The sequence below is a fragment of the Camelina sativa genome, chromosome 13 (assembly GCF_000633955.1).
Source record: "Camelina sativa cultivar DH55 chromosome 13, Cs, whole genome shotgun sequence".
Classification (NCBI taxonomy): domain Eukaryota; kingdom Viridiplantae; phylum Streptophyta; class Magnoliopsida; order Brassicales; family Brassicaceae; genus Camelina; species Camelina sativa.
Window position 1 is genome coordinate 17,281,231 of NC_025697.1, and position 64,722 is coordinate 17,345,952.

At 43.0% G+C, this 64,722-nt stretch overlaps 5 protein-coding genes and 1 pseudogene across 6 annotated transcripts; 3 read left to right on the forward strand and 3 right to left on the reverse strand.

Annotated features, from left to right (window-relative positions):
* Positions 34,037–35,484, forward strand: LOC104736962. The gene is made up of 2 exons (XM_010457052.2): positions 34,037–34,250; positions 34,693–35,484. The coding sequence occupies exon 2, from the start codon at positions 34,800–34,802 to the stop codon at positions 35,274–35,276; it is 477 nt and encodes a 158-aa protein (XP_010455354.1). The 5' UTR covers positions 34,037–34,250; positions 34,693–34,799; the 3' UTR covers positions 35,277–35,484.
* LOC104738312 (putative F-box protein At3g23950) lies at positions 35,836–37,188 on the reverse strand. The gene has a single exon (XM_010458508.1). The coding sequence runs from the start codon at positions 37,186–37,188 to the stop codon at positions 35,836–35,838; it is 1,353 nt and encodes a 450-aa protein (XP_010456810.1).
* On the reverse strand, positions 37,703–40,317 carry LOC104736963 (sucrose transport protein SUC8-like). Of its 2 annotated transcripts, XM_019234357.1 has the most exons (5): positions 38,923–40,317; positions 38,718–38,781; positions 38,499–38,542; positions 38,239–38,418; positions 37,703–37,933 (listed from the first exon to the last, which is right to left on the reverse strand). In XM_019234357.1, the coding sequence occupies exons 1-4, from the start codon at positions 40,201–40,203 to the stop codon at positions 38,242–38,244; spliced, it is 1,566 nt and encodes a 521-aa protein (XP_019089902.1). In that variant the 5' UTR covers positions 40,204–40,317; the 3' UTR covers positions 37,703–37,933; positions 38,239–38,241. The 2 variants fall into 2 exon arrangements, with proteins under 2 accessions (XP_019089902.1, XP_010455355.1); XM_010457053.2 differs by lacking the exon at positions 37,703–37,933 and having other exon boundaries at positions 38,064–38,418.
* LOC109128291 lies at positions 45,147–45,273 on the reverse strand (annotated as a pseudogene).
* Positions 45,316–46,201, forward strand: LOC104736964 (ATP synthase subunit delta, chloroplastic-like). Its single transcript, XM_010457054.2, has one exon. The coding sequence runs from the start codon at positions 45,409–45,411 to the stop codon at positions 46,108–46,110; it is 702 nt and encodes a 233-aa protein (XP_010455356.1). The 5' UTR covers positions 45,316–45,408; the 3' UTR covers positions 46,111–46,201.
* Positions 47,621–48,919, forward strand: LOC104738314. Its single transcript, XM_019234577.1, has 5 exons — positions 47,621–47,781; positions 47,859–48,031; positions 48,117–48,399; positions 48,493–48,656; positions 48,762–48,919. The coding sequence occupies exons 1-5, from the start codon at positions 47,621–47,623 to the stop codon at positions 48,917–48,919; spliced, it is 939 nt and encodes a 312-aa protein (XP_019090122.1).

Here is a 64,722-nt window from a genome sequence, read left to right on the forward strand (position 1 = left end):
GTTTTTCCCATGAGGTTTACCGGAGAAGGTTTTAACAAGGCAACGAGTCCTACCGCACAATGCCGCGTTTAACCCAAGGACGCATGCAACACCACGTCTAACATCGGTGATGTGGCAATCCGCACTCGGCCTAAGGACGCGGCCTTTCTTTTGTCGTTTTCCTATAAACTTTGCGTTTTGATTTTATCTAGAATCTTCCCTTGTGAACGTTGGAATAGTGTGACGTGTGTGGCCTTGTTTAAACCACATAGAGGGCGATGTGTCACCGTCTGTGGAGACGCGTCAAGGGCAACGTGTGTGGACCATAGCGAGTCCGCGTGTCCCTAGACTTGAATGAAACCATAATTTTCCAAAGAGAGAATTTTTGCTTCTTGTCTCAACCCTCTTTCTCGCAACAAAGTCTGGGACTTGGCTTGAAAGAAACCCTAGAAGGACCGATCCGAGATCGCTTGTCTTCTAGTCGGCGTACAACGCTCACCACCGCTCGTGTACACCGCCGGTTCAATCCGTACCATCGTCAGCACACGACGTCCAAATTCAGATCGTTAGTTGTGTCTCACTTCGACCCCATCATCCTCTAGAGAACCGAGGTTGAGTTTCTTACTCGGTTCACTAGCCACCGTCTGTACTCTCCTGTCCGTCTGTCCGCTACCGCGTTCAGCCGTCCGTACCCTCGAATTCATACCTCTTTCCGTTCTATTCCGTATTCTATTCATCCATTTCCCCTCAAATATCGTCTCCATAACTCATCCTCTCTCTACTTTCATTCCACCTTCCTTTGTCCGAGAAAAGTACCTGCCTTTATGTCCGTCCAACGACGTAGAACTCCGTCCGAGGCTCTAGGCCGTCCGGCGTTCACATCAGTTCCGCTATCAGCACTTCTCGGCATAGATTGTCGTACCGCTCTTGGCACTTCTCGGCACAGATTGTCGTACCACTCTCGGCACTTCTCGGCACTGGTTGTCGTACCACTTTTGGCACTTCTCGGCACTGGTTGTCGTACTGTGTATGTACCATCTCACGTACCGCGTACGTACCATCTCACATACCGCGTACGTACCATCTCAGATACCGCGTACATACTATCTCACGTACCGCGTACATACCATCTCACGTACTGCCGGTACCGAGGAAGCTGGTCATTACACCCTCCCCCAGTGGGAGGAAACCTCCGAGAGAACTTTACTCCGGGTTTTTCTTCCAATCCCGAGTTTCATAGAATGTAGAGCGAGATCCGAGATATGCGATCTATGATGCACAATACAACCACTTCTGCACCGAAAATCTCCCGAGTAATCGAAGAGTCAAAGCAAACTCCTTTTTCTGAACAGGTAGCCCAGGTTTGTGTCAGGGATACTGGAAAAATAAAATTCTGGAGCTACGAAGGGAGAGGAGACCCGACAAATAACCTCAAAACTTTCTTGCTGACGGCTAGCCGCGTCGACCTCGAGCCGCACGAAGCGGACGTTGGATACTGTATATTGTTCGCAGAAACGTTTTCACGGAGCGATCAACTTCCTTTCTCAAGCAGTACTCTAGCTTGATCGAAACAGCGGTAACAGACGCCCAACTATGGAACCTGAACCAAGCCGCTGGAGAATAACTCCATTCATACATCACTAAATTCAAAGAAATTCAAGTCCAGATTCCATGGCTTTCGGATTGAACCGCCCTGGCCGCACTGAAAAATGGTCTCTGGCATGAGTCTCGTTTCCCCGAAGAGGTGATTGTTAACCAATTCGCTACCATCCAAGACGCATTACATCGGGCTTCGAACTGGATAGTTGTAGAGGAAGAGAGGGCAACCGCAGCTCAAAAGCATAAAGTTGCTACCAAACCTCGATTCGAAGTGCCCGTCAAAAAGACCCCTCCATGTACTCCGAAGCCCGTACCAGGAACTTTTTCCGTGGACAAGTCTCCACAAAAAGGTTCCCCAAGAAATTCACCATCAGAACCACCATTCTCACCGCGCTCCAAGAGCGGGGCGCACCTAAGTAATAAGTGGGTCTGAGACGAAAACGCGTACTGCGAGCTACATAAAGCAAACGGACACTCAACCCGGGATTGCAAAAAGTTGATGCATCTCCTTGCGGAAAAATTCGTGTCTGGCGAAATGCCACACGTTACTATCAGTGAGCTCGATCAGAAGGCACCTTTCGAATCTGATGAGGAAGCTCCACAGCAGAAGAAACCAAAGCAAACTGACGGTGATGCAGCTCCCAAGAAAAGAATAGATGTCATAATTGGAGGTTCACGCCTCTTCCAAAACTCCATCACGGCAATAAAATACCATCAGCAGAAGTTCACAAGTCCGCAACCTAAGCGAATCAAAGTCACTACGAGTGATTAACCCGAAATTACCTTCTCGGAGAAAGAAACCGAGGAACTAAGTACTCTGCATGATGACGCACTTGTCATATCGTTGGATGTTGCAAATCACGAAGTATGTCGGATCCTAATAGATACTGGGAGTTTGGTGGATTTAATATTTCTAGAAACACTTACTAGAATAGGCATTGGAAGAGAGCATATTTCTCCACTACTCTCGTTTACGAGTGAGACATCAATGTCATTAGGGACAATAACATTGCCAGACTCCACTCAAGGCGTAGTGAAAAAGGTGGAATTCACGGTCTTTGACCGACCTGCGGCCTACAATGCGATAATGGGAACACCTTGGCTTTTCCAGATGAAGGTCGTAGCCTCAACGTACCATCAGTGCGTCAAATTCCCAACCCCACAGGGAGTTCAGGAAATTTGAGGAAGCCATAGGACGGCGAGAAGTTGCTATCTGGCGAGTCACAAACTTTTGGTTCAATAGCAACCACAACTCGAGGTCACGAAGAATCCTGTTCGGAAGCAGGTTAAAGGTGACCTCACTAAGTCTATTTTTATTAATGATAAGTTTCCAGACCAGGAAATCAAGATCGGAGCCAAACTTGCGAGCGAGCTCCGAGCCAATTTGATCTCGTTATTGAAGGAGAACATGTCCACCTTCGCCTGGTCCGTTGATGAAATGCCCGGGATCAGTTCAGGCCGGTAAAGCAGAAGCGAAGGAAACTCGGTCCTGAGCGAGCTGATATCATTAACAAAAAAGTAGATCGTTTACTGAATGCATGTCAGATCCGTGAAGTAAAGTACCCAGAATGGCTTGCAAATATGGTGGTTGTAAAGAAGAAAAATGGGAAGTCACGAGTTTGCGTTGACTTTACCGATCTGAACAAGGCATGCCCTAAGGACAGTTTCCCACTTCCACACATCGACAGGCTGGTCGAGTCTACCTCGGGACACGAACTAATGTCCTTCATGGACGCTTTCTCTGTTTACAACCAAATCCTCATGAACCCGGAAGATCAGGAAAAGACCGCATTCATTACGGACCGCGGGACTTATTGCTACAAAGTGATGCCATTCGGATTGAAAAACGCCGGAGCAACCTACCAGCGTCTTGTGAATCAGATATTCGAGCAGTAGCTCGGAAAAACCATGGAGGTCTATATTGATGACATGCTGGTGAAATCCATGGAAACCATCTTGCACCTGGCGGACTTGAAAGTTTGTTGCGGCATCCTGAACCAGTTCGGGATGAAGCTTAACCCCACAAAGTGCACTTTCGCAGTCCCATTAGGGGAGTTTTTAGGTTACATCGTCACAGAGCGGGGAATCGAAGCAAACCCGAGACAAATCAACGCCTTCTTATTCATGGGTTCCCCAAGGACATTACGAGAAGTACAGTGTCTCACCGGACGGATCACAGCTCTCAATCGTTTCATCTCCCGATCAACGGACAAGTGCCTCCCATTCTTCCAGCTATTGAAAAAGGGGGGAAAAACTTCGTGTGGGATGCGAAGTGCGAGGAAGCGTTTACTGAGCTGAAAGCATACCTATCTCAACCTCCGGTCTTGGAAAAGCCTGAATTAGGTGATCCACTTTTCCTCTATGTAGGTTTCTCGGACAGCGCAGTGAGTGGAGTGTTAGTTCGCGAAGAAAGGGGGGGAGCAGAGGCCGATTTTCTATGTCAGTAAGTCATTTACAGGGGCAGAATCTAGGTATCCTATGATGGAGAAGTTGTCCCTAGCAGTGATTACTTCAGCAAGAAAGCTATGGCCTTACTTTCAGTCTCATTCGATCGTAATCCTAACGACACAACCACTTCGGACGGTACTACACAGTTCGAGCCACTCTGGGCGATTAGCTAAGTGGTCACTTGAGCTCAGTGAATATGACATCGAATTCCGAACTCGAACTTGTGCTAAGGCACAAGTGCTGGCAGATTTTCTTATAGAACTCCCTCTCGCCAGTTCAGTCAAAGATAACATCTAGGTCCCATGGGCGTTGCACGTGGACAGTGCGTCTTCTAGGAAAGGTGCAGGGGTTAGAATTCGCCTCACCACCCCTACAGGCGAAGTGTTCGAGCAGTCGTTTCGCTTGGCATTCGGTGAATCAAACAACGAAGCTGAATATGAGTTTGTTCTCACTGGCCTACGCCTCGCAGTAGGGATTGGTGTGCAAAAGCTCCAGACTTTTTGTGATTCACAGTTGGTCACTAACCAGTTTCTGGGCGAGTACGAGACAAAAGATGGGCGCATGGAAGCTTACCTAGCGGCAGCTCGGGAGTTAGCAACCAATTTTGACGATTTCAAAATCACTAATATCCCACAAAGTGAAAACTCCGCTGCAGACGCCTTAGCAGCGCTAGCCTTGACTTCAGATCCCGTAAATACAAGAATTATCCCAGTGGAAGTCATCGAATTTCCGAGCATACGTTTAGAGAGTTCGCATGCGGTAACCCGGACAATGAAGAAAAAATTAGCTGCCAAAGAAGTGGTTCGCAAGGCGATTTCTGACCCTCCACCACGGGTGGACTCGGCTCCCATCACGCCTACTCTGGACATTATTCACTCTCCTACGGTCCAACAAGCCCGCCAACCACCGACCGAGCCATTCTCCCGCACACACTTTTGAGCAATACGGACACCAACAATTGGGGGCAGGAGACTGGCGGAGCCTGATCTGGGCTTACTTGGAAAAAGGGGAACTCCCAGCTGACAAGTGGACAGCTAAGAAACTCAAAATTGTCAGTGCATGATATTGCATCTACAGCGAAATACTCCTACGCCGAAGTGTAGCTGGTCCTTATCTGACGTGTGTCTCTGGTGAGGAGCCCGCGGCATTAATGCGAGCTGTTCATGATGGTCCCAATGGGAATCACTCCGGAGGGCGGACCCCAAACACCACCTCATCTTCTTACTGAGTCGCACAACCAACCATCCCAAGCGACCAAGTAAACAAGAGAGATGGGCTGGAATACTCCATTCCCGCTCCAGCCATGGACTACGACTGGGACCAGGCTAGACAAGTTCAAGTCGCGACCTGCTTCTCGAACCACTTCTTGAACCTTGCCTTCATCCTCTCCTCTGGCTCCCAAGTCTGCTCCTCAACACCATCACAGTCCCACAGGACTCTCAACAAAGGAATCTTCTTCTTCCGAAGTTCCTTGATCCCCCTCTCGAGAACCCTCACTGGTCTCGCCTCCAAAGTCATGTTGGGCTGAAAATCCTCAGGGATCTTATCCAACAACTGGTCATCCTCACGGAGACACTTCCGCAACATAAACACATGGAAAACCTTATGAAATGCACGCATAACCTCAGGTAACTCCAACCTATATGCCACTGGTCCAACTCGCTCAATCACTCTGAATGGACCTATATACCTCGTACTCAACTTAGTATCAATCAACGAACTGTTCGGACCCCGAAACATGGGCATCTTGAGGTACACTCTATCTCCAACCTGAAACTCAAGATCTCTCCTCCTCCTATCGGCATAACTCCTCTGCCGATCTTGAGCTTCCTTCATGTTCAGCTTGAGAACCTGAATCTTCTGAACAAAATCTGTCCCGTACATGCTCTTCTCCCCCACATGAATCCAGCATAACGGTGTACGACACTGCCTCCCATACAAAACCTCATAAGGTGCCATCCCAATGCTCGTCTGGTAACTGTTGTTGTAAGCAAACTCTACCAAGCTCAAGTGATCTGCCCATGGCCACCCCAATCCAACACACACATCCTCAGCAAATCCTCCAACGTCAGGATTGTCGTCCTCTTTGATTGTCCATCAGTCTGGGGATGATAAGCTGTACTCATATGCACCTTAGTGTCCATCTCTGCCTGAAAGGCCCTTCAGAACACCGAAGTGAACTTGGAATCCCTATCAGACACAATGCTCTTTGGCACCCCATGCAACCTGACTATCTCCTTCACATATTTCTTAGCCAAGACCGCTGCTCCATCAGTCTTCTTAATGGCCAGAAAATGTGCCGACTTAGTCAACCGGTCCACAATGACCCAAATAGCATCAAACGTCCTGGACACTAGCAAACCAACCACGAAGTCCATAGTAATCATATCTCACTTCCACTCTGGAATGGGAAGACCCTTCAGCAAACAACCTGGTACCTAATGCTCAGCCTTCACTAGCTGACACACATTGCACCTCGCAACCCAACTANTCAGGGATCTTATCCAACAACTGGTCATCCTCACGGAGACACTTCCGCAACATAAACACATGGAAAACCTTATGAAATGCACGCATAACCTCAGGTAACTCCANCCCATCCTTTTTCATCCTGACCCAGTGATAATACCTCTTGAGGTCACGGTACATGATGTGATCATGAAACCATCCAAGACGACCCTTGAGTCTTGCTCACCACGAACGAAGTCAAAAGTAAACTCTTCCAGCCAAACTACTACTTGGGATACATTCTTACCTCATCTAGAGCATATCTCGAGGTTGAATCATTCCAATCAGAGTTCAGATGAAGAAGTTATTCATTTTACAATTCAGGTGAACTCATGGCTACACGATTTGGACCTACGAGTATTCAAAGGAGGATTCCGACCAATTCAAAAGGATTCAAGGTATTAACCAAAATGTTCTGGAATCTTGATCCATCCTAGAATCACNGCCAAAGACGGTTGGATCATGACTCTTACTCTTTTTCCTTACTTCGGGTTTTTCCCATGAGGTTTACCGGAGAAGGTTTTAACAAGGCAACGAGTCCTACCGCACAATGCCGCGTTNTCATCAATTTCAACACGAAATCAGTTGGAAGATGTTAATGGATCTCTTATGTTTCCAACAAGCCAAATAACACAAGATCTGGCCAACAAACCACAAAGTTACGCTTCATTTGCCNAAGGCAACGAGTCCTACCGCACAATGCCGCGTTTAACCCAAGGACGCATGCAACACCACGTCTAACATCGGTGATGTGGCAATCCGCACTCGGCCTAAGGACGCGGCCTTTCTTTTGTCGTTTTCCTATAAACTTTGCGTTTTGATTTTATCTAGAATCTTCCCTTGTGAACGTTGGAATAGTGTGACGTGTGTGGCCTTGTTTAAACCACATAGAGGGCGATGTGNCTGGCACAACCCATGTTGTGTCTCATCATCAAGTTGGACCAATGACTAGAGCAAAAGCTAAGAGGCTAAGAAATGCACTAAATGGGCTTATTCAAGAGCTTATGGCCAAAGAGAGCATGGGAAGAACTATTGGGGATGATACCTATCAATTCCAACCCACTTTGNTGTGTCACCGTCTGTGGAGACGCGTCAAGGGCAACGTGTGTGGACCATAGCGAGTCCGCGTGTCCCTAGACTTGAATGAAACCATAATTTTCCAAAGAGAGAATTTTTGCTTCTTGTCTCAACCCTCTTTCTCGCAACAAAGTCTGGGACTTGGCTTGAAAGAAACCCTAGAAGGACCGATCCGAGATCGCTTGTCTTCTAGTCGGCGTACAACGCTCACCACCGCTCGTGTACACCGCCGGTTCAATCCGTACCATCGTCAGCACACGACGTCCAAATTCAGATCGTTAGTTGTGTCTCACTTCGACCCCATCATCCTCTAGAGAACCGAGGTTGAGTTTCTTACTCGGTTCACTAGCCACCGTCTGTACTCTCCTGTCCGTCTGTCCGCTACCGCGTTCAGCCGTCCGTACCCTCGAATTCATACCTCTTTCCGTTCTATTCCGTATTCTATTCATCCATTTCCCCTCAAATATCGTCTCCATAACTCATCCTCTCTCTACTTTCATTCCACCTTCCTTTGTCCGAGAAAAGTACCTGCCTTTATGTCCGTCCAACGACGTAGAACTCCGTCCGAGGCTCTAGGCCGTCCGGCGTTCACATCAGTTCCGCTATCAGCACTTCTCGGCATAGATTGTCGTACCGCTCTTGGCACTTCTCGGCACAGATTGTCGTACCACTCTCGGCACTTCTCGGCACTGGTTGTCGTACCACTTTTGGCACTTCTCGGCACTGGTTGTCGTACTGTGTATGTACCATCTCACGTACCGCGTACGTACCATCTCACATACCGCGTACGTACCATCTCAGATACCGCGTACATACTATCTCACGTACCGCGTACATACCATCTCACGTACTGCCGGTACCGAGGAAGCTGGTCATTACACCCTCCCCCAGTGGGAGGAAACCTCCGAGAGAACTTTACTCCGGGTTTTTCTTCCAATCCCGAGTTTCATAGAATGTAGAGCGAGATCCGAGATATGCGATCTATGATGCACAATACAACCACTTCTGCACCGAAAATCTCCCGAGTAATCGAAGAGTCAAAGCAAACTCCTTTTTCTGAACAGGTAGCCCAGGTTTGTGTCAGGGATACTGGAAAAATAAAATTCTGGAGCTACGAAGGGAGAGGAGACCCGACAAATAACCTCAAAACTTTCTTGCTGACGGCTAGCCGCGTCGACCTCGAGCCGCACGAAGCGGACGTTGGATACTGTATATTGTTCGCAGAAACGTTTTCACGGAGCGATCAACTTCCTTTCTCAAGCAGTACTCTAGCTTGATCGAAACAGCGGTAACAGACGCCCAACTATGGAACCTGAACCAAGCCGCTGGAGAATAACTCCATTCATACATCACTAAATTCAAAGAAATTCAAGTCCAGATTCCATGGCTTTCGGATTGAACCGCCCTGGCCGCACTGAAAAATGGTCTCTGGCATGAGTCTCGTTTCCCCGAAGAGGTGATTGTTAACCAATTCGCTACCATCCAAGACGCATTACATCGGGCTTCGAACTGGATAGTTGTAGAGGAAGAGAGGGCAACCGCAGCTCAAAAGCATAAAGTTGCTACCAAACCTCGATTCGAAGTGCCCGTCAAAAAGACCCCTCCATGTACTCCGAAGCCCGTACCAGGAACTTTTTCCGTGGACAAGTCTCCACAAAAAGGTTCCCCAAGAAATTCACCATCAGAACCACCATTCTCACCGCGCTCCAAGAGCGGGGCGCACCTAAGTAATAAGTGGGTCTGAGACGAAAACGCGTACTGCGAGCTACATAAAGCAAACGGACACTCAACCCGGGATTGCAAAAAGTTGATGCATCTCCTTGCGGAAAAATTCGTGTCTGGCGAAATGCCACACGTTACTATCAGTGAGCTCGATCAGAAGGCACCTTTCGAATCTGATGAGGAAGCTCCACAGCAGAAGAAACCAAAGCAAACTGACGGTGATGCAGCTCCCAAGAAAAGAATAGATGTCATAATTGGAGGTTCACGCCTCTTCCAAAACTCCATCACGGCAATAAAATACCATCAGCAGAAGTTCACAAGTCCGCAACCTAAGCGAATCAAAGTCACTACGAGTGATTAACCCGAAATTACCTTCTCGGAGAAAGAAACCGAGGAACTAAGTACTCTGCATGATGACGCACTTGTCATATCGTTGGATGTTGCAAATCACGAAGTATGTCGGATCCTAATAGATACTGGGAGTTTGGTGGATTTAATATTTCTAGAAACACTTACTAGAATAGGCATTGGAAGAGAGCATATTTCTCCACTACTCTCGTTTACGAGTGAGACATCAATGTCATTAGGGACAATAACATTGCCAGACTCCACTCAAGGCGTAGTGAAAAAGGTGGAATTCACGGTCTTTGACCGACCTGCGGCCTACAATGCGATAATGGGAACACCTTGGCTTTTCCAGATGAAGGTCGTAGCCTCAACGTACCATCAGTGCGTCAAATTCCCAACCCCACAGGGAGTTCAGGAAATTTGAGGAAGCCATAGGACGGCGAGAAGTTGCTATCTGGCGAGTCACAAACTTTTGGTTCAATAGCAACCACAACTCGAGGTCACGAAGAATCCTGTTCGGAAGCAGGTTAAAGGTGACCTCACTAAGTCTATTTTTATTAATGATAAGTTTCCAGACCAGGAAATCAAGATCGGAGCCAAACTTGCGAGCGAGCTCCGAGCCAATTTGATCTCGTTATTGAAGGAGAACATGTCCACCTTCGCCTGGTCCGTTGATGAAATGCCCGGGATCAGTTCAGGCCGGTAAAGCAGAAGCGAAGGAAACTCGGTCCTGAGCGAGCTGATATCATTAACAAAAAAGTAGATCGTTTACTGAATGCATGTCAGATCCGTGAAGTAAAGTACCCAGAATGGCTTGCAAATATGGTGGTTGTAAAGAAGAAAAATGGGAAGTCACGAGTTTGCGTTGACTTTACCGATCTGAACAAGGCATGCCCTAAGGACAGTTTCCCACTTCCACACATCGACAGGCTGGTCGAGTCTACCTCGGGACACGAACTAATGTCCTTCATGGACGCTTTCTCTGTTTACAACCAAATCCTCATGAACCCGGAAGATCAGGAAAAGACCGCATTCATTACGGACCGCGGGACTTATTGCTACAAAGTGATGCCATTCGGATTGAAAAACGCCGGAGCAACCTACCAGCGTCTTGTGAATCAGATATTCGAGCAGTAGCTCGGAAAAACCATGGAGGTCTATATTGATGACATGCTGGTGAAATCCATGGAAACCATCTTGCACCTGGCGGACTTGAAAGTTTGTTGCGGCATCCTGAACCAGTTCGGGATGAAGCTTAACCCCACAAAGTGCACTTTCGCAGTCCCATTAGGGGAGTTTTTAGGTTACATCGTCACAGAGCGGGGAATCGAAGCAAACCCGAGACAAATCAACGCCTTCTTATTCATGGGTTCCCCAAGGACATTACGAGAAGTACAGTGTCTCACCGGACGGATCACAGCTCTCAATCGTTTCATCTCCCGATCAACGGACAAGTGCCTCCCATTCTTCCAGCTATTGAAAAAGGGGGGAAAAACTTCGTGTGGGATGCGAAGTGCGAGGAAGCGTTTACTGAGCTGAAAGCATACCTATCTCAACCTCCGGTCTTGGAAAAGCCTGAATTAGGTGATCCACTTTTCCTCTATGTAGGTTTCTCGGACAGCGCAGTGAGTGGAGTGTTAGTTCGCGAAGAAAGGGGGGGAGCAGAGGCCGATTTTCTATGTCAGTAAGTCATTTACAGGGGCAGAATCTAGGTATCCTATGATGGAGAAGTTGTCCCTAGCAGTGATTACTTCAGCAAGAAAGCTATGGCCTTACTTTCAGTCTCATTCGATCGTAATCCTAACGACACAACCACTTCGGACGGTACTACACAGTTCGAGCCACTCTGGGCGATTAGCTAAGTGGTCACTTGAGCTCAGTGAATATGACATCGAATTCCGAACTCGAACTTGTGCTAAGGCACAAGTGCTGGCAGATTTTCTTATAGAACTCCCTCTCGCCAGTTCAGTCAAAGATAACATCTAGGTCCCATGGGCGTTGCACGTGGACAGTGCGTCTTCTAGGAAAGGTGCAGGGGTTAGAATTCGCCTCACCACCCCTACAGGCGAAGTGTTCGAGCAGTCGTTTCGCTTGGCATTCGGTGAATCAAACAACGAAGCTGAATATGAGTTTGTTCTCACTGGCCTACGCCTCGCAGTAGGGATTGGTGTGCAAAAGCTCCAGACTTTTTGTGATTCACAGTTGGTCACTAACCAGTTTCTGGGCGAGTACGAGACAAAAGATGGGCGCATGGAAGCTTACCTAGCGGCAGCTCGGGAGTTAGCAACCAATTTTGACGATTTCAAAATCACTAATATCCCACAAAGTGAAAACTCCGCTGCAGACGCCTTAGCAGCGCTAGCCTTGACTTCAGATCCCGTAAATACAAGAATTATCCCAGTGGAAGTCATCGAATTTCCGAGCATACGTTTAGAGAGTTCGCATGCGGTAACCCGGACAATGAAGAAAAAATTAGCTGCCAAAGAAGTGGTTCGCAAGGCGATTTCTGACCCTCCACCACGGGTGGACTCGGCTCCCATCACGCCTACTCTGGACATTATTCACTCTCCTACGGTCCAACAAGCCCGCCAACCACCGACCGAGCCATTCTCCCGCACACACTTTTGAGCAATACGGACACCAACAATTGGGGGCAGGAGACTGGCGGAGCCTGATCTGGGCTTACTTGGAAAAAGGGGAACTCCCAGCTGACAAGTGGACAGCTAAGAAACTCAAAATTGTCAGTGCATGATATTGCATCTACAGCGAAATACTCCTACGCCGAAGTGTAGCTGGTCCTTATCTGACGTGTGTCTCTGGTGAGGAGCCCGCGGCATTAATGCGAGCTGTTCATGATGGTCCCAATGGGAATCACTCCGGAGGGCGGACCCCAAACACCACCTCATCTTCTTACTGAGTCGCACAACCAACCATCCCAAGCGACCAAGTAAACAAGAGAGATGGGCTGGAATACTCCATTCCCGCTCCAGCCATGGACTACGACTGGGACCAGGCTAGACAAGTTCAAGTCGCGACCTGCTTCTCGAACCACTTCTTGAACCTTGCCTTCATCCTCTCCTCTGGCTCCCAAGTCTGCTCCTCAACACCATCACAGTCCCACAGGACTCTCAACAAAGGAATCTTCTTCTTCCGAAGTTCCTTGATCCCCCTCTCGAGAACCCTCACTGGTCTCGCCTCCAAAGTCATGTTGGGCTGAAAATCCTCAGGGATCTTATCCAACAACTGGTCATCCTCACGGAGACACTTCCGCAACATAAACACATGGAAAACCTTATGAAATGCACGCATAACCTCAGGTAACTCCAACCTATATGCCACTGGTCCAACTCGCTCAATCACTCTGAATGGACCTATATACCTCGTACTCAACTTAGTATCAATCAACGAACTGTTCGGACCCCGAAACATGGGCATCTTGAGGTACACTCTATCTCCAACCTGAAACTCAAGATCTCTCCTCCTCCTATCGGCATAACTCCTCTGCCGATCTTGAGCTTCCTTCATGTTCAGCTTGAGAACCTGAATCTTCTGAACAAAATCTGTCCCGTACATGCTCTTCTCCCCCACATGAATCCAGCATAACGGTGTACGACACTGCCTCCCATACAAAACCTCATAAGGTGCCATCCCAATGCTCGTCTGGTAACTGTTGTTGTAAGCAAACTCTACCAAGCTCAAGTGATCTGCCCATGGCCACCCCAATCCAACACACACATCCTCAGCAAATCCTCCAACGTCAGGATTGTCGTCCTCTTTGATTGTCCATCAGTCTGGGGATGATAAGCTGTACTCATATGCACCTTAGTGTCCATCTCTGCCTGAAAGGCCCTTCAGAACACCGAAGTGAACTTGGAATCCCTATCAGACACAATGCTCTTTGGCACCCCATGCAACCTGACTATCTCCTTCACATATTTCTTAGCCAAGACCGCTGCTCCATCAGTCTTCTTAATGGCCAGAAAATGTGCCGACTTAGTCAACCGGTCCACAATGACCCAAATAGCATCAAACGTCCTGGACACTAGCAAACCAACCACGAAGTCCATAGTAATCATATCTCACTTCCACTCTGGAATGGGAAGACCCTTCAGCAAACAACCTGGTACCTAATGCTCAGCCTTCACTAGCTGACACACATTGCACCTCGCAACCCAACTAGCCCCATCCTTTTTCATCCTGACCCAGTGATAATACCTCTTGAGGTCACGGTACATGATGTGATCATGAAACCATCCAAGACGACCCTTGAGTCTTGCTCACCACGAACGAAGTCAAAAGTAAACTCTTCCAGCCAAACTACTACTTGGGATACATTCTTACCTCATCTAGAGCATATCTCGAGGTTGAATCATTCCAATCAGAGTTCAGATGAAGAAGTTATTCATTTTACAATTCAGGTGAACTCATGGCTACACGATTTGGACCTACGAGTATTCAAAGGAGGATTCCGACCAATTCAAAAGGATTCAAGGTATTAACCAAAATGTTCTGGAATCTTGATCCATCCTAGAATCACTGAGAATTGGAAGCACATTAAAATCAGTTCATACTTGAAAGATATGGATATTTCAAATCAGTGGATCTGCCCCAGTCCCAGTTTCGCGTCTGAGCCAAAGATCGTGTTACACAGACTAACTCATCATCAATTTCAACACGAAATCAGTTGGAAGATGTTAATGGATCTCTTATGTTTCCAACAAGCCAAATAACACAAGATCTGGCCAACAAACCACAAAGTTACGCTTCATTTGCCAAAGGAGGTCAACCTAGTTCTTCACATGAAGAATATTAGGTCCAGTTGGTTTAGGTGCTTCCAGAATTATGTTTGGCAACCAGGAGGTGTTTCTACTAAGCCCAATGTGAAGAACTGGCACAACCCATGTTGTGTCTCATCATCAAGTTGGACCAATGACTAGAGCAAAAGCTAAGAGGCTAAGAAATGCACTAAATGGGCTTATTCAAGAGCTTATGGCCAAAGAGAGCATGGGAAGAACTATTGGAGATGATACCTATCAATTCCAACCCACTTTGAGCCTAATTCAAGTCCAAGAAAGCCCAAAATAATCACTTTATTTTATGGTCAAAGAGGGATGACGAAAATGGAGTTCAACTCACCTTGGGAAGACAAACTTCAAAGAGTTGAATCTTCATTCAACTATCTATCTTTATTGTGTTTTAGTTTCAAGAATAATACTCTGCTTTGTGACCAAGTTTTCTATCTCTATAAAAACTCATGTAATCTCATTTGAGAATAATCAACCAATTTTCCTTTTCATTTTAGAGTCTATCTCTTTGTTCTTTGTCTAGAACATTTATTTGTTTCTTGGTGTGTAATATCCAAGCAACAGCCTCCTTTTGCTGGACTAGTGTGCCATATCTAGCAGCGATTGGAGTTGGGAATATCAGCAGCCTTCCGCAACTGATGTGCGACCCCTCAATCCATCAAATCTCCCTTGTTGCACCTTGCACCTTGGCGAGTTTCTATTCTTTTTAGTCCGGCTGAGTGATCTTCGAATTTTGGGCGTATCAGTACATCTTACTCGCTCATGGATGAATAGAGAACATGCTAGCATGAGCCTTTCTCAGGATCTCCTGCCTCAACTCCTCATCCTTAGGCACACAAATCCGCCCATGCACTAGGATAGTACCATTGGCCGAAACCCTGATACTCTGAATCAACATCCTTTGAGGCATTCACAATCCCCAAATCCTTCTCCTGAGCCAACCGCACTCTGCTCAGCAGATCTGCCCTATCAGCTGCAATCAAACCCAACGGCTCATGAGAAACCGCACACAAGCTCAACGCACTGATCTCTCCTACCAGAGACTCCATATCCTACTCCTGAGCCGAAGCCGTCCGCTTCCGACTCAAAGCATCTGCAAACAAGTTAGCCTTACCATGGTGATAGGCTATCTCCAAATCCGTGCCACCTGCTGCCCTTCCGGCTGCACTTGCTGCAACGCTGCCACTGCTACCGGCTGCAACTTGGGACAATAGGGCTTGATGTGCCCTGGCTCCCTGCAATAGTAGCATACACGATCTGCTGTCGACGGGGCACTCCTCTTGGGACAGCTAGCAATCTTGTGATCCTCTCTCCCACACCTGAAGCAACTCGCACCACTCGACGTCTGCCTAGCCACCCACCTCCTCTTGGTTCCCTGCGCAGGTTTACCGCCCTTGCTAGAACCTCCCTGATGCTAAACCTTACTAGGCTGAACTGTTGGGCTAGCCGCCACTGACTGTTCCCGGATATCCTCCTCAATCCCTGCTGTAGTCTCAACCAGCTCTAAACGCGAAGCATAACTCCTCCCTCTACAGTGAACCCTCAATTCATCACGTATGGCCCTCAAAAACCTCCTGATCTGAGCCTCCTCAGACTCCATATCTCGACCCCCATACCGCATAAGTCAGCTGAACTCCAAGTAAAGCTCCCGCACTGACTGAGCCCCCTGAGCTAGCTGAAGGAACTGCACCTCCAACCTATCCATTGCCTCTCTAGGGAAATACTTGCGGTTGAACTCCAAGACGAAGTCAGCCCGAGAAATCTCCCTCTGCACTCTCCTGGCTGCCACAGAACTCCACCACAACTGAGCATCACCATTCAAATAGTGGACCTCAATGTCCACCCAAAACCCCTCAGGACATCTCAGAGTATGGAAGTTACGTTCCACACTCATCCTCCATGCATCCGCAGCGGTAGGATCTTTACCTCCCGAAAACCACTCGGTACCAATACGGCCCATCTCTGTCAGCATGCTGATATAACGAGAATGGACCACCACATCCGCAGCCACTGGCTGTCGCTCCTCCGCCACCACTGGTGGCACTACCTGAGTCTGAGCCGGTGCCACTGGTGGCAACCGCTCTAAAAACTATGCCAGCAAACCCGCAAGGTCGATACCCGGGTACTCCACCCATGGGAACTCCCTGGCCTACTATGGTCGCCGACTGCGAAGAATATTCCCGANCGTAGCCTCAACGTACCATCAGTGCGTCAAATTCCCAACCCCACAGGGAGTTCAGGAAATTTGAGGAAGCCATAGGACGGCGAGAAGTTGCTATCTGGCGAGTCACAAACTTTTGGTTCAATAGCAACCACAACTCGAGGTCACGAAGAATCCTGTTCGGAAGCAGGTTAAAGGTGACCTCACTAAGTCTATTTTTATTAATGATAAGTTTCCAGACCAGGAAATCAAGATCGGAGCCAAACTTGCGAGCGAGCTCCGAGCCAATTTGATCTCGTTATTGAAGGAGAACATGTCCACCTTCGCCTGGTCCGTTGATGAAATGCCCGGGATCAGTTCAGGCCGGTAAAGCAGAAGCGAAGGAAACTCGGTCCTGAGCGAGCTGATATCATTAACAAAAAAGTAGATCGTTTACTGAATGCATGTCAGATCCGTGAAGTAAAGTACCCAGAATGGCTTGCAAATATGGTGGTTGTAAAGAAGAAAAATGGGAAGTCACGAGTTTGCGTTGACTTTACCGATCTGAACAAGGCATGCCCTAAGGACAGTTTCCCACTTCCACACATCGACAGGCTGGTCGAGTCTACCTCGGGACACGAACTAATGTCCTTCATGGACGCTTTCTCTGTTTACAACCAAATCCTCATGAACCCGGAAGATCAGGAAAAGACCGCATTCATTACGGACCGCGGGACTTATTGCTACAAAGTGATGCCATTCGGATTGAAAAACGCCGGAGCAACCTACCAGCGTCTTGTGAATCAGATATTCGAGCAGTAGCTCGGAAAAACCATGGAGGTCTATATTGATGACATGCTGGTGAAATCCATGGAAACCATCTTGCACCTGGCGGACTTGAAAGTTTGTTGCGGCATCCTGAACCAGTTCGGGATGAAGCTTAACCCCACAAAGTGCACTTTCGCAGTCCCATTAGGGGAGTTTTTAGGTTACATCGTCACAGAGCGGGGAATCGAAGCAAACCCGAGACAAATCAACGCCTTCTTATTCATGGGTTCCCCAAGGACATTACGAGAAGTACAGTGTCTCACCGGACGGATCACAGCTCTCAATCGTTTCATCTCCCGATCAACGGACAAGTGCCTCCCATTCTTCCAGCTATTGAAAAAGGGGGGAAAAACTTCGTGTGGGATGCGAAGTGCGAGGAAGCGTTTACTGAGCTGAAAGCATACCTATCTCAACCTCCGGTCTTGGAAAAGCCTGAATTAGGTGATCCACTTTTCCTCTATGTAGGTTTCTCGGACAGCGCAGTGAGTGGAGTGTTAGTTCGCGAAGAAAGGGGGGGAGCAGAGGCCGATTTTCTATGTCAGTAAGTCATTTACAGGGGCAGAATCTAGGTATCCTATGATGGAGAAGTTGTCCCTAGCAGTGATTACTTCAGCAAGAAAGCTATGGCCTTACTTTCAGTCTCATTCGATCGTAATCCTAACGACACAACCACTTCGGACGGTACTACACAGTTCGAGCCACTCTGGGCGATTAGCTAAGTGGTCACTTGAGCTCAGTGAATATGACATCGAATTCCGAACTCGAACTTGTGCTAAGGCACAAGTGCTGGCAGATTTTCTTATAGAACTCCCTCTCGCCAGTTCAGTCAAAGATAACATCTAGGTCCCATGGGCGTTGCACGTGGACAGTGCGTCTTCTAGGAAAGGTGCAGGGGTTAGAATTCGCCTCACCACCCCTACAGGCGAAGTGTTCGAGCAGTCGTTTCGCTTGGCATTCGGTGAATCAAACAACGAAGCTGAATATGAGTTTGTTCTCACTGGCCTACGCCTCGCAGTAGGGATTGGTGTGCAAAAGCTCCAGACTTTTTGTGATTCACAGTTGGTCACTAACCAGTTTCTGGGCGAGTACGAGACAAAAGATGGGCGCATGGAAGCTTACCTAGCGGCAGCTCGGGAGTTAGCAACCAATTTTGACGATTTCAAAATCACTAATATCCCACAAAGTGAAAACTCCGCTGCAGACGCCTTAGCAGCGCTAGCCTTGACTTCAGATCCCGTAAATACAAGAATTATCCCAGTGGAAGTCATCGAATTTCCGAGCATACGTTTAGAGAGTTCGCATGCGGTAACCCGGACAATGAAGAAAAAATTAGCTGCCAAAGAAGTGGTTCGCAAGGCGATTTCTGACCCTCCACCACGGGTGGACTCGGCTCCCATCACGCCTACTCTGGACATTATTCACTCTCCTACGGTCCAACAAGCCCGCCAACCACCGACCGAGCCATTCTCCCGCACACACTTTTGAGCAATACGGACACCAACAATTGGGGGCAGGAGACTGGCGGAGCCTGATCTGGGCTTACTTGGAAAAAGGGGAACTCCCAGCTGACAAGTGGACAGCTAAGAAACTCAAAATTGTCAGTGCATGATATTGCATCTACAGCGAAATACTCCTACGCCGAAGTGTAGCTGGTCCTTATCTGACGTGTGTCTCTGGTGAGGAGCCCGCGGCATTAATGCGAGCTGTTCATGATGGTCCCAATGGGAATCACTCCGGAGGGCGGACCCCAAACACCACCTCATCTTCTTACTGAGTCGCACAACCAACCATCCCAAGCGACCAAGTAAACAAGAGAGATGGGCTGGAATACTCCATTCCCGCTCCAGCCATGGACTACGACTGGGACCAGGCTAGACAAGTTCAAGTCGCGACCTGCTTCTCGAACCACTTCTTGAACCTTGCCTTCATCCTCTCCTCTGGCTCCCAAGTCTGCTCCTCAACACCATCACAGTCCCACAGGACTCTCAACAAAGGAATCTTCTTCTTCCGAAGTTCCTTGATCCCCCTCTCGAGAACCCTCACTGGTCTCGCCTCCAAAGTCATGTTGGGCTGAAAATCCTCAGGGATCTTATCCAACAACTGGTCATCCTCACGGAGACACTTCCGCAACATAAACACATGGAAAACCTTATGAAATGCACGCATAACCTCAGGTAACTCCAACCTATATGCCACTGGTCCAACTCGCTCAATCACTCTGAATGGACCTATATACCTCGTACTCAACTTAGTATCAATCAACGAACTGTTCGGACCCCGAAACATGGGCATCTTGAGGTACACTCTATCTCCAACCTGAAACTCAAGATCTCTCCTCCTCCTATCGGCATAACTCCTCTGCCGATCTTGAGCTTCCTTCATGTTCAGCTTGAGAACCTGAATCTTCTGAACAAAATCTGTCCCGTACATGCTCTTCTCCCCCACATGAATCCAGCATAACGGTGTACGACACTGCCTCCCATACAAAACCTCATAAGGTGCCATCCCAATGCTCGTCTGGTAACTGTTGTTGTAAGCAAACTCTACCAAGCTCAAGTGATCTGCCCATGGCCACCCCAATCCAACACACACATCCTCAGCAAATCCTCCAACGTCAGGATTGTCGTCCTCTTTGATTGTCCATCAGTCTGGGGATGATAAGCTGTACTCATATGCACCTTAGTGTCCATCTCTGCCTGAAAGGCCCTTCAGAACACCGAAGTGAACTTGGAATCCCTATCAGACACAATGCTCTTTGGCACCCCATGCAACCTGACTATCTCCTTCACATATTTCTTAGCCAAGACCGCTGCTCCATCAGTCTTCTTAATGGCCAGAAAATGTGCCGACTTAGTCAACCGGTCCACAATGACCCAAATAGCATCAAACGTCCTGGACACTAGCAAACCAACCACGAAGTCCATAGTAATCATATCTCACTTCCACTCTGGAATGGGAAGACCCTTCAGCAAACAACCTGGTACCTAATGCTCAGCCTTCACTAGCTGACACACATTGCACCTCGCAACCCAACTAGCCCCATCCTTTTTCATCCTGACCCAGTGATAATACCTCTTGAGGTCACGGTACATGATGTGATCATGAAACCATCCAAGACGACCCTTGAGTCTTGCTCACCACGAACGAAGTCAAAAGTAAACTCTTCCAGCCAAACTACTACTTGGGATACATTCTTACCTCATCTAGAGCATATCTCGAGGTTGAATCATTCCAATCAGAGTTCAGATGAAGAAGTTATTCATTTTACAATTCAGGTGAACTCATGGCTACACGATTTGGACCTACGAGTATTCAAAGGAGGATTCCGACCAATTCAAAAGGATTCAAGGTATTAACCAAAATGTTCTGGAATCTTGATCCATCCTAGAATCACTGAGAATTGGAAGCACATTAAAATCAGTTCATACTTGAAAGATATGGATATTTCAAATCAGTGGATCTGCCCCAGTCCCAGTTTCGCGTCTGAGCCAAAGATCGTGTTACACAGACTAACTCATCATCAATTTCAACACGAAATCAGTTGGAAGATGTTAATGGATCTCTTATGTTTCCAACAAGCCAAATAACACAAGATCTGGCCAACAAACCACAAAGTTACGCTTCATTTGCCAAAGGAGGTCAACCTAGTTCTTCACATGAAGAATATTAGGTCCAGTTGGTTTAGGTGCTTCCAGAATTATGTTTGGCAACCAGGAGGTGTTTCTACTAAGCCCAATGTGAAGAACTGGCACAACCCATGTTGTGTCTCATCATCAAGTTGGACCAATGACTAGAGCAAAAGCTAAGAGGCTAAGAAATGCACTAAATGGGCTTATTCAAGAGCTTATGGCCAAAGAGAGCATGGGAAGAACTATTGGAGATGATACCTATCAATTCCAACCCACTTTGAGCCTAATTCAAGTCCAAGAAAGCCCAAAATAATCACTTTATTTTATGGTCAAAGAGGGATGACGAAAATGGAGTTCAACTCACCTTGGGAAGACAAACTTCAAAGAGTTGAATCTTCATTCAACTATCTATCTTTATTGTGTTTTAGTTTCAAGAATAATACTCTGCTTTGTGACCAAGTTTTCTATCTCTATAAAAACTCATGTAATCTCATTTGAGAATAATCAACCAATTTTCCTTTTCATTTTAGAGTCTATCTCTTTGTTCTTTGTCTAGAACATTTATTTGTTTCTTGGTGTGTAATATCCAAGCAACAGCCTCCTTTTGCTGGACTAGTGTGCCATATCTAGCAGCGATTGGAGTTGGGAATATCAGCAGCCTTCCGCAACTGATGTGCGACCCCTCAATCCATCAAATCTCCCTTGTTGCACCTTGCACCTTGGCGAGTTTCTATTCTTTTTAGTCCGGCTGAGTGATCTTCGAATTTTGGGCGTATCAGTACATCTTACTCGCTCATGGATGAATAGAGAACATGCTAGCATGAGCCTTTCTCAGGATCTCCTGCCTCAACTCCTCATCCTTAGGCACACAAATCCGCCCATGCACTAGGATAGTACCATTGGCCGAAACCCTGATACTCTGAATCAACATCCTTTGAGGCATTCACAATCCCCAAATCCTTCTCCTGAGCCAACCGCACTCTGCTCAGCAGATCTGCCCTATCAGCTGCAATCAAACCCAACGGCTCATGAGAAACCGCACACAAGCTCAACGCACTGATCTCTCCTACCAGAGACTCCATATCCTACTCCTGAGCCGAAGCCGTCCGCTTCCGACTCAAAGCATCTGCAAACAAGTTAGCCTTACCATGGTGATAGGCTATCTCCAAATCCGTGCCACCTGCTGCCCTTCCGGCTGCACTTGCTGCAACGCTGCCACTGCTACCGGCTGCAACTTGGGACAATAGGGCTTGATGTGCCCTGGCTCCCTGCAATAGTAGCATACACGATCTGCTGTCGACGGGGCACTCCTCTTGGGACAGCTAGCAATCTTGTGATCCTCTCTCCCACACCTGAAGCAACTCGCACCACTCGACGTCTGCCTAGCCACCCACCTCCTCTTGGTTCCCTGCGCAGGTTTACCGCCCTTGCTAGAACCTCCCTGATGCTAAACCTTACTAGGCTGAACTGTTGGGCTAGCCGCCACTGACTGTTCCCGGATATCCTCCTCAATCCCTGCTGTAGTCTCAACCAGCTCTAAACGCGAAGCATAACTCCTCCCTCTACAGTGAACCCTCAATTCATCACGTATGGCCCTCAAAAACCTCCTGATCTGAGCCTCCTCAGACTCCATATCTCGACCCCCATACCGCATAAGTCAGCTGAACTCCAAGTAAAGCTCCCGCACTGACTGAGCCCCCTGAGCTAGCTGAAGGAACTGCACCTCCAACCTATCCATTGCCTCTCTAGGGAAATACTTGCGGTTGAACTCCAAGACGAAGTCAGCCCGAGAAATCTCCCTCTGCACTCTCCTGGCTGCCACAGAACTCCACCACAACTGAGCATCACCATTCAAATAGTGGACCTCAATGTCCACCCAAAACCCCTCAGGACATCTCAGAGTATGGAAGTTACGTTCCACACTCATCCTCCATGCATCCGCAGCGGTAGGATCTTTACCTCCCGAAAACCACTCGGTACCAATACGGCCCATCTCTGTCAGCATGCTGATATAACGAGAATGGACCACCACATCCGCAGCCACTGGCTGTCGCTCCTCCGCCACCACTGGTGGCACTACCTGAGTCTGAGCCGGTGCCACTGGTGGCAACCGCTCTAAAAACTATGCCAGCAAACCCGCAAGGTCGATACCCGGGTACTCCACCCATGGGAACTCCCTGGCCTACTATGGTCGCCGACTGCGAAGAATATTCCCGAATCTGTGAGAAGTGTCAAAAGCAAGCTCTGTCAATCCATCAGCCTACCGAACTCCTATCTTCGGTGTCTGCACCTTATCCGTTCATGAGGTGGTCTATGGATATCATTGGCCTATTACATCGGGGACCGGGAGGAGTTCAGTACGTGTTGGCTCTTACTGATTATTTCTCCAAATGGGTGGAAGCAGCGGCCTATGCGAAAGTGATAAGTGAAGAAGTAGAACAGTTCGTGTTTAAAAGCATAATCTACCGGTACAGCGTTCCTCATGAAATCTTCACGGACAATGGCCCGCAGTTCATCTCCTTGCAGTTCGAAGGCTTCTGTGCGAAATGGAAAATACGACTCAGCAAGTCAACTCCACGTTACCCACAAGGTAATGGGAAAGCCGAGGCAATGAACAAACGTCTCGACTCTCGCAAAGGGCGCTGGCCGGACGAACTGCAAGGCATACTTTGGGTAATCCGAACAACACCTCGTCGGGCTACTAACAAAACACCTTTCCTTGGTATACGGAGTCGATGTTGTATTCCTAGCTGACATAGAAGTACCCGAAGTTCGTTCCACGCTAAATCCACTTCGGGCTACGGAGAATGAGGAATTTCTACAGGATACCCTCGATATCATAAANAAACTTGCGAGCGAGCTCCGAGCCAATTTGATCTCGTTATTGAAGGAGAACATGTCCACCTTCGCCTGGTCCGTTGATGAAATGCCCGGGATCAGTTCAGGCCGGTAAAGCAGAAGCGAAGGAAACTCGGTCCTGAGCGAGCTGATATCATTAACAAAAAAGTAGATCGTTTACTGAATGCATGTCAGATCCGTGAAGTAAAGTACCCAGAATGGCTTGCAAATATGGTGGTTGTAAAGAAGAAAAATGGGAAGTCACGAGTTTGCGTTGACTTTACCGATCTGAACAAGGCATGCCCTAAGGACAGTTTCCCACTTCCACACATCGACAGGCTGGTCGAGTCTACCTCGGGACACGAACTAATGTCCTTCATGGACGCTTTCTCTGTTTACAACCAAATCCTCATGAACCCGGAAGATCAGGAAAAGACCGCATTCATTACGGACCGCGGGACTTATTGCTACAAAGTGATGCCATTCGGATTGAAAAACGCCGGAGCAACCTACCAGCGTCTTGTGAATCAGATATTCGAGCAGTAGCTCGGAAAAACCATGGAGGTCTATATTGATGACATGCTGGTGAAATCCATGGAAACCATCTTGCACCTGGCGGACTTGAAAGTTTGTTGCGGCATCCTGAACCAGTTCGGGATGAAGCTTAACCCCACAAAGTGCACTTTCGCAGTCCCATTAGGGGAGTTTTTAGGTTACATCGTCACAGAGCGGGGAATCGAAGCAAACCCGAGACAAATCAACGCCTTCTTATTCATGGGTTCCCCAAGGACATTACGAGAAGTACAGTGTCTCACCGGACGGATCACAGCTCTCAATCGTTTCATCTCCCGATCAACGGACAAGTGCCTCCCATTCTTCCAGCTATTGAAAAAGGGGGGAAAAACTTCGTGTGGGATGCGAAGTGCGAGGAAGCGTTTACTGAGCTGAAAGCATACCTATCTCAACCTCCGGTCTTGGAAAAGCCTGAATTAGGTGATCCACTTTTCCTCTATGTAGGTTTCTCGGACAGCGCAGTGAGTGGAGTGTTAGTTCGCGAAGAAAGGGGGGGAGCAGAGGCCGATTTTCTATGTCAGTAAGTCATTTACAGGGGCAGAATCTAGGTATCCTATGATGGAGAAGTTGTCCCTAGCAGTGATTACTTCAGCAAGAAAGCTATGGCCTTACTTTCAGTCTCATTCGATCGTAATCCTAACGACACAACCACTTCGGACGGTACTACACAGTTCGAGCCACTCTGGGCGATTAGCTAAGTGGTCACTTGAGCTCAGTGAATATGACATCGAATTCCGAACTCGAACTTGTGCTAAGGCACAAGTGCTGGCAGATTTTCTTATAGAACTCCCTCTCGCCAGTTCAGTCAAAGATAACATCTAGGTCCCATGGGCGTTGCACGTGGACAGTGCGTCTTCTAGGAAAGGTGCAGGGGTTAGAATTCGCCTCACCACCCCTACAGGCGAAGTGTTCGAGCAGTCGTTTCGCTTGGCATTCGGTGAATCAAACAACGAAGCTGAATATGAGTTTGTTCTCACTGGCCTACGCCTCGCAGTAGGGATTGGTGTGCAAAAGCTCCAGACTTTTTGTGATTCACAGTTGGTCACTAACCAGTTTCTGGGCGAGTACGAGACAAAAGATGGGCGCATGGAAGCTTACCTAGCGGCAGCTCGGGAGTTAGCAACCAATTTTGACGATTTCAAAATCACTAATATCCCACAAAGTGAAAACTCCGCTGCAGACGCCTTAGCAGCGCTAGCCTTGACTTCAGATCCCGTAAATACAAGAATTATCCCAGTGGAAGTCATCGAATTTCCGAGCATACGTTTAGAGAGTTCGCATGCGGTAACCCGGACAATGAAGAAAAAATTAGCTGCCAAAGAAGTGGTTCGCAAGGCGATTTCTGACCCTCCACCACGGGTGGACTCGGCTCCCATCACGCCTACTCTGGACATTATTCACTCTCCTACGGTCCAACAAGCCCGCCAACCACCGACCGAGCCATTCTCCCGCACACACTTTTGAGCAATACGGACACCAACAATTGGGGGCAGGAGACTGGCGGAGCCTGATCTGGGCTTACTTGGAAAAAGGGGAACTCCCAGCTGACAAGTGGACAGCTAAGAAACTCAAAATTGTCAGTGCATGATATTGCATCTACAGCGAAATACTCCTACGCCGAAGTGTAGCTGGTCCTTATCTGACGTGTGTCTCTGGTGAGGAGCCCGCGGCATTAATGCGAGCTGTTCATGATGGTCCCAATGGGAATCACTCCGGAGGGCGGACCCCAAACACCACCTCATCTTCTTACTGAGTCGCACAACCAACCATCCCAAGCGACCAAGTAAACAAGAGAGATGGGCTGGAATACTCCATTCCCGCTCCAGCCATGGACTACGACTGGGACCAGGCTAGACAAGTTCAAGTCGCGACCTGCTTCTCGAACCACTTCTTGAACCTTGCCTTCATCCTCTCCTCTGGCTCCCAAGTCTGCTCCTCAACACCATCACAGTCCCACAGGACTCTCAACAAAGGAATCTTCTTCTTCCGAAGTTCCTTGATCCCCCTCTCGAGAACCCTCACTGGTCTCGCCTCCAAAGTCATGTTGGGCTGAAAATCCTCAGGGATCTTATCCAACAACTGGTCATCCTCACGGAGACACTTCCGCAACATAAACACATGGAAAACCTTATGAAATGCACGCATAACCTCAGGTAACTCCAACCTATATGCCACTGGTCCAACTCGCTCAATCACTCTGAATGGACCTATATACCTCGTACTCAACTTAGTATCAATCAACGAACTGTTCGGACCCCGAAACATGGGCATCTTGAGGTACACTCTATCTCCAACCTGAAACTCAAGATCTCTCCTCCTCCTATCGGCATAACTCCTCTGCCGATCTTGAGCTTCCTTCATGTTCAGCTTGAGAACCTGAATCTTCTGAACAAAATCTGTCCCGTACATGCTCTTCTCCCCCACATGAATCCAGCATAACGGTGTACGACACTGCCTCCCATACAAAACCTCATAAGGTGCCATCCCAATGCTCGTCTGGTAACTGTTGTTGTAAGCAAACTCTACCAAGCTCAAGTGATCTGCCCATGGCCACCCCAATCCAACACACACATCCTCAGCAAATCCTCCAACGTCAGGATTGTCGTCCTCTTTGATTGTCCATCAGTCTGGGGATGATAAGCTGTACTCATATGCACCTTAGTGTCCATCTCTGCCTGAAAGGCCCTTCAGAACACCGAAGTGAACTTGGAATCCCTATCAGACACAATGCTCTTTGGCACCCCATGCAACCTGACTATCTCCTTCACATATTTCTTAGCCAAGACCGCTGCTCCATCAGTCTTCTTAATGGCCAGAAAATGTGCCGACTTAGTCAACCGGTCCACAATGACCCAAATAGCATCAAACGTCCTGGACACTAGCAAACCAACCACGAAGTCCATAGTAATCATATCTCACTTCCACTCTGGAATGGGAAGACCCTTCAGCAAACAACCTGGTACCTAATGCTCAGCCTTCACTAGCTGACACACATTGCACCTCGCAACCCAACTAGCCCCATCCTTTTTCATCCTGACCCAGTGATAATACCTCTTGAGGTCACGGTACATGATGTGATCATGAAACCATCCAAGACGACCCTTGAGTCTTGCTCACCACGAACGAAGTCAAAAGTAAACTCTTCCAGCCAAACTACTACTTGGGATACATTCTTACCTCATCTAGAGCATATCTCGAGGTTGAATCATTCCAATCAGAGTTCAGATGAAGAAGTTATTCATTTTACAATTCAGGTGAACTCATGGCTACACGATTTGGACCTACGAGTATTCAAAGGAGGATTCCGACCAATTCAAAAGGATTCAAGGTATTAACCAAAATGTTCTGGAATCTTGATCCATCCTAGAATCACTGAGAATTGGAAGCACATTAAAATCAGTTCATACTTGAAAGATATGGATATTTCAAATCAGTGGATCTGCCCCAGTCCCAGTTTCGCGTCTGAGCCAAAGATCGTGTTACACAGACTAACTCATCATCAATTTCAACACGAAATCAGTTGGAAGATGTTAATGGATCTCTTATGTTTCCAACAAGCCAAATAACACAAGATCTGGCCAACAAACCACAAAGTTACGCTTCATTTGCCAAAGGAGGTCAACCTAGTTCTTCACATGAAGAATATTAGGTCCAGTTGGTTTAGGTGCTTCCAGAATTATGTTTGGCAACCAGGAGGTGTTTCTACTAAGCCCAATGTGAAGAACTGGCACAACCCATGTTGTGTCTCATCATCAAGTTGGACCAATGACTAGAGCAAAAGCTAAGAGGCTAAGAAATGCACTAAATGGGCTTATTCAAGAGCTTATGGCCAAAGAGAGCATGGGAAGAACTATTGGAGATGATACCTATCAATTCCAACCCACTTTGAGCCTAATTCAAGTCCAAGAAAGCCCAAAATAATCACTTTATTTTATGGTCAAAGAGGGATGACGAAAATGGAGTTCAACTCACCTTGGGAAGACAAACTTCAAAGAGTTGAATCTTCATTCAACTATCTATCTTTATTGTGTTTTAGTTTCAAGAATAATACTCTGCTTTGTGACCAAGTTTTCTATCTCTATAAAAACTCATGTAATCTCATTTGAGAATAATCAACCAATTTTCCTTTTCATTTTAGAGTCTATCTCTTTGTTCTTTGTCTAGAACATTTATTTGTTTCTTGGTGTGTAATATCCAAGCAACAGCCTCCTTTTGCTGGACTAGTGTGCCATATCTAGCAGCGATTGGAGTTGGGAATATCAGCAGCCTTCCGCAACTGATGTGCGACCCCTCAATCCATCAAATCTCCCTTGTTGCACCTTGCACCTTGGCGAGTTTCTATTCTTTTTAGTCCGGCTGAGTGATCTTCGAATTTTGGGCGTATCAGTACATCTTACTCGCTCATGGATGAATAGAGAACATGCTAGCATGAGCCTTTCTCAGGATCTCCTGCCTCAACTCCTCATCCTTAGGCACACAAATCCGCCCATGCACTAGGATAGTACCATTGGCCGAAACCCTGATACTCTGAATCAACATCCTTTGAGGCATTCACAATCCCCAAATCCTTCTCCTGAGCCAACCGCACTCTGCTCAGCAGATCTGCCCTATCAGCTGCAATCAAACCCAACGGCTCATGAGAAACCGCACACAAGCTCAACGCACTGATCTCTCCTACCAGAGACTCCATATCCTACTCCTGAGCCGAAGCCGTCCGCTTCCGACTCAAAGCATCTGCAAACAAGTTAGCCTTACCATGGTGATAGGCTATCTCCAAATCCGTGCCACCTGCTGCCCTTCCGGCTGCACTTGCTGCAACGCTGCCACTGCTACCGGCTGCAACTTGGGACAATAGGGCTTGATGTGCCCTGGCTCCCTGCAATAGTAGCATACACGATCTGCTGTCGACGGGGCACTCCTCTTGGGACAGCTAGCAATCTTGTGATCCTCTCTCCCACACCTGAAGCAACTCGCACCACTCGACGTCTGCCTAGCCACCCACCTCCTCTTGGTTCCCTGCGCAGGTTTACCGCCCTTGCTAGAACCTCCCTGATGCTAAACCTTACTAGGCTGAACTGTTGGGCTAGCCGCCACTGACTGTTCCCGGATATCCTCCTCAATCCCTGCTGTAGTCTCAACCAGCTCTAAACGCGAAGCATAACTCCTCCCTCTACAGTGAACCCTCAATTCATCACGTATGGCCCTCAAAAACCTCCTGATCTGAGCCTCCTCAGACTCCATATCTCGACCCCCATACCGCATAAGTCAGCTGAACTCCAAGTAAAGCTCCCGCACTGACTGAGCCCCCTGAGCTAGCTGAAGGAACTGCACCTCCAACCTATCCATTGCCTCTCTAGGGAAATACTTGCGGTTGAACTCCAAGACGAAGTCAGCCCGAGAAATCTCCCTCTGCACTCTCCTGGCTGCCACAGAACTCCACCACAACTGAGCATCACCATTCAAATAGTGGACCTCAATGTCCACCCAAAACCCCTCAGGACATCTCAGAGTATGGAAGTTACGTTCCACACTCATCCTCCATGCATCCGCAGCGGTAGGATCTTTACCTCCCGAAAACCACTCGGTACCAATACGGCCCATCTCTGTCAGCATGCTGATATAACGAGAATGGACCACCACATCCGCAGCCACTGGCTGTCGCTCCTCCGCCACCACTGGTGGCACTACCTGAGTCTGAGCCGGTGCCACTGGTGGCAACCGCTCTAAAAACTATGCCAGCAAACCCGCAAGGTCGATACCCGGGTACTCCACCCATGGGAACTCCCTGGCCTACTATGGTCGCCGACTGCGAAGAATATTCCCGAATCTGTGAGAAGTGTCAAAAGCAAGCTCTGTCAATCCATCAGCCTACCGAACTCCTATCTTCGGTGTCTGCACCTTATCCGTTCATGAGGTGGTCTATGGATATCATTGGCCTATTACATCGGGGACCGGGAGGAGTTCAGTACGTGTTGGCTCTTACTGATTATTTCTCCAAATGGGTGGAAGCAGCGGCCTATGCGAAAGTGATAAGTGAAGAAGTAGAACAGTTCGTGTTTAAAAGCATAATCTACCGGTACAGCGTTCCTCATGAAATCTTCACGGACAATGGCCCGCAGTTCATCTCCTTGCAGTTCGAAGGCTTCTGTGCGAAATGGAAAATACGACTCAGCAAGTCAACTCCACGTTACCCACAAGGTAATGGGAAAGCCGAGGCAATGAACAAACGTCTCGACTCTCGCAAAGGGCGCTGGCCGGACGAACTGCAAGGCATACTTTGGGTAATCCGAACAACACCTCGTCGGGCTACTAACAAAACACCTTTCCTTGGTATACGGAGTCGATGTTGTATTCCTAGCTGACATAGAAGTACCCGAAGTTCGTTCCACGCTAAATCCACTTCGGGCTACGGAGAATGAGGAATTTCTACAGGATACCCTCGATATCATAAATGAGCGTCGGAATCGAGCTTCAGTTCGGATGCAGAATTACCAAAATGCCGTTGCCCGCTATTATAACTCCAAAATCCGAACCAGGCCTTTGACAGTCGGTGATCTAGTCTTTCGGAAGGTCTACAAAAACAAGGAAGAGAACAATGCAGGAAAATTGGGAAACAATTGGGAAGGTCCATATAAGATCACCTACGAAGTACGGAATGGCGTTTACCGACTGGAGGAGTCAAACGGGAAACCCGTGCCGAGGTCCTGGAATTCTTTAAATCTCAAACGTTTTTACATTTAGTTCGATTTAAACATTGTATCGAACTACGGTTGGCTTGATCCCGACAAGGGTACGTAGGCAGCCAGTTTCGGGTCCAGCTATCCATTTTTAATAAAATCAAAAGTTTCCGCCAAACTCATTGTTAAGAATGGGGGACCGTATTAATAGCCGAAGTCTAACTTCGCAAAAGCCGAAGTCTAACTTCGCCGAAGCCGAAGTCTAACTTCGCAGAAGCCGAAGTCTAACTTCGCAGAAGCCGAAGTCTAACTTCGCAGAATTCGGAGTCTAACTTCGCCAAAGCCGAAGTCTAACTTCGCAGAAGCTGAAGTCTTACTTTGCAGAATTCGAAGTCTAACTTTGTACCAAAGAAATCGAAGTCTTACTTCGTGACAGATTAAACTTCGCAAAATTCAATAAAACCGGAGCCTCGCTTCGTAAATCTCTTAGGCCAAAGTAAATTCGCGAACCCATAAAATGGAAATCGTACTTCCTAAGAATGCTCAAACCAAAGTTACACTTTAACCTCGCCTAAAGTTAAAACAGAAGCACGATCCCGCGAAATCAGTTTGTTCGCGAGATAATGCTAAAACTTCGGTTCGTAAAATATAAAGTTAAGGCGAATCATATTATAATTTTTAAGATAAATTATTCACCGCGACCAAAAAGTTTCGAGTTAGGTTCGATGAAACAAAAGGAAAACAACAAAAGAGGAGGCAACTCGTGCCAATACAACCCCGAAATAAATCTGCTGCTAAAGACTGGAAATCATATTTCCTATGTAATGTTAAGTAATGGTTTTGAAATTTCTTAATTTTCTTTGCATTTCATGTTTTAGAGTCATTAAACTGATGGATCTTGTTTAATATTGACTTGGGTGATTATATATAACATTATACTGTATATATATTTTGTTTTGGTTCTTAAGTTTTAAATTCATAAGAATAGGATTGTGACCCATAATATATTTCGTCATCACAAAAGAGTAGCAGCACTTTGCCACTATCCAAAATAAAAGTTACAAAGAAGTCAATTAAATACCCACATATATGTGACATATATGATTATTTACGACTAATGACACCTATGATTGTGATAGTTTTGCTACCTTTTGGCAACCCTCGTTAATATGTTAAGTTTGAAGGTTTCTACATTGATCCGAACTACTAGAGATACAAAATCATTATAATACCAAAAAAAAATGATTGTTTTGAAATTTTTAATTTTCTTTGCATTTCATATTTGTACTCACTAAATTGATTGCTCTTGTTTAGTATTGTCATGCATTAATTGTTTGTAGTTTCACTCATAAAAAGTTTTATAGAAGTTGTATAATTAAGAGATTTCTTAATTTTATAAGTGAAGTCATAAAAAAACCAAAACATAATTGTTATATATATACATAAAAGCGGCCAATATTTAAAACCTTTGTTTTTGTTTTACGTGTTACATTAATAATTATCTACTTATAAATTATATATATATATAAAAATATATGTAAAGAAGTTCTTATTCAAAATTCCTAAAATGTAAAATTCAAACGCTATATTAGAAATTCTAAAACTTTTAACTTTAATAATAGTTATAGACTTAAAACAATTAAATAAAAAACTATAAAACCAAAAATACTATACAAAAAGCTAAAATAGGGAAGGTCTCTCATTGGCTAGTCCATTATGACAAGGATTGGGATTTCGTTAATTATCCACCATCGATTCGATAGATTCAATCCAACGATTGAGATCTTCTCCTTATTTTGTTTTCGTTTTTGGTTTAAGGTGGGGGTATTGGACAGTGGAACGTAAAAGAATTTAATAATATGATGAATTCCAGTGTTATTTGATCAAACATTTTATAAATTCTTTTGAAGTCTACTGTTATTCAAGTTGTTACTTTTTTAACTCTATTAAATTCTAGTGTTATTGGATGTTATTTAGTTTTACACAACATCATTATTTAGCGAGAATTCAAGAGAATTATTAGTGTAAAATGTGAAGAATAGATTCCTAGCTTTTAAGGTGAGATTTGGATAGATAAAAAATATATATATATATACTCATCAATTACTCGTGACAAATTCATCATAAGTCCCCGACGGCAACTATCGCTCAAGTTCCTGCCGACTATCAAAACGTCTCATATTTTCCAAATTCTTATCTTATCTAAAAACAATTTATGGGTCATAGATTCATCGAGTCAGAAGCTCTCCATTAAAGATTCTCCATTGGAATAGAACCAGAAGCTCTCCTCCCATGTAAGTAAGAGTGACTTCAAGATTGAAACGAAAAATCAATCAATCTCAAATTCTCTTCTAATAAAGGGATTGGGTACATAACCTCTCTCATTTCGAATTCTGATTTGTATATTTGATCCTCTGTTTCCAGTATTGTGTTAGCACGTCATATTCTTCTAGTCTCAGTTTTGATTTATGAAAATTACTGAATACAGAGAAGACAATATTATCTATTATGCTAGGCTGTTCTCATCTCTCGAGTCTCGAGTATGAACTATATTTTTTTCCCTGAGTTTGCTCTTCTTCGTTTGCTATTTATTAAGGGCATAACTACTGAGTTTGAATTTGGAAATTTAATTTGATTCTCCGTCTTCAGTGTTTGCAGTTTTTTAGTGAAATAAAAATTGAATCAATCAAGAGTTCACTGCAGCGTAAAGATGGAAGAAGAACGACGGTGGCCATAAGGAGGCAATATCTTCTGTTAAAATTCTATAATTTTCCATTAAAATATAATAGGTAGACTGATAAAAAAAGATTTAAGAATCTTTTACTATCACTAAAAATCGGTAAATTATGACTAAAATTCTATTCAATTAAATTCTCTCACAATCCACTGACGAATACCACCCCCTTAAGACTTGAGACTTCCCTCATTCTTCGTGCTTCTCCTTCGGCTCCTTCATTCTCTCAGGTGAAACCGACTTCACGACACAACACTCACTTCCACTCGACTGTTGCAGCCCCGTAAAGTTCACCGATCTAATTGCTTAATACTCCTCTTTCCGACTCGTCTCTCGCTTCCACAGGTGCGATTCTGAATTTGATACTCGTCTTTGTGTTCTTTTGGATTACGAAAGTTTTTATTTGAGTTTGTGTCGCTATGAATTTTCGATTTGGAAATCAGGGTTTGAGTTTGAGTCAGAGAGACCCAATTGCACAATTTCTCAGTTTCGGAGACCAATATGGTTGGGTTTGAGACTCGAAATCTAGGGTTAGATTATGAAAGGCTTGATTTTTTCTTGTGGAATTGATAGATGCGTCTTCATTAGGGGTTAGATTATGAAAGGCTTGATTTTTTCTTGTGAAATTGATAGATGCGTCTTCATTAGTTTGATTCTCCTCTTACATTCTCATAGTTGGATGCGTCTTGATTGTGTTTTCTTTGATTTGCGGCTTTTTGTTACGGATTTGGAAGAAGAAGTTGAGAATCTGTAAGTACTAATCATCAGTTTTTTTTCTTTCTTCAAGTCACCTCTCGTCTCTCGGTGTCAAGACTTAATCACTTCATCAATCTCACAAATTCTTGGTCTGCGAATACCTTTGATCATGATAATGGAGGCATCGTTGAACACCAGATGCAATGGATCCCTGGCTTGGTCTTACCAGTCATTGTTGCTGAAGCTTTTGAGGATGAGGATGGTGTAGGTAATGATGTTGATGAGGGTCTAGCTGCTGGAGGAGGTTTTAATGCCGAAAATGTTGATCAGGCTGGTGTGAACGACCTTGGGGAAGTTGTGAACGCCCTTGCGGTTGAAGAAGGTCCTATTGCTGCTGGAGTGGTCTTCAATGCTGAAGAAGAGCTAGCTGAGATTGAGATTGTTGCTGTTGCTCCTCTCAACCAACACGCTCCACTTATGCCCTTGCAGAACGCACTAGTCGCTCCAGCTGTGAATGAGGATGCACCTCATGGATTTGAGGATGGAGCAGCAGGGCAGAACGCTGTTGTTGTGGCTCCAGCTATGAATGAGAATGCACCTCCTGTGCAGAACAACGCTGAAGATGGAGGAGAGATCCTTAGGAGGCCACTTAAGCGCAGAAGAAGAAGCATCTGAATCTGGAGAGATGCCACTTAAGCGACAAGTATAGAGGAGCTTTATTAGATAGAGTCAGTCTATTAACAACACAAAATGTATTAAAAAAAAAACTTTTGATAGATATAATATTCAATATTCTTTGTGACTTGTTGTTCGGTCACCATGTGTCCCAGCAACAGAGTTGTAGAATCTTTTGGTAAAAAAGAAAATACAGTGCTTCTGTTTTTTTTCATATCGTTCACAAATAGAAACTACATGAACATATGTACAAGTAGATTACGGCTACCTGTTTGAGTGAGAACCGCATGGGGATTCACCATCTGAGTCCCAAGAGAATGAGCACAGCTACAGCTGGTCCCCGTTTGAAACAGATAAAAGAAGTTCCTTTGTTTTCCAGACATATCAACTCCCTCATTCAGAGATCAAACACACACAATCCAGAACAGCAACATTGCCATATTGTAGTGTAAAGACGGATTCATGTTATACATATATAAGAAGAAACTAGAATTCCCTCGAGAAGAAAATTTAAATTTTTTTTAAGTTTAGAAATTAACAAACATATAATAAAATAAAATCAAGAAACAAGCTTAGGGAGCGGGTTAAGCCAGGGTGGGAGCACAAACTGTGAAAAGTAAAGATTATGAAGAGCGCCGACATGATGAGCAATGAAATACATTGAATAGATGGAGTCCATATACTCCTTGCAACCGCTAAGGCTCAAGATGCAACCACCATTGGTAGACTGGTTCTGGCCATCATTATCTTCCTCCTTGTGAAGACTAAACCTGTGAGTCCTCAAGTTTAACAAGACGAGACCATTCTTGTCTCTGCTCCAGAGGTATATGATGTCGGAGTTGAGAGGATGCATCACCACAGGGAAATAATCAGTACCAAAACCGACCAAAGAAGACGAGTTGGTGGTGTTGAGTTCCCACAAGAGATTCCATGCGGCCAAAGGATCATCATCACAGTAGTTGACCAGCCTCCAAACTCTGATGATACGGCCTCCTCCATTAGTAGCCTTGAAAACGTTGCAATACACAACAGATCCAGCAGAGGTTGTGATAGTTCTCTTGAAACGCTGATGCCGTGCATATAGCTCCATACCGGGAAACAGCATAGCACGACACTCGTCGTCACCACCACCACCATTATCATTGTCATTATTATATAAATCATAGGATAAAACATAATTTGCGTCCAGATTGGTACCATTGGAGGCAATCCAGTGAAGAATCCCGTTGAGAGGGACAGAATACTCTAGTCTAGACCAGAACATGGGACGGAGACAACGCACCTCTCGGGTTGTCCACAATCCTGTTTCCGAGGCATACACCATAAAAGTGATTTCTTTAGATAAATATGATGAGGCCAACATCCAGACAACCTTGTAACCCACAACAATACCCTTTTCCATCCTTGTGACAAGTCCAGTGTCGCTGAAAAGTTTGTTCTCCTGTAACCTCACGACATCAAAAGGAGAGAGATGTGGAGGTAGAGGGATTCGAACCCATTGTCGCAACAAGGGGTTTCCGACATGATACTCAGGGGCTCCTTCGCTGGTCTCAATGTAAAGCAATACCAATCCATCCGCGCAGCTCAACACCAAAGTTTTTCTCACCAATTCGGTGGTCGTCTCAGGATCGTAACGCGTGATCGAAGAACCTATGGAATTCCTAAGTCCCCATCTCTCACATCCATGGTGTCCAACGATTTCCAGAGACAGTGTTTGGTTCCTTCGGTTCATGATTGACCACGACACGGAGGTCGAGTTCACAGACTCGTACAGCTCTCGGAAATAGTCCGAATCGATTATCGATTTCCATTCTTTACAAACTGATCTCACTCTCCTCAATTGAAATCGAGCAAATATATTTACCAGCGTTTCCTCTAAAAGTTGAACCACCGCTCTTTTTTCTCTCCCCATCATTCTTTTGATTTTCTTCTTTTAGGTTTCTCAAAGATGGAAGGGTATGATTTTTCTTTATTCCTTCTTTTAAGCCTATGAATCCCTACAATATATATAGAAACTTAATGGGCTTTTTGGTTCTTTTTTTTTTGTTTTTTTTGGTTTTTTCCTTTTGTGTGGCTGCCTATATTCTCCTGTTTTTTTCTAGCTAGCATGCGAATTTGGTTAGTAGAGTAGGTTCGATTCAGGTCAGTTTATCCCGGTTTTTGATTATTTTGGAATTTGAAATCTATTAGGAAAATAACCGAATATAAACTTCAAAATTCTTTTAATTTATTTCAAAAATAGCATCACAAAAAACAAAAAATAGTTACACTACACTTTGCGACTATTTTGCTGATACGTTGCAACTTTTACAATTTTATTAAGATATTTACCAATAGAGATATTAAGCTTGAAGATTGCTACATTGATTTAAACTACTAAGTCATTATATTACCACCTTTTCTTTTTGAAAATTTTTACAATTTTATTAAGATATTTACCAACAGAGATATTAAATTTGAAGGTTGCTACATTGATTTAAACTATTAAGTATTTGTTACATGGTTTTCTACACATCATCTCGTTGTATTTTAATGACAAGGTGCTTCCCAAGATCCATTGATTTATTCCGACGATATCTCCTACTGCTCCTTTAATCACCCGATGAGTCTCTGGGCTCGTCGAGAATCCGGTCCAAAAGCCCACTAAAGCCCATTAACTAACGGACCAGACACGGGCCTGGAGTTAGCGAAATCCAACTCCAACACAAACCATTAATCTACAAAGTCAACTTCCATGCAACAATTCACATGGTGCATGCCAAATAAGAACATGCATGTTTTGTCTTATCTAAAAAGTACATTAAATTGCTATTGATGTGAAAATGACAGTCGTTCCGAGTGCATTTTACATGTGTCAAGAAACAGAAGTTATAATGTTTCTACACTAACTTCTCCTCTTTCCACCTTTGTTTCTCTTTGTGGTAAAAACACTAAACAGAAAAATAGAGATAAAAAAACTAACAAGTTAATGTCCTCCCACGGTGGAAACTTTGAGAACATCAGCTTCCGGCGGTGGAGAAGGAAGCACAGTGAGCGCTAAAACTCCACTCACGGCCGCAGCCACCGCCGCCAAAACAAACCCCGGAATGTTTCCTCCTCCGAACATCTCATCAAAGGGTCCTGCTCCCACCGACACCACCATCTACATTCATCATTACTTTAGTTTAACAAACCATAAGATAAATAATAAAACATATCAATTGATCATAAGATATATTTAACCTGTGGTACAACTATTGCAAGATTTAAAACCCCCAACGACAATCCTGCATGCAACCATAAAGAATACAGTATAAATGTATAATCTCTCCAATAGATATTCTTATAAAACCAACAGCCATGCATGCTTTCTGTAAATGTAACATGCAAATAAAATTTTCTTTTGATATATATATATATATATATATATATATATATATATGTAGAAATATACAAACTTACCTTGGCCAGCACCAGAAGAAGAAGAAAATATAGATGCCAGTGCGAAAGGAATGCTGTAAGTTATCTACAAAAAAAAAAATTATTTATACTATCAGAAATTTTATATAATCACATTTCGTTTTTTATTTAATTACTATCAGAAATTTTTAAAAACGAACAATATTTGATATGAAATAATATAAAAAAGTCCATAAATTATACTTACAGCTAGAGGTACACCGAGAAGAGCAAATAACGCCAAAGCTCCAATTTTAACACCAACCGGCGGAGAAGAACTAACCACCGTCTCTAACACGGCGGATCCACGACGGTTCGATTCAGCCACCTTAGTAATTAAAACAGTCATCCCCAAACAGAACGCTAAAATGAAATTCACAATTCCCCACAACCGTTTCACACCGCCAACCCCACGAGCCAACCACTCTAACCCAAGCGAAGTGACTCCCAGAACCACCGAGTTCAACATTAACCCTAACGCGCCGGCATGAACTCCCTTGTTATACACGCGCCGAGCCTTATCGTCAACATTACCCACCGAGTCACCACCGTACACTTCTCTCCCCATCCAATCAGTATCAAACAAAAGAAAAGGAAACCAAGCAATCCAACTAAGACACGTCACCAAAAGCAACATCACCATCGGTCTATTCATGTCCTTCACCGCACTGAATAACTCCCCGAATAACGGAACTCTAACAACTTTTAACGGCGCCGTTACTTCCTCCTTTATCTCACCATCTTCTTCTCCGCCGTTAACTTCCGTCACCGTCTCCGTCGACGACCACCGTTTCTCATCGACGTACCAGAGCGCGAACGTCGTTAGACTCATCAGAATCAGAATCGAGAAGAAGAAACAGCTCTTGAGATTCACGCAGTAGACATCGCAAGCTTCCGTCACCGTGAACGGAAACGCGTCGTGGAGATGAGCGAAAGCTCCGGCGGCGAATCCGAGTACGTTTCCGACGGCCATGAAGAAAGAGAAGAGAGAGTTCGCAGTTCTCGTCTTCTTCGCGCTGTTACCTGAGAGATCCGCAAGCAAAGCTCGACAAGGTCCTTGAAGCATGTTGTTAGCAACATCGAGAATCCAAAACCCGACGGCGAAAACAGCGATTGCGTGTGATTTAGGCGTTGAATCAACTCGATCTCCCAAAATCTCACCGATATCGGCGGCGTAACCGATAAGAACGACGGCGATAACGACGAGTAATGCGCCGGCGGCTATAAAAGGACGACGGCGACCAAAACGCGATTCGCAGCGATCGCTGTGGTAACCAACAATGGGCTGGACTAACATACCAGATATTGGGCCGCATAGCCAGATCAGTGAGGCCCATTTATGAGGTATGCCTAGAAGCTGAACGTAAGGAGTTAAAAGTGAGAGTTGTAAGGCCCAACCGAATTGAATACCTGCGGCGATAGACGCAACCGCAATCGTTTGTTTCAGCGGTGAAGAGGATAACTGCGTTTGCGTTTGGGACTTCTTCATACTGAAATTTTTTTTCTCTCACTAGATTTAATAAAAATTTTGGATTTATGGATAGAGAGAGAGAGAGAGAGGTATAAGTAGTAAGGAGAAGGGTTTTGCATGGGAGGGCAAATGGCGGGAGGAGCTTATCCATTAGTTTGAGTAAGAGTGACTTTGATAGTATACTTCAACGTATACATGTGTCATTTCTGCATTTAATGCTACTCTCTTATTTATTAAAACTAGGTTTAAATTTATCAATTTTATCATCTCCAAATCTTGTGAATGTCAAACTTTTAAAAGCAAGTCATTCAACATGACCATATATATATATATATATATATATATCTTTATCTACAAAAAAAATTTATACATCTAATTATTCAAACCGTTGTTATATACTTATAGATATTTATATAAATAGTTTAAATCGTAAAATACATGAAATTATATTATTATGCTGAAAATCTAATAATATACTCCTTTTGTTTCACAAAAATGTCATTTTAGAAAAAAAAATTTGTTTCACAAATAGAGTTATTTTACATTTTCAACGAGTATTTTAATGCTAAATTTTCTTTTTTACTCCTAAAGCCAAAGTTATTTTCGTTGAATTTAGATAATTAACCACTTATTAAATAAGGACAAAAATTTATAATTTAAATTTTTTTTAATTTGTGTGAAATGTGTCAAAATAACATTTTTTGTGAAACAAAGGGAGTATTAAAGTTTACAATTTCAGGTAAGTCAAACTCTTAAGTTCAAATTACCAAATATTCGAGAGACATATTAATTATATGCTTATCGTAGTGTTAAACATTTAGACAAAATTATTATCAGCTAAATATTTTAATTTTAAATATCAATCAGAAATTTTAATTTTCATCCATAACCTAGTATTTTCTTATTTCAACAAAATAACAACTATTAAGTTTCTTTAGTATAGTTTGCAAAAACTAGTGTTCTATTTAAAACATATAATTTCAACTATTAAATTCAAATATATTCAGGCGTAGCCCGGATTTTTCTTTAGATCTTATTAAAATGGTTATGGCATGATTATATAGAATGTAAAATGTACATTAGTCAAAGCTTATTAAAAATATCACTACAAGAAAATAATTGTATTGAGACGTATTTTTGAGACAAAAAAATGTCATCACAAATTTGTGACACTTTAAATACGATATTATGACTATATTTTTTTGTCACAAATTTATAGTATTTTCGTCATTATATTATGACGAAAAAATCAGTAACAAAAGTTTCACAATTAGTGACGAATATGCTACGATAATATTAATCGTCACTCCTATGACTACATTGTGACCAATATGTTGTTGTAAATTAGTTATGAACTTATAACAGATATGCAAGTCACAGTTTGTGACATTAAAATGAGTAACCATTAGTCATAAAATAGTATAAAATGTTATGTCATTTATACAAAGCCCATTAAACCAAGTCTCTAACCCTAATTTAACAAGACTTATTTAAGAGATGATTAGGGTTTTATTCTTTATAATTCTGTGCCTCCTAAACCTAGAGAGAGAGTAAACCATTTGAGAGAAAGAGAACAAGGAGCCACAGTTGAGATTAAGGACAGATATTACATGTCCTAGGAGATGGTGGAAAAGCAAGGGTAAACAGACTTTTTTATAGACGAATTTTGGTGAGCAATTTCCGAACCCATAGATGTAAGTTTTGCCCAAAGGATTTTGTAATCCTTTTTGTAGATTAAAAGTTATACATGTTTTCTCAAACCTATTCTGCGCAGATCCGCAAATTAACATCAGTCATCTTGTGAAATCGTTTCCCACTGCTACAAATTGAAACAGAAGCTGATCTACCCGCCGTTGGAAAGATCTGAGTCTTACCTTTCCAGAGAGGATGAGATCGTTTCCATAGGATTTATAATATGAAAGGGGGAAAAAGTCTAAAAATACCTCATTTATTTTTTATTTGGAAGTTTAATACCTCGTCTTTTTAAACTGGAAGAAAAATACTTCATCTAATTTTTATTGGTTTTAAAATATTTAGTCTTTAAATTTTTGGTAGATTCCAACCCGTAACTTAACCGTCATTAACGGACGTTACAGATTATTGAACGGGCGCTAAAGTCTAACTTGTGTATATACATATACATATATATTTTGGATACACTTTGTTCCGAATATATTGGTATGGTCTGGTGGTATAATGTGTTTTGGTAATCCTTTAGAACAGATGTTCGAAGCCACTCTCGTACACATTTTGATTTTTTTTAAACATTTTTTTTAAAAATGGTAAAATCGTAATTGTTAAGTCATTTTCTTTACTAATCGAAACCCTTACGACATTGATGGTGGCCGACTAAAACTGAAGTTTTCAAATCCATCTATTACAATGGTTTTTCCGATCTAACAATGTCAATTTCTTCTTCTTCCTTAGCCAGCAGCCGATGTATTCACTACAAACAACGGTAAGGATGATGATTAGGGAGAGTTCGTTGATACTTCAGATTCCAGATAAAAAAATTGAAATCTGTTCGGATTTGTCAAATCTGATTACGGAATATCTCAAAAGAGATCAGAGAGTTGTTGTTGGCCAGTATTGATAGACAAAGAAGAAGAAGACTATTCGTCTATTCCACAAAATCCAAACAATTTCTTTCACAGATCCAACAGATTTTTCTGAAGGAGAAAGATAATTTTTTTTTTTTTAAATAACCTCAGCGGTTTGGTGTCTCTCGAACCCGAACCATGGTGTCAAGATGTACCCAACTCACTCGTAACCACTACACTAGAACAATAAATCATCTAAGTAGCCTTACCGTGTTTTATATATCTATAAAAGTTCGTGTAGTTAGACTTTAACGCCCGTTAAATGATCTGTAACGTCGGTTAATTCACGGGTTGGAATCTACCAAAAATTTAAAGACCAAGTATTTTTAAACCAATTAAAATTAGATGAGGTATTTTTCTTCTAATTTAAAAAGACGAGGTATTAAACTTCCAAATAAAAAATAAACGAGGTATTTTTAGACTTTTTTCCCAATATGAAAGTTATGGTCTAATTTGTGATTTATTTTCTTTGTAAGAATAAAGATAGCTTATAATGTATATCTAATGTTTATGATTATAAAAAATTTGTGTGATTATAAATTTTTTAAAATAATATTGTTTTGAGATTAATTTTTTAGTCATAATTTTTTATCATATGCAATGAATTTTTTAGTAATAAATTGTGACCATTTGAAACTAACTTCTAATGACAAGATCGGACATTATGATAGTCACAAAATATCATGATTTTTGAGTATTTATTAAATTTTTGCGACAAATTTTTGATTATCATTTGTGACCATTTGAGACTATAGTATCGTAATAATAAATAGATAATTAAAACGTTATTTTAAACACGAATTGTGACGATTTAAAGACGTTTTGTTAGTCTGTAATTGAGACAGTTTTGTTACTTTTTTGTGTCGTAACTATTGATGACAAAATGGTTACTAATATATTTATTGCAACTGTTGTGACGTTTTTGTTACAAATAAAAATTTGTGACCATTGTATTGCAACCATTCAAAAAACATCACAAATCCATAACAATGTTTATATTGTGACTAAATACTTTTTATTGTGACTAAATATTTCATCTTAATAAAATTATTTTCTTGTAGTGTATATTACCATTTTATTACACTGTTGGGTTTCAATATTTGATTATTTACTAAAACAAATGATAATTTAAAGTTATATTTTGAATAAATCATTCACATTTATTGTATTTCCAATATGAAAAATCACATTTTCAAACTTTAAAGTGTCACTGAATACCAGTTTAAACCTCGAGATAATTTCACTAACATTATAAACTTTAAAAATGATTTCATTAGTATTTTAAATCTCGAGATAATTTCACTAACACTCCATAACACTTTGTAGTTTTAGATATTATAACATTGACCAAGGGTTATTTTGACGCACCAAAAGCTAGCTAAAAGTTGTTTTGCTAGTAATCTCTACTTTTTCATCTTCGTCATAAACAAATCTCTATATATTTAAACGATTAAGCTCTAACATTTTATTTAGTTATCTTTTTTTTTTTGAACAACTAAAATATCAGAAAAATGATCAAATCCACAAAGACAAAAAAACAATTGCACTACGAATTTACGAGAGTCGAACCTAGCTTACTAAAACATGGTTTCTTCTTTTAGTGAGTCGGTGATGAAAACTGTAAATAGACAAATTAAAATTAAACATGAGTACATAAATTATGTAAAAACCAGTGAGAAAAAAAAGATTCTTGCAATTAGAGTATCGTTGTGAAAAAATAGACTACAAGAAATAGAAGGGAATCGAAAGTAAACCATTTTGAGAACGAAATTATGAATTTATAATCAATTTTCAATCACAACATCAGTTACAATTTTTAACAAAAAAATTTGCTTGCTAGGGAGTTCCTCATGATCTATATTTGTTTAGGCAAACTAGGAAAAAAAATTAAGAGTATATTACCCTAGCTAAGAACATAAACTAGGTGATAAATAAAGTTCACCATCTGATCGGATCTTGATGCTCGGGTTTTGTTGGATGTCATGATGAATGGAAGACCGTTCGTAGGTTTCTTCTCCTCAAGATAGATTTAAATCATCATTGCCATCAGATTTCTCTATTTCAAATATTTTCAAAGTCGCCTCCTTTATACTTTCATTTCTTCAACATGTGAGCATGAGTCTTGAGATTAATCATAAGAAACTCACAGCTCACTGATAAACCTCACAAACTCATCATACGTTAAGAGATGATAAGCTGGTTAAGAACGGCTTAGAAACTGTTTAAGGTTGTGTTCTTAATTTTTTGGTCACAACTAAAACTATCTCATGTTAAATATTATAATCTGTGACATTAAAAAAATTCGGATAACTAGAATCAATCTTATATATAACTCAATAAGGAACACAGATATCTCACCTATCAGATAACTCCACGTGTCGTCTCCTCACTCCTTCTCTAATCCTTCTGAAAACTCCACTCAAGATAAACCTTCTAATCTTCACCGTCGATCTAACCACAATCCAATATCTCCACCGTCCATTCTCATCTTCCCCAAAACCTTACCTTCTTCTTCTCCTCCTCCCACCTCTATCGTCTTCGAGAAACCACAAACTCATCTCTCTCTCTCTCTCTCTCTCTCTCTCTCTCTCTCTCTCTCTCTCTACTCTTTCAAGCTTCAGCAATGGCGTCTCTACAGAAAACTCTGTTCTCTCTTCAATCAAAACTCCCACCATCCTCCTTCCAAATCGCCAGATCTCTCCCTATGCGAAAAGCCTTCCCAATCCGAACCAACGGCGGAAACGCCGCCGGAGCGAGAATGGCAGCCACCGCAGCGTCAAGCTACGCGATGGCATTAGCAGACGTGGCGAAGAGAAACGACACAATGGAATTAACAGTCACAGACATCGAGAAGCTCGATCAAGTCTTCTCAGATCCAACGGTGCTCAACTTCTTCGCGAATCCGACGATCACCGTCGAGAAGAAACGCCAGGTCATCGACGACATCGTGAAATCGTCGTCGCTACAGTCCCACACCTCCAACTTCCTCAACGTCCTCGTCGACGCGAACCGGATCAACATCGTGACGGATATCGTCAAGGAGTTCGAGCTCGTTTACAACAAGCTAACGGATACGCAGCTGGCTGAGGTTAGGTCGGTGGTGAAACTTGAGCCGCCGCAGTTGGCTCAGATCGCGAAACAGGTTCAGAAGTTAACCGGAGCTAAGAATGTGAGGGTTAAGACGGTTATTGATCCGAGTCTTGTAGCCGGGTTTACGATCCGGTATGGTGATTCCGGTTCGAAGCTAATTGATATGAGTGTGAAGAAGCAGCTTGAAGATATTGCTCAACAGCTTGAACTTGGTGAGATTCAATTAGCTACTTGAATTGAATTTGGGAAAACATAAATTGTATTAAGAGAAATTGAGAATTACTCACTTTTTTTTTTGTGCAATTTTAATTTTTTTTTCTCCTCTTCTTCTTCTTCTTCTTCTTCTTCTTCTTCTTTCTTATTATTAATCAAATCGTATAATATACTGATGAATATGATATATAATAATAATTCTGAGTTTATTATTATCTTTTGTAATTGTTAATAAGTGGACTAAGCCAATTTGAAATTGCGTAACGATGCATCAAATTTGAATAGAATGTGATTTTACTGTTGAGTTGCTTCTGAACTCGGTGAACGTATTTTGAACATATGTGACCTTTAGCAAAATATTTTTGAGAGTTGGTCATGTAAGTTTCTACATTTGTTTGGGTCTTTGCAACTACTTTACACTCCATCTCTAGAAATTGTCGGTTCGCATTTTGAGGACAAAGATGTTAAAGACTGTCTCCCACATAAAAATGATGTTATGCTGATGACTGAGGATTTGTAGAACTGCACGAAATAGTCGATCCAGAATTAATGCCCTAAAATGGGTTTTTTTTTTCTTTGGAAATCATTAGGAATTTTAAAATTACATCGAGTAAACACGAAACAGAATTGTGAAAGTACACATCTATAATGAATATCATCCAATGAGAACACAGTCAATTTGGCCTACTGCTCATTCGATTCTACAAACAATCCAATTTACCCAATATATTACTTATTAGCAACATATTCATCTATATTCATGCAACAACATTCCTTGTTTTTTTCCATTTTTTCAGTATCGACTTGAAAGCTATCTAACAATCTCTTCTTGGTGGTAGTAGCTATCTAACAATCTCATGTGCAAAAGAACTCAAAAATCAAAACAACCTCAAAAGGCCAAACAAATCTAAATAACAAAAGAATCCCCAAACCGTCCTCAAAGGTCACTTATCTTTATGTTAGCATTCCGTTCTTTTTCTATTCACCATTTCAATTTGAACTTTCTATATTGTGATTAAGATCAATACCGCATACTGTACATTTTACCGATACACGCTATAACAATTTTTTTACATTAAACATGCTCAAAGGCCAAGGAAAAGAATCATAAATCACTTTCGGTAGAAAAAAAAAAATCTATATTCTTTACTAGGCTCGGCCCAAATAAAAAGCTTTGTGTAATGGGTTTGCTTTTAGTAAGTACTTTATGAATTTTATCAAGAAACCGCTAATGGATTTTGCATTCGTGATTCGTGATCAATATACATTTAACGTTTTAAACGACAAATGTACTAACCACATGTCTACTTCACAGGTGTGAACGAACACTTAATGCCAACGCTAGGGTTTACAAGCCTTGGCTCTTCGTATTCTTAGCCAAAACTTCGCCTTCCCCATAACGTTTTTAATAGTAAAATTTAATTTTATATCTCAAACCAACCCTTCCTCTCCTCTCTCGACTCTCTATATAAACAAACCCTCATACCTCTCGTGTTAAAGCAATTTAGTAAAGACAAAAAAAAATTATACTAATGTGTTCAAACGTATCTTCGATAACTCTTCAGAGTTGGAGAGAGCGTCCTCCTTCTTCCTACTCTATCAAAGTTAAAAACCTCTCCCAGCTCGAGATCTCAACTCTCCACTCTGATGGCAAATACCAGTCCCGACGTTTCTCCTCCGGTGAATACAAATGGTACGTGTGTTTTGAATATAGTGTCACTAGTATCATCTATATATATATATGGGACTTATCGTTTATAAAAACTTTAGGAGACTGATCATATACCCAATAGGGAACGAAAAGGACAATGGAAGCGGGTTTATTTCAATGTATGTTGAAATAGATAGCACAAGCCTTACTTCCACAACTCCAACTGAGGTGTATGCAGATCTCCGTTTTTTTGTCTTTAGCAAAAAGGAAAACAAGTACTTTACTAATCAAGGTATGTATGTTCTTGTTTTTACTATATATATGCATGTTTATTTGCTTTGGTTCTCTTGGTCTATGAAGATTCCGTGTATATCCAGATGTAGAATCAAGGCCGTTCAATTCACTAAGAACGATGTGGGGATTGCCGCAAGTGCTTGCCCTTGGTAAATTCAATGATCGTGAAAACGGATACCTCTTTGATGGAGATCAATGTGAGTTTGGTGTTGATATCACTGTTGTTCCACCTCCAACCAAATGGGAAATCCTCTCTTTTGATGAGGATCTTCCTTATCCAAAGTTTTCTTGGACTGTTAAGAATTTCTCAGATATAAAAGAGAATCCTCACACATCCGATAGCTTTTCAAACGGAGGAAGGAAATGGTAAAAATTCATACAAATATGATACAACAAATCTTTGCTTATAAGTTTATGATTGTGTAAGAATGTTAACAAGTGTAATATAATGTTTTGTAGGGTTCCAAAGCTGTATCCCAAGGGATACTCTTCACCACATGGTAAATGGTTATCCATTTTTCTGTATTTAGCTGATGGTGAAAATAAGGAAGATAAAAATATTTATGTGGAAGCAGATGTGAAAGTTGAAGACCCGCGTGGATCCAATCACTTGATACGCAATCGTATGTTATGTAACACTATCTACTTTATATTATATATATAGAACAATAATATTCCGGTGACATGATTATCAGTTAACCAATGCGTATTACCTATTCTATTTTCAGTTTATTGTTGGTTCGAAGATCAAGGCTGGGGTTATGGTTGGGATCACTATGTGTCTATAGCTGAACTTCGAAAGTCTTACTTGGACAAGGAAGACACTTTGAAAGTTAAGATCGAATTTAAAGTTGTTTCTGCGACCAAATATTCTGCCTTTACCTAAGATCTACTTTTTGAATATATATATATTTTTTTATGTGTTCCAAACGCTCTCAAATTATCTCTTAAATTTATTCTTAGCGTTTCTTCTTATTATTCGCCAAAGTGTCACAAATGTATTTTTATTTTTTATATTTTAATTGGTGTCTTATTATATTGAACGTTAATATGTACCTGCCTTAATTCCTACGATTAACCACATTGCAGCTGAGCATCAAAATTTTCTATGGACCATCCAAAGTCATCATCATTTACATATTGATAACTTTGAACTCAAACTAAAGGCAGTTTCTAATCCCTATCAGTGGCCAAAACATCGATCTTATGCTGTTAGAATTTTCGTCTCTTCTCTAGCCGCGAATATGTTGGCTAAAATTATAGCTAAAAGTGTTACGTGGGAGGGATGTTTCAACTCATACTTGGCAATTGGAGGTCTTCCTTGGCTTCATAACAGCATTAGCATCGAAGAGAAACGACGCTCTTACTCTGTTTTTGGTGGAGTGCTCACACTCTTGTTTCATGTTTACATGTTTATTGTATCGCCAGAGTGGCTAACTTTATCATTTAGTTGAATTAATATATGACATTAAAAAAACATGTTAACACGGTAAAAAAAGAATATTTTCCGTAATGAAATATGAAAAAAGTGTGTTTTGTCTCTGAGCTGAACCAAAAGGCGATTTAGGGTTTTTTGCTTTCCACCCAAGTTTCCATGCTGCCGGGGGCTTCTCCGGTGCCGGATGTGGATATTTTGTGTCCAACTCAATCTCCGATGCGGAATATGGAGGAGGGGGAGATCTCAAGCACACCTCTTCGGACAGATCCCCAGACTGTGACTACGACCAACACTACAAAACAGCGTTTATGGGTGTCAATGGTTAAAACTACTGAGATGGAAAGGGTGAATCTCGAGATTGAGGATGTTGATGGTATGCCGACGGTTCGAATACCAGACAGCGTGTTTGAGGAAGCTCATCCTCTATGGGAAGACTTTCTGGTTGGTAAGTTTCTTGAAAAGGCTCCGTTTGTGGGGGGGGGGATTCATGCTCTTGTGAATAAGATCTGGACTCTAAGAGATAAAACGAAGAAGATTGATGTGTTTGTGGTGGATAATACCATGGGGCGTTTTCGTATAAAGGATGATCGAACTCGAGCTTGAATCTTAAGACGTGGTATGTGGAATCTTTGTGGTGTCCCTGTGGTTTTGTCAAAATGGAGTCCTATTGTGGAACAGGATCAGGAGGAGATTAAAACCATCCCTTTGTGGATCATTGTCAAGAACATTTCTGCAAAGTATTTCTCTTGGAAAGTTCTGAGTGTTGTAACTAGCCCTTTAGGAGTTCTAAAACGACTTCATCCGGATACAAAGGCCTATAAGTCGTTTGAAGAAGCAAAAATATTAGTGGAAGTGGACCTCACAAAAGCTTTGCCAAAGTTTTTCTCATTCAAGTCTAGGAAGGGTGGTGACACGATGGTGGAGTTTGTCTATCTCTGGTTACCTCCTAAATGTACTGCATGTTCTAAGTGGGGCCATTTATACTCAGATTGTCAGCTAAAACAGTAGGGTACAGGAGTTCAGGGACAGTGGTCGCGGTTGTTCCTACAGCACAAAGTACGAAGGTTGCTGATGCTCCTTCTGTTACCTTGGAGGATGTTGGGAATGGTGATTCGGAGGATGTCTCGGAGGCTGCTGAGATAAAAATGCAGGAGGGTGTGAACAAAGATGTGAACAGAGGTGTTCATCCACTACATACTGATGATATTGGTGTGGATACTGTCGAGAAGAATATTGCAGATGATAGTTCGGAAATGGGATGGACGACTCCAACAAAGAGAATCCATAGTCCCGGAAAGACACAATCCCCAGGTGATCCTGTGATTTCGCTGGTGAAAAACACTTTCTCCTGTTTAAGTGATAAAGATGAGCAAAGGGATGATCTCGAGGGTGAAGACTCGGAACAAGGCACTCTTGATGAACCGGTTAAGGTGGGGGATGTAGAGCGGTCTGAGGATAAGACACATTTACCTGATGCAGTGGACGGTACTAGTGCCTCTCAGGAGGTGGGAGTGCTACTAAGGCCTTCGCTACCCCGTGCTTCCAAAGAAGGACATAAGTATCTATCCAAGGATGGTCTACATAGTTCTAGGATCTTACCTCCTAGTACACTGAAAAAACGTCAAACCCCCAAGAATCTCTGATGTCCGGTTTCTTCTGGAATATTAGGGGATTCAATAAAAAGGAAAAGCATACAATTGTTCGAGAGTGGATGAATCAGGGTCGTTTTGACTTTGGATGTCTACTTGAAACAAAGTTAAAAGAGAATCAAGGTGACAAAGTAGTTAAATCGGTTTTTGCAGACTAGTCCCTCTTGTCAAACTATGATGAACATCGTTTAGACCACATTTAGTTACTCTGGAGGAATAATGTACGGATTACTCCGGTGTATAAAACTGCATAGCTTATCACGGTTTTATTACAGATTGAGGGAGAGCAGGAAGAATTCTTTGCCTCTTTTGTCTTTGCTGCAAATCTTTCTACTGAGCGGAAACCGCTATGGTAGGATCTTCGGTACCATTATGACTCACCTATGTTTAAAGACAAAGCTTGGATTATTTGTGGTGATTTTAATGAGTTTTTAGAGGGAGGTTATCATTCACTGCATGCTACTTCCCCTTCTATTTCCACTGGTATGAGAGACTTTCAGGACCTGGTACGTCATTTTAAGCTCACAGATATGAGATATCAGGGACAGAGATTTACATGGTGTAACAAACGGCAGAAATGTGTTATCTGCAAGAAACTTGATAGGGTGTTTGTTAGTAAACAATGGATCCACAAGTATCATCAATCTTATTCATTTTTTTAGCCAGGTGGCTGCTCGGATCATATGAGGTGCAGATTTTACATTTCTGATGCAAAGCGGCGGGTTAAGCGACCTTTTAAATTTGTGAATGCAGTTACTACTCACCCTGAATACCATACCACTTTAGCAGAAAGATGGCGACCTTTTCCACCACTCTTTCACTCAAATTCTGCAATGCATAAATTCTCGAAGCGACTAAATGATCTTAAACCTCATCTGCAGACTTTGAGGAAACAATTGGTTGGCCATATTAACATTCAAACAAAAGAAGCTTATAAACGGTTATGTGATATGCAGCTCCAGAAAATGGCACATCCTTCTTCACAAGCGGTTTGTGCTGAAGCTAAAGCATACACAAAATGGAGAAGACTCTCGGATATTAAGAAAAACTATCTTAAGCAAAAGGCTAAGCTACATTGGCTAAAAGTGGGGGACCAGAATAATAAAGCTTTAATATCTCTGCAATTTTGACGGAGCAGCAGAATAATATTAAGGAAATCCTTTGTGATGATGGGAGATTGGTAAATCAGCAGGGATACATCAAACTTGAAGCATAGAGGTATTTCAAAGAGTTTCTCACACTGAAACCTGCATATTTTGTGGGTTGGTCGCGTGAGGAACTGGAGGAGTTTATGGGGTTCAAGTGTGGCGATAGTGATAAAAATCTTCTCATTCACAAAGTCACAAGGGAGGAGGTTAGAAGACTTCTATTTGCGATGCCAACAAATAAATCACCTGGTCCTCATAGTTTTACTATAGAATTTTTCAAGGAGTCCTGGTCTACTGTGGGTGAGGACTTTTTGGTTGGAGTCCAATCTTTTTTCAAGACTGGTTTCTTACCTAAGGGAGTCAACTCGACTATCTTAGCATTGATTCCAAAAAAGAAAAAAGCAAAGGTGATGAAGGATTACAAACCGATTTCCTGTTGCAATGTGATCTATAAGGTCATCTCCAAGATTATTGCAAACCGCCTAAAGATCATCTTACCAAAGTTCATCTCGCATAACCAGTCTGCTTTTGTTAAAGATTATCATAAGGAGTCAGTCTCCTCCCGGTCTGCAATTCAGATTGACATATCCAAAGCGTTTGATTCAGTACAGTGGAACTTCCTTCTCACTACTCTTCAAGCGCTTGATTTCCCGGAGTAGTTTGTGAATTGGATAAGAACTTGTGTTACTACGACATCCTTCTCTGTCCAAGTCAATGGAGAGTTAACATGTTACTTTGGTAGTCACCGTGGCCTTCGACAAGGCTGCTCCCTCAGCCCCTACTTGATTGTCATATGTATAAATGTGCTCTCCTGCAAACTAGACAAGGCAGCTACAAATAAGGTCTTCGGTTTCCACCGGTACTGTAGACACTTGCAGCTAACCCATCTATGTTTCGCCGACTATCTGATGGTCTTCGTCGGCGGTGACAAATCTTCTGTTCAAGGAGCACTAGGTGTTTTTGCTGATTTTGCAGTTCATTCAAGGCTCAACATCAGTCTGGAAAAGTCGACACGATACATGGCTGGTGTTCCTATTGAGCAGAGGAGGGGGATTCTTCAGCAATTTCCTTTTGCGTCTGGCTCTCTCCCGGTTAGATATCTTGGTCTCCCACTCCTCCCAAAGAGGAAGTCATCGGCGGACTACTTACCTCTACTGGAGAAAATACGCTCTAAGATCAGTTCCTGGACTGCTATAACTCTCTCATTTGCTGGACGGCTGCAGCTGCTTAGATCAGTTATCTTTGGCCTCATAAATTTTTGAATTTCTGCATTTAGGCTCCCCAAAGCTTGTATACGAGAAATAGATCAGTTGTGCTCTGCATTCTTATGGTCGGGTCCTTCCTTAAATACTAAGAAGGCAAGGGTTGCATGGTCAAAAGTCTGTCTCCCAAAGTCTGAAGGGGGTTTGGGGCTCTGTTCATTGCATGAGGCAAATACTGTGAGTGTCTTAAAACTGATTTGGAGAATTATCTCTGTAAAGAGCTTGCTATGGGTCAACTGGGTCCATCGGTACCTCATCCGTAGTGGCTCCTTCTGGTCTGAAAAAGACAATTGCGCAGCTGGTTCCTGGATATGGAAGAAATTACTAAAGTATAGAGATCTAGCAAAACAATTCCACTGCGTAGAGGTAAACAATGGTGAGACCACATCCTTCTGGTTTGATAACTGGAGTTCTTTGGGTCGTCTCTATGAGAAAGTGGGGGATCGAGGCTGCATAGCAATGGGATTACCACTATAAAGTACCGTAGATGAAGCAATAGACATGACTAGAAGGAGAAGATATAGAAATGACTTTCTCTGTTTGGTTCAAGAAGAGCTTCAAAGAAAACAACTTGCTCGTGCCCACGATAGGTCGGATGTCTCTTTGTGGAAACGCAAGAGTAATACATATCATAAACAGTTCCACACCAAAGACACATGGATCCACATCCATGCAGTGCACCCAAAGATGGTGGAAGCTAGAGCGATTTGGTTTTCTCAAGCAATTCCAAGGTATGCGTTTATCACATGGTTGATGGTTAAGAATAGATTTGCAACAGGGGACCAAATGATAAAATGGAAAACAAACGCACTTTCAAGCTGTGTTTTCTGCAACCAGCTACTAGAAACAAGGGAGCATTTGTTATTTCTCTATCATTTCTCACAGAAAATGTGGGAATTGCTGGTCAAAGGGCTTCTCAAAGACAAGTACACAAACAAATGGAAGCAGGTGATGATTTTGCTGCTTGGGAATGATTTGGATAAGACAAAAAGTTTCCTTCTGGGCTACACTTTCCAAAACACCATTCATTCTATTTGGAGGGAGAGAAACAACAGGCGCCATGGAAAACCAAACTCATCCGCAACGGGTTAAGTACCATGTTGGACAAAGAAGACACCCATATTCAGGCGTGGTTTGAAGCAAGATTCTACTAAAGTTTTTGATTTTTCAAACAAAATGTCTTAAAACACAGTTTATACAAAGGATGTAAAACGTTTATTTTTTTTGAATATAATTTAACATTGAATTAAAAAAATGAAATATGGACAAAAAATTTTATAATTATTTTATCAAGTTTGATAACCAGCTTTTTAATAAATTTTAATTAACACTGGATTTCAAAGAAGTATTTTAATATTCAACTTGGATTTCGACATGTATCAAATTCTTTTTCACATCAAATTTATTTATTATTTATAGAAAATAACTTCCTTTTCTTTAACCAAAAATAAAATAAAAAAATTAACACCAAATAAAACATATTTTAGGATATAATTTACGAATAATCAATTAAGAATGTGAGGGTTAATTAAGACGGTTATTGATCCGAGTCTTGTGGCTGGGGTTTACGATCGGGTATGGTGATTCCAGTCGAAGCTTATTGATTGCTAGCTTGATGTGACTTGGTGATATACTGATATTCAATTAGCTACTTGAAAATTTGGAAAACAAAACAAAAAATTTATAAGAGAAACTGCTGTTATAGCTAAATGATGGGAGGTGGCACGTGTGACACGTGAGGAGAAGAATCAAGTTGCAGACACGTGTGAGAGGCCGTTGCAGAAAAGTTTGTTACATTTTACTTTTTATAAGAGCAAATGTTAGCTCTTATCCTCATCATTCAGAAAAATATCTTGTGTGAATGTTTTAGAAGTTTCTCTTCCTCATTGTTTAGCCGGAGCTTCTCTGTGAAGTTTCTTGCTGGTGAGAAGTGTTATCGCGTTTCATGAACGTTGTAACAATTGTTCGATATCATTTCATAATACTTGAGTTTTCGTTATTAGCGGTATCAGAGCTCAACGAACCTCGGAGAAGATGGCGAAAACAAGATCACAAACATTTTTGAAGGATACGGTGGCGCGTGAAACGAGTGCGGTGGTTCGAGAAACAGAGGAAGCACTCGGATCAAAGATCGATCATGTGTTGAATTGTACCCAAGCTTTGGAGATAACAGTAGCGGGACAAAATAAGAAATTCGATCAACACATTGCTGATATGTTTGAAGCGATCAAGTTGATTCCTTCGAATCAAGCTTCATCGAGTGAGAATCCAACTCAGATTCGAGATCGTAACTCTCCGGTAGTATCAGCGACACCAGAAATGATTAATATGGGGATGGAAGCTAATCGCGGTAACATATCTTATCCACATCCATATCCTTATTACTCTGGGTTGACAAGAATTGGAAAAGTAGATTTCCCTAGATTCGATGGTAGTGCGATGAAAGAATGGTTGTTTAAGGTTGAAGAGTTCTTTAGTCTTGATCATACTCCTCCTGATATGAAGGTTAAGATGGCATCAATTCATTTCGATGGTCATGCAGCTATGTGGCACCAAGGATTGATGCAACCACCGTGTGATCTGATTATGTTGTATGATTGGAACGTTTATAAGCTGATGTTGAAAGAGAGGTTTGAGGATGTGTGTGATGATCCAATTGCAGAGTTGAAGAATTCACAAGAGACAGATGGTAATTTTGATTACCATCAGAAGTTTGAGGCAATCAAGACTAGGGTAACACTTTCTGAAGAGTATTTGGTCAGTGCTTACGTAGCTGGGTTGAGATTGGAAACACAGATGCATGTGAGGATGTTCCAACCTCAGACTGTGAGGCATTGTTTACTCTTGGGAAGGCTTTATGAGAAGGCACACCCACCTAAACCAGTTTCTAGTGGATGGAGTGGTAGTAAGCAGCTGGTAAATGCAAGTGGTAGCAAGAACTTTACCCCAGCTAAAAGAGAGAATCCTTTTGTGAAATCACCTGCATCAAATGAGATAAGTACCTAGTATCCTAGAAAGGCTCCAAGAAAGTTCTTATCTCAAGAAGAAATGAGTGATAGGAGAGCTAAGGGGTTATGTTACTTTTGTGATGAAAAATATACCCCTGAGCATTATCTGAAACATAAGAAGACTCAATTGTTTATGATTGAAGCAAATGATGATACAGAAGAGTTTGTGGATTGTGAAGAAGAACAGGATGAGACTGCAGATGAAAAATGCAGAGCTCTACTATCATTAAGTGTAGTCTCTGGTATAGCAGATTACACTACTATGAAGGTAAGAGGATTACATGCTAAGCAGGAGATATTCATTCTTTTGGACACTGGATCAACTTACAACTTTATTGATTATAGAACCGCTGAACGGTTGGGTTTGAAGAAGGAATTTGCAGATGTTTTTATAGTAACAGTGGTAGATGGAAGTAAATTTGGTGTGACTGGTGTGGTAGGGAAGTTTAAATGGGAGTTACAGGGCACTCCATTTCAGTCAAGTTTTTTGATTATCCCACTAGGAGGTTGTGATGTTGTTCTTGGGGTTCAATGGTTACAACTGTTGGGAGATGGTTTTTTCTGGAATAATAAAAAATATTGCTACACGGTTTGAAACCGGGATCCGTTCGACAGGTTAAAGCTGCTAAGATGAACAAGATACAAGAAGAAGAGGTGCAAATATCTATGATTTATGCTCATAAAGTGGAACAAGAGTCGAACGTATCTTTATATGCAATGGAAAAGGAAAATGCAGAGGAGGAGGAGAGTTCTGCAATTATCCAGCTTAAAGAAAAGTTCAAAGATATATTTGCAGTAACAACGTCCTTACCTCCGTTCAGGAAGAATCACAATCATCATATTCCATTACGTGAAGGTTCGGACCCGATCAATCAAAGACCATATAGATATGCAGTGTACCAGAAGAACGAAATTGATAAAATAGTAGAGGAGATGCTATCAAGTGGTACTATTCAAGCCAGTTCGAGTCCTTATGCTTCTCTTGTGGTGTTAGTTAAAAAAAAGATGGGACTTGGAGATTATGCGTGGATGATATGTCTATATTTTGTCTCTGCTAAACATGTTTTTGTCATGCATTTAGTAAGGATAACTAATTGTTTTGCATAAATTTCTAGTCTCTTTTGTACACTTTGCATATTTAGGTAGTTCTTGCATTATCTTCGCATACATCGTGCATTTTGGAGTATTTCAGGTATTTAGGAGACTTCGGAGTCGTGCCGATCGAGTCGCGCAGTCGTGCCGATCGAGTCGTGCAGTCGTGCCGATCGAGTCGCGCAGTCGTGCCGATCGAGTCGCGCAGTCGTGCCGTTCGAGTCGACTACCGTTCGAGTCGACGTCACTCCACTCGAGCCAACGCCATCACTCCACTCGAGCCAACGCCATCAGTCACTCGAGCCATTACTCATTCGCACATGTCAAGAAGACGTTCCATCTTACACGCTTCAGGAGATTCCCAAACCGACTCCTCATCTTGTCGTTTTAAGTTTTAGGGATTTTATGTCTTTACTATAAATACGTTTTGTTAAGTCTTGGCGACATCATCTTAGTTTTTATCTCGTTTTCTTTTGTAAGGTTTCCCTAGCCACCAAAAACGTACTCTGATTTTGTATCCTGAGATCTTTGAACTTATTCAGTATTTTGATTTGATTCCTTCTACAAAGTTGTTCTTCACATTTTTACTTATCTAAGAATGCTTGTTTCAATGTTTTCTGAGTTTGTATTGTTGATGATGATTTTCGGATCTGAGTAGTGCGTTAGTTCTTGAGGATGGGATAGATTAGGTGGAGGATCTTAGGATGTAGAGTGTTTAAGCGTTGATTGTATGATTCCCTTCTGGACTAGAGTAAGAAATACTAGTTTTTCTCTGATCAATTGGGACTAGGTTTGAGACATTTCCACACCCAAAAGGTGTTTGATGAAATGTCTGACCAACTAGTGCCAGAGACTTACGTTCCTAGCCTAAGAGATTAGTTGTCTAGGATGTTTGTTGATGTGAATGAACTTGTTTTTCATGCCATGCTTGATCATGTTTCTCTAGCGAGAGCTAGGTTTGGAAGTGGTTGAGTTTGAGTAGCTTTTGTCAAGAGATTGGATTAGCTAAGAAGTGATGTTCATTGTCTAGGGATAGATTGCTTGTGGCATGTTAAACACTTTGTAGACTAGGATACTCCACCGACGTCAATTACTCCCATCCTTAGGACTTCTTTCTTTCTGATTTTTATTACATTCCTGGAATTGTTTCGTTTCCTGCTTTTTAGTTCATGCTTAGACTCATTTATGTTTTTATTCATTTTCGCTTCTTGTCATGCATTCTCGTTTCTAGTTCTGTGACTCATTTCCGTTTTGCATTTTGATCATTCTAGGATTGTTACATAAAAACACTCTTTGAATTGGCTTAACTTGTGACTTCTTGATTGCATCTTGAGTGATAGTAAACTTTCCCAACTGGATTGACACCTTAAGTATTACAACGCATAAGGTTAATTGAGACCTACTAGGAGACACAAAAATCTTAGTATCAATTTGGCGCCGTTGCCATTTGGGATTCGTTTTGCTACATTTAAGATTTCAAGTTTTGCAAGATTAAGTTCTATTACACATATCGTTCTGAGTACTGATTTGTTTTGGTTGTCTGCTTGTTTGTTTTGCATCTCAGGTACCTGTTGATCGCAACCTTGCATGCACACCAGATCCAGAGGGCATCAGAATCTCCTTCCTGTTATCGACGAAATCAATCGGTTGCAACGACCACGACAAGCTCATCAACTCACTGATCATCCCGCACCCGTCACTATGGAACAACCGAATGGACCACCTCCGGGACCGCGAAACATTGGTGATGGGGATGCACCGAATACTCATACTCAGCGTGCTGGAATCGTCCCTCCCGCCGTGCAGAACAACAACTTCGAAATCAAGGGCAGTATGATCTCCATGATCCAGGGAAACAAGTTTCATGGGCTACCTATGGAGGATCCGCTAGACCATTTGGACGAGTTTGACCGTCTATGCAGTCTCACCAAGATCAATGGCGTGAGTGAGGATGGTTACAAGTTGCGCCTCTTCCCATTCTCCCTGGGAGACAAAGCTCATCAATGGGAGAAAAACCTTCCCAAGGGATCAATCACCACTTGGGACGCCTGCAAGAAAGCCATCTTGGCCAAGTTTTTCCCCAATTCCAGAACAGCACGTCTGAGGAATGAGATTTCCAGCTTTACTCAGAAGAGCTCAGAATCATTCTGTGAAGCCTGGGAGCGTTTCAAGGGTTACCACAGCCAGTGTCCACACCATGGTTTCAGCAACGAGTCATTACTGAGTACTCTCTACCGTGGTGTCCTTCCCAAAATACGCATGCTGCTTGACACTGCCTCTAACGGTAACTTCCTGAACAAGGACGTAGATGAAAGTTGGCAACTGGTGGAGAATCTCGCTCAGTCTGACGGCAACTACAATAAGGATTATGACTGCACAGTTCGCGGCGATGCTGGGTCTGAGGAGAAGTATAAGAAGGACCTCAAGAATGTAAATGAGAAGCTTGACCATATCTTGCTGAGCCAGTAGAGGAGCGTCCACTTCGTATCTGAGGATGACCCTTTCCAAGTTCTTGATGGGGAGGGTGAGCAGAGTGAAGAGATCAGCTATGTCCAGAATCAGGGTGGATACAACAAAGGTTACAACCCCTACAAGACGAACTCCAATTTGTCTTACCGAAGTAACAATGTTGCTAATCCACAAGATCAGGTGTACCCGCCTCAACAACAACAACAAAGTCAACAAAAACCTTTTGTGCCTTACAATCCGGGATTCGCTCCAAAACAACAGTTCCAGCAGGGTTACCAAGCTCCCTCAGGACCACCGCCAGGATTCCGCCCTCAACCAGTTCAGCCTACTCCAGCCCCAGATCAAGAAATGAAACAGATGATGCAACAACTTCTTCAGGGCCAAGCTAACAGTTCTATGGATACTGCTAAGAAGTTTGCTGACCTTAGTAAGAGGATGAAATGTTCATACAATGATCTAAACGTCAAATTCGAAGCTCTGAATTCAAAGATAAGGTACATGGAAGGCCAATCCGCTTCTACTTCTGCACCAAAGCCCGGCCAATTCCCAGGTAAAGCTGTTCAGAACCCCAAGGAGTTCGCCAATGCCATTACATTGAGAAGTGGGAAAACATTGCCTCCCAGGCAAGGAGCTCCAGACATCACTGAGGACAGTGCGGAATTAGCTGGGGAGGATTTTGATCAGGATGACGCTCAGATGGAGAGCCCAGACGAAGCAGTCAAAGACCCGGTTGAACCTGTGACGCAGTCCGAACATGAAGCGGTTAAGGAGCCTGTTGTTTCTGAAGACAGACCTGCGAGGTTCATCCCTCCACCGTACAAGCCTCCTCTACCATTTCCAGTGAGGTTCAAGAAGCAGCTTACTGAGAAATACAAGGCCTTGTTCGAAAAAAAAGTCAAGGAGATTGAGTTGAGGATGCCATTGCTTGATGCATTCGCACTTGTTCCTCATTACCAGAAATTCTTCAAGGACTTAGTGATGGAGAGATCAAAAGAAGTTCAAGGCATGGTTGTACTAAGTCTTGAATGCAGTGCAATCATCCAGAAGAAGGTTGTACCCAAGAAGCTCAAAGATCCTGGAACATTCACTCTACCCTGCTCCATTGGACCTATGTCTTTTGAGAGGTGCTTATGTGATCTTGGCGCTTCAGTGAATCTGATGCCATTCTCTGTGGCTAAGAGGTTGGGTTTCACAAGGTTTAAAGGTTGCGACATCTCACTCATCCTCGCAGATAGATCAGTGAGACTTCCACATGGTATTTTGGAGGACTTACCTGTCAGGATCAGAGACGTGGAAGTGCCAACCGATTTCGTGGTTCTGGAGATGGATGAAGAACCGAAAGACCCTCTGATTCTAGGAAGACCGTTCCTAGCGACTGCTGGAGCCATCATTGATGTCAGAAATGGCAAGATTGACCTCAATCTGGGCGAAGACTTCACTATGAAGTTTTACATCAAGGATACCTTGAAAAAGCCAACGATAGGAGGACAAGTCTTCTACATTGAAGAGATGGATAAATTGGCTGATGAGTTTTTGGAGGAACTAGCTGAAGAAGATCATCTCAAAACTGCTCTAACCAAGGATGGAGAAGAAGGGTTCCTTCATGAGGAGACCATTTGCTACAAGAATCTGCTAGATTCCCACAGAGAAACGGATGGATCAGAGGAATTCGAGCAGCTATATGATGCAGAGGACGTACGTGCAGTTGAGACAGAGAGTTCAGAACGTGATATCTCTCACTCGACCGCGACCACTCCAGACTCCCATGCTGGCGACTAGTCGGAAATGAAAGCTCCAAAGGTAGAACTTAAAACTCTTCCTTCCGGGCTCAGGTACGTCTTCCTGGGAACCAATTCTACTTATCTTGTTATAGTGAATGCTAGGTTGAGTGATGATAAATTGGGGATGCTAGTAACTGAGCTAAAAAAGTATAGAAAGGCTATTGGTTATTCTTTAGATGACATCAAGGGAATTTCACCTAGTCTTTGCACCCATAGGATCAATCTTGAAAATGAATCATATGCTAGTATTGAACCCCAAAGAAGATTGAATCCTAATCTGAAAGAGGTAGTTAAGAAAGAAATTCTGAAACTACTTGATGCTGGAGTTATCTATCCTATCTCTGATAGTACTTGGGTATCTCCAGTGCACTGTGTACCTAAAAAGGGAGGCATAACTGTGATCAAAAACGACAAAAATGAGTTAATCCCAACTAGAACCATCACAGGACATAGGATGTGTATAGATTATAGGAAGTTGAATGCTGTATCTAGGAAAGATCATTTTCCTCTGCCTTTCATTGATCAAATGTTGGAAAGACTAGCTAGTCATCCCTATTATTGTTTCCTTGATGGGTATAGTGGATTCTTCCAAATCCCTATCCACCCAAATGATCAGGAAAAGACAACCTTTACTTGTCCCTATGGCACATTTGCCTACAGACGCATGCCATTTGGTTTGTGCAATGCTCCTGCCACCTTTCAGAGGTGCATGACTTCAATTTTCTCGGATTTAATTGAGGAGTCAGTGGAAGTGTTTATGGACGACTTCTCTGTATACGGTTCCACTTTCTCCTCCTGTTTGTTAAATTTGTGCAGGGTATTGACGCGATGTGAGGAGACGAACCTGGTGCTGAACTGGGAGAAGTGCCATTTCATGGTTGAAGAAGGGATTGTTCTGGGACACAAAATTTCTGAGAAAGGGATTGAGGTTGACAAAGCTAAGATTGAGGTCATGGTTCAGCTTCAACAGCCTAAGACAGTGAAGGACATCAGGAGTTTTCTGGGACATGCTGGGTTTTACAGGAGATTCATCAAGGACTTCTCAAAAATTGCAAGACCTTTGACAAGGTTGTTGTGCAAGGAGGTTGAGTTCGAATTTGATGCAGCATGTTTGGAAGCTTTCAGCAAGATCAAGGAGGCCTTGGTTTCAGCACCCATAGTGCAAGCTCCGAATTGGGATCATCCTTTTGAGATCATGTGTGATGCTTCAGACTTCGCAGTTGGAGCAGTTCTGGGACAGCGTATTGACAAGAAGCTTCATGTCATCTACTACGCAAGTCGCACCTTGGACGAGACCCAGGGAAGGTATGCTACCACAGAGAAGGAACTCCTAGCAGTTGTGTTTGCATTCGAGAAATTCAGGAGTTATCTTGTGGGTTCGAAGGTCATTGTGTATACCGATCATGCCGCTCTGAGACACATCTACTCGAAGAAGGATACCAAACCGAGACTGTTGAGATGGATCCTGCTTCTCCAAGAGTTTGACATGGAGATAGTTGACAAGAAAGGAATAGAAAATGGAGTTGCAGACCATTTGTCAAGAATGAGGATAGAAGATGTTGTTCCAATAGATGACTCAATACCTGAGGAACAACTTCTGGTCGCCCAGGTTTGTGAGCAGATGCATGACACCGGGGTTGAGAACCTAAAAATCAACTGTATGGCGATCATTTCGGATACTGCGCCATGGTATGCTGACTTCGTGAATTACAAAGTCTGTGGAGAAGTTCATGATGACATGGATCCTTACAGGAAGAAGAAGTTTTTCAGAGAAGTAAACCACTACTTCTGGGATGAACCCTATATGTACAAGAGAGGTTCTGACGGTCTGTTCAGGAGGTGCATAGCAGAAGGGGAAGTGCAGGGAGTGCTTGAGCACTGTCACGGCTCCACCTATGGAGGTCACTTCGCCACGTTCAAGACAGCTCAGAAGGTTCTTCAAGCAGGTCTCTGGTGGCCAACCTTGTTCAAAGACGCTCACAGTTTCATCACCAGGTGTGATGCTTGTCAAAGAATGGGCAACATCACAAGGAGGAACAAGATGCCCCAGAACCCGATCCTGGAAGTAGAGATATTTGACGTTTGGGGGATAGACTTCATGGGACCTTTCAACCCCCCATCAAATGGCAATGTCTATATTCTGGTGGCAGTTGATTATGTTTCTAAGTGGGTCGAAGCCATTGCCAGTCCTACCAATGATCACAAGGTTGTTCTGAAGTTGTTCAAAAGTATAATTTTTCCAAGGTATGGGATACCTAGAGCAGTGATCAGCGATGGCGGAACTCATTTCATCAACAAAGTGTTTGAAAGTATGTTGAGAAAGTATGGGGTCAAGCACAAGGTATCTACTGTGTATCACCCTCAGACCAGCGGACAGGTTGAAGTCTCAAATAAGCAGATCAAAGGTATTTTGTCAAGGATTGTCGGGGTTTCGAAAAAAGATTGGTCTGTCAAGCTGGATGAGACTCTCTGGGCGTACAGAACAGCGTTCAAGACGCCAATAGGCAGAACACCGTTTCAGTTGGTATATGGTTAAGCATGTCATCTCCCTGTGGAGGTTGAGTACAAGGCGCTTTGGGCAATCAAGCTGCTGAACTTGGATATTGACACAGCTCAGGCTAAGAGAACTCTTGACATCCATGAGTTGGAAGAAATAAGACTTGATGCTTATGAGAGTTCCAAGATTTACAAGGAAAGGACAAAGAATTTTCATGACAAGAAGATTATTGTCAAGGAGCTCAAAGCTGGAGATCAGGTTTTGCTGTTCAATTCCAGACTTAAGTTATTTCCTGGAAAGCTTAAGTCTAGGTGGTCTGGACCATTTACAGTCAAAGACGTTTTG

What these genes read in the sequence shown, in the direction of transcription:
- LOC104736962 (XM_010457052.2), top strand. Translation starts at nt 34,800, where the DNA reads ATGCAATGGATCCCTGGCTTGGTCTTACCAGTCATTGTTGCTGAAGCT.
- LOC104738312 (XM_010458508.1), bottom strand. Translation starts at nt 37,188, where the DNA reads ATGGGGAGAGAAAAAAGAGCGGTGGTTCAACTTTTAGAGGAAACGCTG.
- LOC104736963 (XM_019234357.1), bottom strand. Translation starts at nt 40,203, where the DNA reads ATGAAGAAGTCCCAAACGCAAACGCAGTTATCCTCTTCACCGCTGAAA. An exon ending in TTCTCGGTGTACCTCTAGCT is followed by an intron (nt 38,782 to 38,922) that starts GTAAGTATAATT and finishes TTTTTTTTGTAG; the next exon opens with ATAACTTACAGCATTCCTTT. An exon ending in TTGCAATAGTTGTACCACAG is followed by an intron (nt 38,419 to 38,498) that starts GTTAAATATATC and finishes TGATGAATGTAG; the next exon opens with ATGGTGGTGTCGGTGGGAGC.
- LOC104736964 (XM_010457054.2), top strand. Translation starts at nt 45,409, where the DNA reads ATGGCGTCTCTACAGAAAACTCTGTTCTCTCTTCAATCAAAACTCCCA.
- LOC104738314 (XM_019234577.1), top strand. Translation starts at nt 47,621, where the DNA reads ATGTGTTCAAACGTATCTTCGATAACTCTTCAGAGTTGGAGAGAGCGT. An exon ending in TCAAACGGAGGAAGGAAATG is followed by an intron (nt 48,400 to 48,492) that starts GTAAAAATTCAT and finishes AATGTTTTGTAG; the next exon opens with GGTTCCAAAGCTGTATCCCA. An exon ending in CAATCACTTGATACGCAATC is followed by an intron (nt 48,657 to 48,761) that starts GTATGTTATGTA and finishes TTCTATTTTCAG; the next exon opens with TTTATTGTTGGTTCGAAGAT.